The 72,089-nt window shown below is 39.9% G+C and overlaps 1 protein-coding gene across 1 annotated transcript; it reads left to right on the top strand.

Annotated features, from left to right (window-relative positions):
• The first annotated feature begins 13,524 nt into the window (after positions 1–13,524).
• LOC137661182 (desmocollin-1-like) lies at positions 13,525–33,514 on the top strand. Its single transcript, XM_068396587.1, has 13 exons — positions 13,525–13,605; positions 14,930–15,085; positions 16,007–16,151; positions 17,215–17,381; positions 19,043–19,177; positions 20,429–20,614; positions 22,030–22,289; positions 22,504–22,646; positions 24,432–24,647; positions 28,459–28,692; positions 30,726–30,847; positions 32,154–32,390; positions 33,186–33,514. Exons 1-13 carry the CDS (start codon positions 13,561–13,563, stop codon positions 33,381–33,383), a joined length of 2,244 nt encoding a protein of 747 aa, XP_068252688.1. The 5' UTR covers positions 13,525–13,560; the 3' UTR covers positions 33,384–33,514.
• Positions 33,515–72,089: the final 38,575 nt, after the last annotated feature.

Genomic DNA, 72,089 nt, shown 5'->3' with positions numbered 1-72,089 from the left:
AGGTCCATAGTTCTTCTCTATCTACATTTTTCTTCTGCTTGAAACTCAAGCCCAGACTATGTAAATTTTATCTTCATGTGATGCCATGTCCCTTTCACATTTCAGTCTACGGGTGCCTCTTAGTTGCTTTACAGCCTCAAAATTTGGTCTTCTGAAATCTGAAGTTTTAATTACTACCAACCTGTTTGTAAACCCTGCACTTGCACCTACTGTGGCAGTTTTGAATCCATCTGTGCTAACACATTCCGAGATTACTTTCTCAGACAACTTTTCTCATTGCTCAGTCCCTGCTTTTAAATTAAGATTCATGGCTTTTAAAGTAAATGTAACATGGCAGCTAATTCTTTTACTTAGTAAAGAAATCTGTTTGGTATTGACTCCAAGAATACTTGAGCTGCTATCATGGTACGATTGATTACTACTGTAACCTGTTAACATTTTTTTTGTCAAAACTGTGTCTAGGAAATCTAAAATTTCCCATAACTCGAACTGCTATGTACTTTTCTCATAGTTTGAAAGAGTTTTCTAACCCATATCCAACTCTGTTTTGCAGATTAGAAAAACTGTCCAATGTGTTAGGGGAGTGCTCTTGTTCTTTTTAAAATAAGCTCTTCTTTGAGTGCTTGCTACCTAGTTGTCCTCTTACATGCAAGGAATATGGACATAGCAAGTTTCAGTTTTGATACCTGACGTGAGTAAAAAGGAGTCATAGGATTAGTAAAGATAGTACGTGAAAAAAATGTTTGATGAATAATACTCAAGCAACTCCCATATCAGCCCCTCCTATGCAATTTTATTATGCATCTTTGATGTAAGACAAAATAAACCTGTGCAGAACAAACACTTCCTGTTATAAAATATTCAACAAGTTATTTTCATTGTTATAATTTAATTTTTTTTTCCGCTTAGATATACTACTTTCTTAAATAATGTTCTTAATATGTAACTAGGAAAATAGAGAAGAAAGAATGATACAGAACTAAATCCAGACTTTAAACATGCCCTATGAGCTTTTTGAAAAGCAAGAAATCACACTTGTCCCATATCACTTAACATCCCTCACCTCTGCTAGATCTCTAGGAAAATTCAACAGACAGACTTTATGAGAGGAGAATAAAATTAAACTGCTTTACCACATCCTATTGAAGGTTCATTAAATTCATCCTGTCCCTCACAGCAGATAGTAACTGATGTTTAGGGGGAAAGTATAAGAAGCAAAGCATGTGTGGCATGGTCTTTTCCCTGTACACCCTCCAACTCTGCCCATCAGTATTTAGGGACTTCCAAAGTCAAGAGTTCAGACCTGTGTCTCTAGCAATCGCTGATGAGCACACCCTGTGTTATTTTTTTCTTATCCTTTTTCTGACCTATTTATGCTTTTGCCCTCCATAATATGACAGCACTGAGTGGCACCATTTGATTATTTACTGTACAAATAAAAGTGCCGGCTTTTATTTGTTTTATCTCTATTGCCTGATAATTTCCTTTGATACCTTCTAAATTCTGAGCTTGCAAGAAACTGTGACTAAACATTCCCTATATGTCACTCATTACATTGCAAATCTCTGTCTAGTCCTTTTCCTCGCACATCTGACCTTCCACCCACTGTCTTCCATTGCTGATACTACATTTAGTTTCATTATATGAAAACCACTCATTTTTTATTTCTATTCTTGATAGCTTCTCTGCATCCCGTAGGTGTTTTCTGAGGTGACTGGACCAACATGCAGTATTCAAGGTGTAAATCCGTGAATTTAAACAGTGGTATGATTGTGTTTTCTATTTTGCATCCTCTCTTCCTTTCCTAATAATTTTTAAGATGCCATTTGCTTTTCAAATGCCCCTGAGTAATGACTTAAGATTTTCTGAGAAACAACAGTAACCTTTACTTTCTGCGCTGGAAGCTGTTCATGCTTTTTCCTGTAATTCAGGACCGAGTGTGTACACTTCTAGAAAACAAATACTTATAGTTTGGTAACAGTGAATATTAGTTGGTTATAAATACCATTAGTTCTTATCATAGCTTCCACTTGACTGTGTAGATCCTATCACCTATAGTAGTAGATCTTTCTCAGTCATTTCTCATATCAAAAGAGGAAGAAGCAGCATTTAGAGGAACCTGTTAAACACACAAAAAAGCTGCACTGAATTTCTTACTTACAAGATATATTTTGACTCCTACTGTTGAATTTTCCACACTAGGTTGGTTTAGGACACTTCATCACCAACCACCTCCTTTTAAATTCTTTTGCTTTGGACCAAGTTTTTGATCTAGTTTTGAAGAAGCTACTTTTAACGTGAGATCTTTTGGTTCCTTTTGTTCTTGGTTTTGGCCTGAACATGGCAAGAAAAACTTTAGTATTTCCTTGATTATCACTTAGAGGTAGAATATTCTGGTTCCTCACTTACAAATAAATTGACCAAATAAACTGACATGACAGCCACTATTTTCCTGGCATTTCTCCTGAAGAGACATTTTTTTATCTAAGGGTTAAATACGCTCATGCAATTTTAAATAAATTATTTTGATTTAATTTAAACATTCATTATCTGTATTTAAACTGATTTTATTAATACAAAAACTACTCAATAAAATGTATTAATTTCTAAAGAGATTTTTATATATAAAGAAGTGGAGTTATATAGATTTAAATGGCAAAGAAAGATATTATCTAGCACTTGTTTAAAATAGCACAATGAAATATCTGATTATTTCCCATCCAAAAAACACATGAAAATCAAGATCTGCTGTGACAATGGGTGCACTCAGATAATGAAAAGTGCACCTTTTGTTAGGCAAATAGTGGTTTTCATATAAGAATTATAATGAGAATTACTAAGCACAGACAAGAAAAGCTAGTTTAAGTACAGAAGGTGCATTTTAGTATTCTGAGATGTAAAACTGATATAACTTAAAATTTGGACAAACATTTAAATGAAAGCAGTTTCAGAATAGGAGATTTCATCTTAAATTTCAGAGTATGCTTGCATTTTATGATGAGAAAAAGAGAATTGCAAAAGTATGAGGCTATAGGCTCCACAGTCTTATTCAATCCAGCCCTCGTGTGGGAATGAGTAATGGATAAAGCTTTCAGACCACTGATAATAATTATTCTCTAAATTAAAGATGAGCTTTATCCCATCTTCTTTGATGATTAAGAAAGCCAAATTTTCAAAGCTAATTAGTTTCTTAGTTAGGGTCACTGTTGTTTATTGTTCAGGCACCCTTAAGGTAATTAGTGTGCCTGACCTAAATTAAGAACATTTAACACATTTTATTAACAATGCACAGTAACAGAAACCCCTGACCAAAATATGTCCTCTGTCTTCTGAGGTGGCCTACCAAGGAAGCAAATTTCACATCCAAGGATGCTTCCAACATAAACATCTGGCTGCAGGTTCTTGGTTACTCGACTAGCAAAGGTTGCACCATCTCACTGCACCGGGAAAAGTGGCTTCCATGTTTTCCCAACCCTTTGTCAGTGTTATATTGCTCCATGTGTTGTGAGGAGTTGAGCACAGCCAGCCAGGTACTTGGACTATGAGAAACAGTAAGCAGTCCTTCCCAACTCATCTTCTCTGTATCATTACCAATTGTGTAGACCTCTACGATACCACACCCACTTCTTTTTTCCAAGCTCAAGAATCCTGCTCCACTTAGTCTTCATAACCACAACCTTTTCGTGTTGCTTTTTTGTATTGTTTTTGCTTCTACTATTCCTTTTATGAAATGGGTTAATAGAATTGCAAACTGTTTTCAATGTACGAAGGTACCTGTCATTACAGAAAATATAAAATTAAACATAAAGAGGTTTCCGTTGTTTCTTTCCAAATAATTACTGCTGTTTTATTTCCCTTTGATTGACACTGGTCACTGAGCTCATGATATTCCCAGAGAACTATCCCAAATCTATTCTCAGTGAGGTAAGGGTAGGGCTAGAGTCTGTCATTCTGTTCTTATCACTTTAGTTAATCTTTCCATTATTATATTAATTTAAAATTTCAGTTATCAATTTATCACCCATTCACTCAAAATGGTAATATGCTTGTGTAACTTTGGGTAGTCAGCCTTAGATTTGGCTGTCATGAATATCACTAATACTCCACTGTTATTGTGTTACTGTTGATCTCTTTTCCCGCACCTTTCACGAATATATGGACAGGTTCCAGCTGTCAATCTCCCCTACAGCAGAACTTCCATAATGCTTCTCTTCCTCAATTTAAACCACCTGTGATTACAGTAAAACCTCTACTCCTATTACAATTTTTACTAGGAATTTTTTGGTGATGGGCTTTATCAAACATTTTGAACTCTCCTGCATTGATTAGGTGAAAATTAGCAATGCACTTATTGAGTCCAGCATTACATTGTAGTTGATTTGTGAGATATAACTTCTCTTTACAAAAGTTACGCTAAATCTTCTCCAATATTTCATACGTATTCACGTGCTCACTGACCCTATGCTCTAATCATCCTACATACTAAGTGGGCTCCAAGCTAACCAAATTACAAGTAACTTTTTAAAAAAATTCATTTTCCAAGTCTATGATGCATAATGCTATCAAAGTTTGACTTAACACTGTTGGAGGATTCATTCTGCAATAACGTGACTCTTGTGGACATTTGTAGGGTCTCTGTGCCCAAAAATAGCATGAAACAAAGGATTGCTTTTCCCCTCACATTCTTGTTCTTTGACGCTAAATTCGACTTTAAATAAAAGCATATCCATGCACATCCATGGGCAAAAGCACTGCAAAGGAAGGAAGTTAACTCAGAGCTCCAGCTATGAGAGGTTCCTCACGTTCAAACAAAAGCCTTGAAATGTGTCCATAAGTTCATGGATACATAGCAAACAGGGCAGGGATTTACTGGTGTTACACAACATAACTCTTCCGACAGGCAGGCCAGCCCATTTTCAAATACCTCTCTGCTGCACAAATGCTTCCTGGTGATGCAGAAAGCGTGAATGACTGTAAAAAGTGCTGCAACAAAAAGGCATTTCCTCACTCAGGTGGAATTTCCAACTGGATCTTTGAACAGCAGAGCAACTTTGACACTATCGAAACTAAGGAAGGCTGCAGATTTTCTGGGAGAAGCTCACAGAAGGACATGAGCACACGAGTGACCAACCATGTTGTGTCAGACCCAACAGCCTGCCCAGCCCAGTGTGCTTTCTCCAGCTGTGGCCGCAAGCCCATGTCCAGGAACAGTAAGAACAATGCTGTTAAATATGATACTTCCAACGGCTTTGGGCTGAGGGTACCATGACCCCATCCTGTTGCTATTCCTGCCTTTATCTCTCCTGCCAGTATTTGCCCAGTCTCCCCTTGAACTCCTGCAGACTTCTCGCAGCCAGAGAAGGAGCTTCACATTCAGTGTAGGGGTCCAGTGTGTTACTGCAAGTACTGAATGACATGTAGGAGGAGGAAAACACAAGCAGTACAAAGCTAGGCCAGAGTTTTCAGACTGTTAATGAGGGTTTTGGAATAGACAGTCTGGGTCAACCGACTCTAGGCACCTATTCTGACAGATGTGGGTTTGTCCCACACTGACACTAAACAAAGAATTAAAAAGTTTGAAAAATGAAGTTCTGACCACAAGGTGAGTATTTCAGGTTATTACGTTTGGAAATAATTGCAGGTCCAGACAAATTCATTCCCTTTCTATGTCCACAATTACTCGAACGGAGCATAATGAATTAAAATATTTAGAAATTAGGCCCTGTGCTTCTCACCTACCTGCAAAACCCACTATGGCAAAGTGAAGGGTTGGGGGGACTGCAGGGGGCTATGGGCTCTTGCCACGTGCTTATGTGAACGCCTGTGGTGGGACACGCCAGGTGAAGCGAACTGAAGGACAGGGATACAAGGCTGCATCTTAAGACAAATCAGGCTTTACCAGTTCAAACAAAAAAATGAAACATTGCAGCCATTTTTGCTCTGCTCCCACTGAGTCTGTATGATGGAGTTTGGTGCAATGTTGTGTGTTTCTGGTGCAACCATCAGCGGACCCAGCCTGCCACACCAACATGCCTTGAGGTACTGCAGCACACAGTTGTGAATGTTATCACAGGTTATCACAGGTTATCACAGTGCCCTCTGCCCGAGGAACTCTTGCAATCCACCGCTCGCTTTCCCAGCACGCTGGACCCAGGATGTGCTTGTTTGTAGGCAATCCATAGGGCGCACACTTATGTGTGTGCCATACGGATTGCCCATATGACTAGAGGGGGACGCTTCCATGCTCTCGGCCATTCCAGCATTTCTCATGCCCACGCAAATGTGCAAGCGTCCCACTGCAACTGTTTCATGGTTACACCCTATCTTCTTGCCACCCACAATATTGGTGACCTCAAGGAGTAAGGGAATGTCTTATGCTTCCAGACACAACCAGGTCATTGGTCCCCCTTATTAGCTTGAAATTGTGAGAAACTGTAAGGTGCAAGGGCTGTGTAAGGTTTTTTCCAGAATTTTTGCTTCTTAATGGTTCACTTGAATGTAAACAAATATTGAAATGTATCTACCGATCCACTTGATCTCCTTTTTGACGTGCTTTATCATTGGCAGATTAAAAATAATTACAAATCAGTAAAAATTGTTCTTGCAACAAAGTGCGAGATAAAAATCCCTGTATCTACTAGCTTGCAATAGAAGCACCAGGCTGAAAGGTCTTCAGTTGCAGGGTGTTTCCTTGGAAAGCCCACCTCCTGTACGTGCAACCACACGTCTGGGTTTATTTATTATTTCTGCTTTTATTCATCTGAAGTCACCCTGAAACCCACAAGGCGAGGAGACACAGGTGGGCACACGCGGCCTGAAACAAAACAGAACAAAACCCTCGAAAAAGAAATCCGAAAGCCGACGGTTTCGCTCCCGGTAACCACCCGCACTCCCCCAGCCGGCCTGGCGCACTCTCCCCTCCCGACCCGGGCGGGCGTGCGCGATGGCGGCCGGGGCCTGACACCGCCCCGCCGGGACGGGACCCGCGGGCGCGGTCTCTGCGCACACCCTGCGCGCGCTGCGCCCCGCGGAGCGGCGGGGCGGGGGCCGCCCGGAGGCTGCCGGCCAGGGCAGGCCGGGCGCAGGCCGCGGGGGTCCGAGCCTCTCCGGGCGCTCCTCCGCGCCGCTCCGCGCAGAGCCGGCGCCGCGGCGGGGCGGGGCAGCGAGGGGAGGGGACCGCCAGCGCCTCGCCGCGGAGGTGGGCGGGCAGGGCTGGGCAGGGCAGGCGGGAGGGGTGTCCCTGCGCCGTGACCGGGACGGGCATTACCCAGAAGCGGGGGGGAAAAAAAAAAAAAGTCATTAAAGTCGCCGCTGCTGCGCGCGGTCCCACCCTCCCCACGGGCCGGCTCCTCTGGCAGACGGGAAGGGACAGAGGGAGACGGCCCGCCGCGGAGATACGCTGCCTCCTCCGCCACCGCCACCGCGCACTCGCTCGCTCGCTCGCTCGCTCGCTCCCTGCGGCAGCATCGACGGCGGCGGCTCCCCGCTTGCCGCGCACCCCCGCGCCCCCCTGCGCACCATGGCCCCCGCAGCCCCCCGCCTCGTCCTCGGCCTCCTGGTGAGTGAGGGGGGTGAGCGGGTGGGCGCCGGGGGGAGCGGAGCGGGCCGGCGGCGGTGCGCAGCCGCGCAGCCCGCTCACGCACCTGGCCGTGCCGCGGAGCTTTTCTTCCGCGCTGTTACTTGCCTCACCGCGGGTGCGCAGAGCAGAAACTTTGGAGGGGTTGATCGCCGGCTCTTTATTCCCCATAAGCTTTCCCTTCGGCGGGGTCCTTGCGAGGGGCGCGCTGGGGTGCGGGCGCGGTGGCTGCGCGGCCCCGGGGCGCATCCCTGCGGCGCATCTCGGGGTGCCGCAGCCGGGCGGGGGAGCTTCGGCGAAGAGAGAGAATCGGTCGGTTGTTGGCTTAGCTTTCGGACGGGTGGTCGGGCGGCTTTGGGAGTGTGCCGTGAGGTTACGCGGTGGACACATGCTCGGGTCGTTAGTGCTACCTCTGGTTATTCATAGAAAAAATTAAACCGCGGTTCATTTTATTTAGATCTCCCCCCTCTGCCCCCCGACGGTTGTCCCTTTTCCATGGGAAGGGTTGTGCGGATGCTGTGCAGCGCGTTAAGCTCCTCTGGAAGAATTAGCTCTGCCTTGAACAATTCCAGCGATTCCCTTTACCTTCAATTTACTGTGTTTGTACATAATTATCAGCTACAGAAAGGCCGTTGTCGGAGAGGGCGAGGGAGCGCTCTCTCTTTTTTATTTCTCTTTTTTTTTTTTTTTTTAGTGTATGAGTGAAAGTGATTTGTCTTTTGTTTCTTACATACTTACTTCCCTATTATCATTGCGTTCACAAAAAGAGGGCAGATGGTCGTTTGAGCCTGAAAGAAAAATACTCGGTAGTGTTGAAGTGCTGAGTTTATTATTTTTATATTAATTATATATGTACATTTTAATGAAAGTGTTACTATTCCAGACACTATGCGTGTCTGCCTTTGCTAGAGTATTAATAATAAAACCCAAAGAAATCCAAGCAAGTTTACTCATACATCTAATTAAAAAAAAAGAAATTCTACTGTCAAGGAGGAAAAAACCAACACCCAAACCCAAAAAACTGCTGAAGTGTCTTTGTATAAAGTAAAAGGCCATCACAGCTTATTTTCACCTGATGTTTCCTTGTATCTTGATATTCACAAATAACTACCATTTACATTTGTTTAACTCCTCAGTAGTTCTTCGTGCTGACATCAGACTAGCTTGGTGTTACTATTTCAAAATTAGATGTCATTGATTCTTAAAATATCTTAGAACAATGTAATAAGATGGTGTGATTTTAATAACTTAAAAATTAATACAACGTCTGTCAGGAGAGTGTTTTATTAAGTATCTGTTAATAAGGAAAGTGCCTGCTAATACGTAAGCAGGGATGTTTAAATTGCTTTATATATACATATTTTTATACCTGTGTGTATACATAAAGAACAATATGAAGAGCTTTTATGATGCTGACACAGCATTTAAATTGCTTTAATGCAATGATTAAATTCCACATTTAACTTTATTTTTTAAGCTGATCATAGTTTTTCTAAAGGCTGCTAATGTCTTAAAGATGTTAAAGTATTTTTATTTAAATATTTTCTTAATAAGAATCATAAGTAATTTTCAGAATTTCCATTAGCTATTTACTTCTTTATACCTTTAATACTAAAGGCGTCTACAAAACAAAAATTACTTTCCTTTTTGCTAGACTTTCATCCCGAAAGAATAAATGTAAAAAGGGTTCTTTGTTTAATTGGCTGTGTGATTTTTGGATTACAATTTTAAACATCTGGATAGAAAATAGGCAAGTTATATATATATATATACACACACACACACACATATTTAATCTGAGGTTGGGACTAAATTGCTCTGTGCTGAGGAAAATCTTTGTACCTCCGTATGATTCTTTATAAAAAGGTCTGATTATCTACTACTCATTTGAATTTTGAGGAGGACCCTATTTTGTAACTGGTTATATGGGAGTGGACTGCTGTGATACACGACTTTTTATTTATGTCATATCTAATTGCTGAAGCTAGATTTAATTAGTTTGTTGAGAATGTACTTTGAAGACGCAAAGTGATATGTAAGTGCAAGTGTCGTCATGTGGTTTTAATAAGACATTTGTCCTTTAATGTTAAGCATCACCACTGTTCTCCCGAACTGGGTGTTGATGGATTGAACCTTAATACTTAGAGACCTTGGATTTAAATTGGCCAAGAATGCTATTGGAGGGAGTGCACGGCGAAGCTGTGTTTTATCTTTCCACTACTAAAGTAATAGTGTAGGTGAAATCTTCTAAAGGGAACTCTTGCTGTAAATGTTGGTGCTGCTCTGATTTTAGAAAAAAAACCCCCACAAGCCATGGACAGATCCAGGAGCAGTAGTCAGATCTTGTTTCCAGTTTGAAGCTTTATATGCTATGGTGCATTGTACCTGTCTTTTTAGCTGAAGAGTGCTTTCTGTGCCTTTTTGCTGGCTTGTCTTAAAAAACAAACCAACCAAAGGCAGCTTCAGTAACTGTAGTTATTATTCAAAGTAGAGAGTAATTTTTTTTTCCTGATTTCTTAATTTGTTTTCTAGGTACTGAGTTTGTGCTGTGAAGCTTGCAAGAAAGTAATTTTTCATGTTCCTTCTGAACTAGAGGCTGACACGTTAGTTGGCAGAGGTGAGAAACTGTGAGATGCCCATCTTAATGATACAACATTGAACCTTTGCTGGAGATGCTGTTAACAGTGAAGGAGACTTTTTTTTTTTTTTAATGGAATGAACGGATGACTGGACAGCCAGTTAAACAGCTGGATCAGCCTTTTTGTGAAGGATACGCCCTATGTTTGTTATGGATTTGAACGCTGGCTCCATGCATCCATTTGACTTTTGCATAAACAGCTATTGCCAGGTTACAGTGTTTATTTTAAAACTAGAATGGCAGAGTTGAATGTTTTCAAAATTTGGAGTCTAGGGCTTAGTATTTAAATAAGTGGCTTGATATTCCAAAGTGCACCCATAACCAACAGAGTCATATGAAGAAGGCAGTAAGTCATTTGGATAATGGAAAAGAAAAAAAAGAAGACAAAACCCACACACAGCCAAGCACCCAGAAGCTGCTGCTCTGTGAAACACGGACGTGACTGCTCAGTGGTGCTGGGGCATTCAGAGCACTCAAGGGGATGCGCTGGGAAGGTGTCCTGCATGCGCATTCGGTTGGGAGAGTGCTCTTGTCTGACTGGGTGGTCTGTCTCAGTTTAGGGCTGTGTGCAGGTGACTGAGAGGAACAGGGGAGACCAGAAAACACCCCACTCCTTTTTTTTCAGACCGGTCTTTGAAAGGCAGCTTTTAAAGATGTGGCATAGGAGCTGCTACAGGGTTCTGTGCTGCCTGAGACTGAATTTGAGGATTGAGAGGTGCCCTGTGTGAGTCCTAGGACAACAGAGGAATATGCTCCAAGTCTGCAATCCTAATCCATGTTCCTACAGAAGGAACAAATAAAGTGAATTGGTAGTTCATCACAATACAAGTGCTCAGAAAATCTGGGTTTGAAAATGAAAGTTCATTGACCTTACTGTTAAATTTTAAAATGAAAGGTTGCTATAGCTGTTTAAGTATTTAGCATGTTCTCAGAGACTTTAGCATTTCTCTGTGTAAATAAACTTGATTTATATAAAAAACCCCTGCATGTTATTACAGTGCTATGAAGGAAATTGCATAACATTGAACTTAACCTTTTTTTCCCAAACATTTAACAAAACCTTTATAGCTTGAATGAGATACTGTCATATATATATATTGCATTGATACAAGGACCATACGTTGACATTAAAATGTCAGGATTTTCCTGGTTGTTGTAAGGTTTTTTATATTTCTGACTTATGCAACATATACAAGAGGCTGTAAAGAAAAAAGATCCCGCAAAGCTATGGCTAACTGAGCATAATGTTGACACCCATAACCATCAGAAACAAAATCTCCAGTCTGGTATTTTTGGAAATGCAGTGCTGTAATATGCAGCAGTATGAGAGACCTTTAAGTGAGGCAGTGATAGTCTCTTCAATACTAAATTTTCATTGTACAGATTGACAAGAGAGAGGAGTCACTGCTGCAGTACTATACAAAGTCTAGGAAATGTTTAACTGAGCAGTTAGAAGAAAGACTTGAGAAGAGGAAGGAAGAAATCACATCCTATTTAAAATTATGCTTCCCATCTGTTCATGCATTCTTGAAAGAGAAATGAAATTTAGTTTATTGAAAATATCATCTACATATGTGGGGTGAAATTCTGAATCTACTCTGGGAATTTTGCAATCAGCTTTCACAGAGCAAGGTCCCATGCACCATGATATCTTTGAAGGAGTATTGAGAAGTTTTGAGTTTGAGAACATGGTGCTGACACCTCTTGTACTCTGCAAGGGTCGTTTGTCTAGAGTTTAGGTCTCTGGCCTTCATCTTTTTCTGGGTGCCAAATAGTTCTTGCTTAGTGCTGTGGTCCTATTGCAGTTTATTACAATTATCCTGATTTTGCTTTTTCTCCAGCTGTAGTCCTCAATTACTCGCTGATGAACCAAGTTTATTGAAGTGCATTAAAGTTTATTTTAGCTGCAAGTGATACCAAATGCAGTAAAAAATACCTGAGAAGTATGCTGAACTTACCTGGTACTTCCTATAAACTGCATGGGATTCTATCATTTACATGTTAAAAAATTGCCAATTGTTTGTTCTAGAGTTAGTCTTTATCTCTCCCATCTGTCTGCCTCATAATTTAAAGGTTCTTTGTCCTCCCAAGACTATTAAATCACATAGTACCAGTCAGTGCTTTCCTCCTGAGGGCAAAATGTCCAGGGTGTAATATCTCCATTGGGCATTAATCATCTTCACTGTTTTTTGTGGGGCATGGAGCACGAGGCAGATGTGATAGCTACTGATCCAATAATAAGCATGTCTACAATGTTTTTTTTGCATTTAGAAGTATTAGTACATCTCTGATGCTTCAATAATTTTACCAGTGTAATAGTGTCTTTTTGAAAGATATCCATGAAGCACCCACGTCCTTTAGGAAACACTTATGAACACAAGAATGGAAATTCTTGTAAACTTTGTCAAATCTGAGTGCATAAATGCATTCTAGAATCTATATTTATGATGCATAAATACTGAATGACCAAATTTTTGAAGACTCCATGTGTCAGTAAAAATAATTTTTACTTAGGGAATTTTTTTTTATTGTGATGGATGTTATTGTTTCGCTGTTTGAGTTATTGTCTGAATATTTTTTTCTTACAGTTGATTTGAAAGAATGTCTTCAGTCTGCGGAGTTTATCAGTTCCAGTGATGGGAACTTCAAAATTCTAGAGGATGGTTCTGTGTACACAACATCTGCTGTTTCTTTGTCTGCTGAGAAAAAGACTTTTACCATATTACTTAAAGACATTCAAAAACATGTCCAAAAGAAAATACATGTCAGCTTGGTGGAAGAAGAAAAAAAGGTGAGCTTCTAATTTCAAGATACCTTACTTATTTGAAGTACTGTTTCACAGAGTACAGCTTCATGCTGGGTAACTGTAGTTGAATTTTGGAATTCAAATAATCATGCAAAGCACCCTGGTGTTGAGTGTTTTTTTATTTAGCAGTTGTTGATTACTGTGTCACTTAAGTCAGCAGACTTCCTTTCTGAAATGGGAGATGCTAGCAAAGAGCTTAATCAGGCATGTCAAGAATCTTAAAAGCCATGTTTGAGGAATCAGAGCAGATTTTATTTGTGGAAAGTATTACAATGAATGAAAAAACTCTTGGAATACTATCACAGGTATAATCAGAAGTGGAGACCTTGGAAGAACAAATGGTCAGTGGGAAAGCTGGAATGGAGGGAAAAAAGATGGAAATGCAGGACAGTAGTTAAGCAAAAATGCACACAGTTAAGAATATATGGATATATTCTTACCTGTCTTTTTATCTTCTAGACCCAGACACAGAAGACCAGGCATGCTAGAGATACAGTTCTCAAGCGAACCAAAAGAAGGTGGGGCCCTATTCCATCCGTTATGATAGAGAACTCACTGGGGCCTTTTCCACTGCAAATACAGCAGGTATATTTTATACTAGTCCTAATTTCATGACAGAAGATAGTTTTGTGTGTGACTTTTATGATAAAACAATAACAAAAGTGAGCTCTCTTGTATTCCCTACTGATGCCATTCCTGCTATTATTCCTCTGTCTTGTTCTGTCTGGTTCATTGTGCATCTTGTGATCTTGTAGCTGAAATAACTTGTGATCATAGTTGTTGGGGTGAACTGGAAATGTGCAAAAGTTGTAAAAAGGAGAGAGTCATACTGTCACAAGAGAGCTCTTTGGCCTGGAAATCAGTGAAGTGTGTAATTTAAAAAAAACAACAACAAACAACCCCCCACAAAACATTGCCTAGAAAAAGGTTTTGTAGACACAGAACAGGGGAAATCTTACCTGCACGTCTACATCCTTTCTGGAGCTCGAGGTGTATACCCGTAGCATTGAAGACTGAGTATGGCCTATATTATTAGGAAAAGTACTTACTGTAAGAAAAGGAGTAGGCGTGAAACAGAAATGCAAGAACTAAAGTTATCATAGATCCATCTAGCCTTCACTAGATTACAGAGTGGCTGGTAGCATATGTGTAGAGACAATTGTAATAACAGACTCTGTGCAAAGCAATCATTCTTCTGCTAATCTTACCTGCCTAACTTCTGGCATTCAGTAGGTAAGGAAAGTACTTGGGGAGGAAAGTGTTTATAAATAGATAACTGCTAATGTTACCTCCTTGGTGCTTGTGGCGAGATGCAGAGAGGCTATCTGAATTGGTATCTCTCTGGACTATATACTCTAGGTTGTCTCCTTTCTCTCCTCCTTTCTCTCCTCCTTTCTCTCCTCCTTTCTCTCCTCCTTTCTCTCCTCCTTTCTCTCCTCCTTTCTCTCCTCCTTTCTCTCCTCCTTTCTCTCCTCCTTTCTCTCCTCCTTTCTCTCCTCCTTTCCTCCCTTTCTTTGCTTTGCCTTTTCTTCTCTACTTGCAAACCACATTCTCAATGAGGGCAGTATACCAACATCTCTTGAATAGGGACAGAAATAATAAGCCATCTATATCTGAATCTGCCTTGTATGTGCAGTATTCTAGAGAGATTAGATTTATTTTGAAATAAATGCATTGATTTATGCGCTAACCCTTCTCATGTACGCACATTATAAAGGAAGGCAGTTACATGGCAAGCTGTTCTCCTGTGAAGTTTAAGCTGCTAAAGAACTAGAAATAAATCATGTTTTGTTTTTGTTTTTTTTTTTGAAGAGTTACTGCTTGTGCTAAATATGATCATGAAAAGGGGGAAAATGTATTAGAATGATGCTGCTGTTTTTCCTTGGGCTTAAAAACTCGTTCTTTATAGGTCCAGTCAGACACAGCTCAGAACTACACCATTTATTATTCTGCAAGTGGACCGGGAATTGATCAAGATCCAAAGGGTTTGTTCTACATAGAAAAAGAAACTGGAAATATCTTTGCTACTCGTGCAGTAGACCGTGAGCAATATCCAAGCTTTCAGGTACAGGCCTAAATTGTGTAAATATAATTAAATCTGTTTTTTCTGTCATGCATATATTTGAAAGCTGGGTTACGGGGAAACTGGGAGCAGACAAGATCTGGAATCAGCTCTCTGTTCTGAGTAGTATGTTTGGTAGTGTAGAGATGAAATCAGTGACAAAGAAATAGCTAGTCATCTAGATCTTGAGACTAGTTTTGCTTTTCACTGCTTAGATTCTACAGCATACATGTAGTGAGCTATTGGATTTGCGTCACTTTTGGGAAGGGTTTGAAGTTATCTCAGAGTTTTTCAGGGAAGGTTGAAAAGGTCTGCATAAAAAAAAACATGAGAAACTCTAGATGGCTGTGGTTTTTTGAGCCTCTCTTTCTCAAGCTATTCAGTTTTGGTATTTTGTTAACAAGATACAGTGCTCTCTCTACTGGCTGAGAAGTGTAAGAAGGCAGTTAGTAGAAACAAACCAACTTCTAAATAGTTAGGTAATTTGCAGTACCTGTTACTGCATTATATAAGATTATGTTGTAATGGACAAATAGTTTTGCTGCTGTTCTTGATTTTGTTCTAAATTTGCATCTAAATTTTTGGTAAGGCTGAGATTGCCTCATAGACACCTGGAAAAAATCTGTTCAAGAGGCCTGGAAAAAGTGTCTGGCGGAGTTGGGAGGAAAAAAGAGAAAGTCATTTAAATACTTACAGTACAAGGAATGGAAAGGGGAAAGATTGGAAAGCATTTAAAGGTTTTGTGTTGCTGTCATCATCAGGTATCAGTCACTTCCCCTTCCATGCGGCTGAAGAGTCTGGTATTGAGAAGGGTATGCTTGGCATGCTGTATTTCATTTTACTGACTCCTCCATTGAACTAAAAGTGTAATAATACTTCATGTTGCTTAAGCATGAAGCGAATTACTGAATTTATGTCTTACAGATCATTTGCTTTGCGACCACTCCAGATGGTTATTCACCAGAGGTACCACTTGTGCATACAATCAGGATAGAGGATGATAATGATAATGCTCCATATTTTACACAGGACGTTTTTGAGTTTTCTGTCCCTGAAAATTCCAAACCTGGTAAGAATTGTTTTAAATCACTGAACACAGTTACTGCTACTAGTATGACTAGGTGTAGTCCCTGCCTTTTAATCAATTTCAGTGGGATTTCCCAACGAGTATTTCTTTACAGCAAAGGCTGAATTTGCAAAGAACAGCTCAAGATTTCTTAATGATTAGAAATTGCAAAATGCCATCTCAACCGTAGTGAAAAGTGTTGTTTAAAAGAGTTTTTAAAAACTGAGATGATTCAGTGTTCCTAAAACAGTGTAAGAATTTCACAACAGTTTTTAACAGATTAGTTTCCTAAACAACTAAATCGATGGTATACTAAGGTGCAAAATGCCTTTGGTTAAGCTTACAATGTTTGTTCGAGCTGGTGAACTAAGGTAGAGTTTCCTGGGAGAGGGTGGTGGGGGAGAAAGTCTTGCTTCTGCCCATACCTGTAAAAGGCAGGGATTTGCCTGTTACTGACTTCACATGTCTGTGTAGCAGAGAACAAAAGCAAGGAGAAAGGTGGACCCCAGAGAATTAGGAATGCAAAAGCCGTGGTTTGCCATTCCTTGCTCATCTCCTATACTAGGGGTACAGAGTGGGGAAAGTCTAACTTGCTTCACAAAAAAGAAAGCAAAGTGTCTTCCCATTCATCCCAAAACACCAGCTGCATTTCATTCCCTGAGCTGCTCTACTTCTTAATGGGTGAGTTACTGATTTAAAGTGAAGTTCCAAAAGCACTCGGGCTATAGGGATGAAGTACAGCAGCGTTCCCCACGAGGCAGTACTGCAGTTTGAACCACTCACTGAAATCTAAACTTTTAGTATTTCTTTTGATTATTCTTCCTGAGAGCTTCAGTAATTACAGCTTTGTCTAAGAAGGAAAAAAAATAGCCAGAGGCTGAAAATAGACAATTTTACACTATTGCTGTATTTTTACTACTATTACTGTTTTTTTTAATATTATTTAGTTTAGAGCTAAATAACCAAATAGCTATTTTCAGGTATCTAAAATAGAAATACCTGTTCAAATAATTTTGATTATTTACAGATTTTTCTGGAACTAAAAATTGTTGTATTGTGTTCACAGGTGTAATTGTTGGAAAAGTGACTGCAGAGGACAGAGATGAGCCTTATACCTTGCATACTACATTGAAATACCGCATTGTGTCACAAAATCCACCAGTAACCCCAGCATTTTCTTTACATGGTGACACAGGTGTCATTTCTGTATTATTACCACAGCTGGACAGAGAGGTGATCATTCCTGAAGCATCTTTAGCTGTCATCTAGTGCACACAGTTATCTTCTTAATTCTGAATTGCTGGCATGGGAATCACCAGATAGATAATTTCTGTTACCCTTTTTTTTGTTTCCCTCTCTGAGGAGCTTCTGAAACTTTCCAGAGACATGTAGTGGGTCCAAAGAGTTTCTGCGTATTCTAGCTAATCTTGGCAGGGGACCTCCTGCTGCTTTCCTATTTGACCTATGGATCAAAAATCCTGTGGATTTTTATTCTTTCTCTGTTCGTGAATCCCATGAGCCACTGTTTCCTCCCAGTCAAGCTCCATTTGAGGTGCTTCTTGCTTCTTTATAGGGAAGATGAACCAACTATTCTGGAAGTAGTCAGTCATCCTATACTCAACAGAAATATCTCCAATATCTGAAACCTCAACAGTAATGTAACATTTCCTAAAATTAAAGCACAAACCACTTATTCTTGTCAGCTAGCTTTCAAGTAAATAAGATACAGAGGTTTTAGTTTTTGTTTTATTTAGGGTTTTTTTTTTTTGGATAAAAAGTCATGTGAGAGATTGTTTATGCTAGAAAAACCGACAGGCATGTGTAATTCAAAATAATATTTTGAAATATATTTTTAGAAAGAAAAAAATATATTTCAAAAAATATTTTTAGGATAGAAAGAGTCATGTTCTAGCATACTTATGTTGTTTCATGGCTGAAAATCCACATTAGCAGTGTGTTGCAAAATTGTGCACTTGCAGGTACAGTGCTCAACTTTTTTAGCAAGAGAAAAATGCAGCGACTGTGATCATCACCATGACTTCTAAGGAAACAATCACAGTGACTGCTGAGGGAAGTAAAGCTTGAAAAATGAGTCCACTGCCCATCTTTTAAAGATAAACTTACGAAGTGGAACAGGTGATTCTTTCCTCCACCTGAGAAACCTAATGCTACTTCCAGGCATTCAGAACTGGAGTTACTGTCTTGCTTTACAAATTCCCTAATTTTGTGCCCAGTCCCCACCCCCTGGTCCCCCTTCCCTGGGTTGTTCAGGTATTAATAAGGCTAAAAAAAGCCTTCTGCTGTTGTGACTCAAGTCAGGGATTTAAGTGGGCTGCTTATCGGTGATCCCCTTGGAACTGATAAGGGCACTGACTCCTTCAGTGCCAGACTGTGCCAAATGGCAGGTGTTGCCTTGTCAGGTATAGCCCAAACAAAGGCTGATTGCAGCACCATTTCTGGTCATCCTCACTGAAACAAGAGACATGTGCTGAAACACTTTACCACCTGGAAACCTAAAGGAATACTCTGCCACTCCAAAGGGGAGATATAGATAGCAGATGAAAGTGCATCATTTGTATCTTCCAAAACTTCAGGTATTGGAAAATAACGCTGACATTGTGAGCAGCTTTATTTGATACAGGATATAGCGTACACATTACTAACAGATGCTGAACTCAGTGCTGCTTAGTCACTGGAAAATATTTCACTTGTTTTCCTTTTGGAATGATACAGACAAACCCCCAAAGCTAATTGCCTCATTTTGTAGGGGAGCACTGAATTTAGAGCAGAGTTGGGGAATAGGAGTAAAATATTTATTTCTACTCTTGTGTGTAACTGTGTGATTAAAAAAATGAGTGTGTCAAACTTCTGTATGCTTTTATTCATCTTTTCAGCTGGTATCTGGTTATACTTTGTTAATTGAAGCGAGAGATATGGCAGGTCAGCCTTTTGGTTTGTGCACTACGGGAACAGCTGTCATTAAAATTGAAGATACAAATGACAACGCACCATCCTTTAGACAGATACAAGTAAGTCATCATAAGTGAAACACCTTTAAAAAGGTAAAAAAAAAGACTATTTTTATCCCCTTTCTAATTTCCTGATGGGCAGTCCCTCAAATATGAAGCCTAATACCCTGAGACAGTTAATGCCAGTATAGACATTTGAGAATGCCCTATTGGTTGTTATGCTTTTTGGTAATTAGACCTATTGGTATATTAGTTGTTTTGAGTCATTTGCTGTATGTCCATTAGGAGAAAGCTGACATGACTCATTAGTTCACTGCTGCAATGCATAGTCTTAGAAATACCGTAATTTAACCATTTTCAGGGAGGAGACAGATTCAGTCCTAAGCACTGTCATGACCTCGTTACCATTTGACCAACTTTTGGCTACTCCTGTGTTGCAAATGAAAATGTTAGTGTCAGTGAAGTAGATGCAAGGATGTTCACCAAGATTTTCTATGCTTTTCCAAGTTTTTTTTTTTTCTTCTACAGAAGTATTATTTAAACCACTTCTTGTTCACCAATAGCTGTAACTCAGCCTTAAGTCTTTGCTTATTGCAGCCATCTGAATTATTCAGGACAGAGACTATGTCTCAATAACCATGTATACAGCTCAAATACCACAGGAGATTTCGTAATATGAAATTTATGAAAAATAATTCATTAGCCGTGAGGAATACACTTACCTTATCCTTTCAGGTCACTACTGTAGAATATCATCAGTAATATTAATTCAGAATCACTCTTATCTGTGCTTCTTGATCTTGTGCAGAATAACACAGCTCTCTAAAAACATAAAAAAATAAGTAAAATCCTTTCATCCTTTGCCATCCCGGTAGAGATGTATTTCACCCTTCTTGGCTTTTCTTCAAGTTCTTGTGGTTTGTTTATATTTTTTTAATTTACCCCAATGCCTTTTCTAATGCTCACCTTGATCAGTTTGTATGCAAATTAGCACCCATAGCTGATGTAACTGAGGGGAATTGTGCTAATTTACCTTTCCTGGAAGGAGAATTCCAGACTTAATTATGTTAGTGAATGAATGAACTGAGATTTCAACTGTGCTGGCAGGAAAGGTGAACTCTTTCACTTAGGATGTAAGGAAGGAGTGGGGGAAATACGCTAATGCATAAAACCAAAATAAATCATTACAGCAGCTTGGTAAGTTGACCCCTTGGGTTTAAGTAGTCTTATTTAAATACAGTATTGTACAGTCCTGCATCGTGGAACAGTATTCTCTGATTTAAATTGATTTTTTTTTTTGGATACTCCAAGTATGAAACGCGAGTGGAGGAAAACAGAGTGAATGTAGAAATACTGAGAGTCTCTGTCATTGATCTTGATGAACCTGGTTCGCCTGGCTCAGGAGCAGTGTATGAAATTATAAGAGGAAATGATGATCGGTCCTTTGAAATTACAACAGACAAAAACACAAATGAAGGAGTACTATGTGTTGTTAAGGTAAGTAAAAACGGAACTGCTAGAGGAAAATTTGTGTGTCTTCAGGTGTTGCTTTCAAAACCAATAATCTAGAATTCATTTTTATTCAAAGAATATCTCTAACAATCAGGCAAATCATGCTTTCTTCCTGATCTGAACTCTCTTCTAGAGCGGATTTCATAATGTACTGCAAATGAGGCTCATGCGTGGTACATAACCTACAGAACTCATCTCTTCCAGACTGCTCCTCAGTTTTGTGATTGCAGAATTCAAGGAATTCCCTTTGGTTTGTCGTTCCAGAAGAGCTTGGTGCTTTTGCCTGGTTCCACAGTTGGAGTTCTTTAGACTTAGGGATGTAACTGAGGAATGGCTGGGTTTTTATTGGAGTATGGCAAAGGAGGGGAGGGATGAGCACCTCCTCCAGTCTTGTTCTCTCTGGGAGTTGATGAAACTTACTAACTCAGCATAAAACTCTCCAGGTTTTATTTTGCAGGATAGTGACTTCAGGTTTGCTTTTCTGGGGTGTGAGGGAGTCCGCATACACATAACACTATCTGTTAGTTTAGTTGTTTGTTATACCCAGTACTTTACAGATGTAAGGTAGCAGGACCACTGTATGTGTACTCCAGCATGTCCCTTTGCCTCTTTGTGCCTTTTTCGTTATCTGTTAAAACTGCAATAACAGGTAACTTCTAAGGAGCAGAAAAGATTAATATTAAAATTTGAAGATGTAAATTGTAAGGGTAGAGATGCCAGTTATTTTTTTTTTTAAATTTATTATGTTTTTTTGTTGCTGGTAATCATTAGAGCTTTTTCTAAAGCTATGTCCCTGGTATACTAACCCAGTTGAAATTTCTTGTATTTAGTGTAATGCTGTAGTAGACTAGAGAGTATTGTGGCTTTAGGATATAAATAGCTCTATTAGAGGCATACGATGACCTTGAAGAAGGTGTCTGAAGAATAAGTGGTAGATACTTCCTGATCAACCCCACAAGTTCAGGCATATTTGCAATGGAAATAAATGTGGGTGCTAGCAAGAAGTGTGATTGGCTTGTGCTGGAAAGAAAATATAAGTAACCTAAAATAATGACCAGCTAGATATGGGAGGAGAAAATCCCCCACCACATTTAATTCTTATCTCAGTTCTATTAGTAAATGACTATTGGATTATTCATCTAAAATTTTACAGTGATGCTGCTTACCTTATTAGGGGTAGTTCCTCAGGTTCTTTTCTTTGACTAACTTAGAATGTAACATTTTTTTTTAAAGTCATGTCCCTTTACTGTGTCTCAAGCTGGATGTTCCAGAAGGATAGCTGACTTCTTTTGTAAATAAATGTGGTACAATTTTATCTATTTAATAATTGGGCAGTGAAAACAATACCAAGGTTTGTATTGGTTTGAAGGAAGAAAACCAACACCCCACCTTTGTTACAGGGGCTGGACTATGAAAGCGCCAAGCAAAGGATCCTTGTGATTGCAGTCAACAATGAGGCACCCTACATGCTGGCACCACATTCGCAACAACTTTCCCAGAGCACCAGCTCTGTTACAGTGAATGTCCTGGATGTGGATGAAGGGCCCGTGTTTAAACCCTGTCACTTACGCATAGACGTTAAAGAATGCGAGGATATTGGGACGACTATTGGGAGATACCTAGCGGAAGATCCAGAAACGGGAAATAGTGAAGGCATATGGTATGAAACAATGTTATGTACTAGTTTATTTGGAGTACAGCATGGGCGGGATATGGGAAGGGGGAAATAGTTGTTGATGCTGTATGTGTGTTTGTGTGTGCGCACACACATGAGGGTATATTAATACATGTATCTGTATATCTATGTGTATGTATGTACATATACATGTGTATGTATATTTGAGATCTTTAACTAAACAAATTATTCTTGACAGCTACCGGATAGCACCCGGCCAGTGTAATTGGATCAGCATAGATGAAAAATCGGGTGAAGTCAGAACCGTTAAAGTCTTGGACCGAGATGTAGGAGAAATGAGACGAGGTCAATGCAATATCACAGTCCTCGCAATAGACAGAAGTGAGTACTACATGTTGTTAGTATTCTTTGTGGTCTATAACAGATGTTTCCGTGCAAATTTAGTGTGGGAACAGCTATACTGGTTCAGACCAGAGGCCCACCTAGCCCACTGGGTCTTTGGGATAGCTCTGTCAAATGCTTAGGGAATATTATAGAGCAGGGAAAGCATTTAAGAAATCAGGGAAAATTCTCAATGTTTTCAAAAGTTTTTTGCTCCCATTTAAAATCCTTTGTTAAGTTTAAATTGAGATATTTCCTGTGGATGATATTCCTTTTATTTCCTGACTATTTTTTTTTAAGTGATAGCACCTGGCAGCCGTGAAGTTGACAACAGAGAAAGTAGAGAGAGAAATTTTTCAATAAAAGCTGTTGACCTTGAAACTCTTACTGTTTCCTCCTCTGTTTGACTTCTTGGTGTCTTGCTTTTGGAAACCCTTAATTTAAAAGGATCTTTAAGAATAGCTGTATTCATTGCTGTATGTTATTGCGCTCTTACTCTTGTTCTTAATCATCTATTAGTGTGAACACTTAGTCAACTTAGTGTGTGAACACACACTGTTCACAGTATGTGTTGCTCAGGTGACGAGCTCTTACAAATTACTCATATTCTAAAGGAAGGGTTGTACACTCAGATTCTCATTTTAAAACAGGTTTTGGTTCTGATTTAATGTGAGTCATCATCTGTTCTTTCTGATTAATTTGTTTATATGTGTTTATTATAGGAAAAGATGTAATTTTGCCTCAACATCATCTAGGCAAGAAGATTAAATACACCTTTCACCTCCTGAATACTAATGTAGCAAATGGATTATCAAAGCAAAACGTTAGGCTTATAGGTCACACTTTTATTTCTAAAATATGTATCTTACATTAAAAAGGAAAAATGGACTGGCTTTATAAATCCAATGGCAGGATTTAGTTGGAGCCCACATGTGCTTAAACATCAGTGGGAGTAAAGAGCAGACCTTTGAAAGGTGCTTTACAGCTAAAAATTCTGTGTCCAAAGCTTGCATGTTAAAATTAAATATAAATAATACGAATTCAAATTGTTTAGAACTTATTTTGGATATATAGTAAACATGATATATGCATCTGCAGTTAGCTATCTCTAGTGAAAGTTTTAAAAAGTAGACTTGGTGTAATTTCACTGAAATGCAGATACAAGTCCTGACCATTCTTGTACTGGAAACAATATAATTAGGAGGGAGAGCTCATTCACTTCTTGCATGTGGACTTTGGTAACATAGTATATGTCACTGCTGAATCCTGCTACCGCATGGTGACTCAGAAGGAAGAGGACAGAAAGAAGCCCACTGTTTCTAAAAGCTGTCGTATTCCCAGGGGAAGTGAGGGTAGGGAAAGTGTAATTTATTTTCTCCTTCCAGAAGTAAAAAGGCTGGAGACCTTCACTTTCTGCTTTTGACTTTCAGTTTGGCTTAGCGTCCTTTACCTCTGATTTATGGGCTCTTTCTCCTCTCATCCTCCTGTTAGAACAGTATCTGTCCCACACAGATACACATGATCAACAAAATACATTCTCTGCACATGCAGAATATGGAACTTTGGGAGCTGTTGATCCATTCTACAACCAGCTGAGCAAAGAGAAGCAGCCAAGAGAGCTGTGAGAAGTCCCTCTCTCTTTTTGGCTACATCAGCAGCTGCTTTCCACCTTACTTCTAAACGTGGATATTACAGTTGATGTTATTTCATTGTGAAAGTTTGAACTAGAAATAAATATGTGAATGTTAGAAGTAGGTGCTAAAAGTAATTGTTTTTATCTCACAGATGGCAAAACAGGCACTGGAACAATTCAGGTTTTCATCCAGCCTGGGAACAAGAACTACCCACGAATCACTAAAACTGAGTATATAATGTGCAGAGACAGAAAACCGATCTGCCTTACTGCACAGGACGGTGATGAGTCTCCTTACAGCACACCCTTCGTATATCGCATAACTGACCGTAGCTTGGCTTCCATGTGGAAGATAACTCGACACAACGGTATGATAAGACTTCCTCCTCCTCACTTATCTGTAGGTTGCCAGAGGATGCTTTGCTACCTCTCCCTTGGTGAGAGGACTGTAACAATAGATTGGATGAATGTATGTTCAGAATTCAGGAGCGCTGCTGGATCTGATCCTCACTAACAAGGAGGGTCTGGTTGAAGAGGTGAAGGTTGAGGGCAGCCTTGGTTGTAGCAACCATGAGATGGTAGAGTTCAGGATCTCATGTGGCAGGAACAGAATAGCTAGCAGAATCACAACCCTGAACTTCAGGAGGGCCAACTTTGGCCTTTTCAAGCAATTGCTAGGGGAAATCCCATGGGACAGGGTACTAGAAGGTAAGGGGGCCCAAGATAGTTGGTTAGCATTCAAGGACTGCTTCTTCCGAGCTCAAGATCAGAGCATCCCAACAGGTAGGAAGTCAAGGAAGGGTACCAGGAGACCTGCATGGTTGAACAGGGAACTGCTGGGCAAACTCAAGTGGAAGAAGAGGGTGTACAGATCGTGGAAGGAGGGGCTGGCCACTTGGGAGGAATATAAATCTGTTGTCAGAGGATGTAGGGAGGCAACTAGGAAAGCTAAGGCCTCCTTGGAATTAAACCTTGCAAGAGAGGTCAAGGACAACAGAAAGGGCTTCTTCAAATACATTGCAGGTAAAGCCAACACTAGAGGCAATGTAGGCCCACTGATGAATGAGGTGGGGGTCCTGGAGACAGAGGATAAAAAGAAGGCGGAGTTACTGAATGCCTTCTTTGCCTCTGTCTATACTGTTGGAGGCTGTCCTGAGGAGCCCCGGACCCCTGAGGCCTCAGAAGAAGTCAGGATAGAGGAGGAATCTGTCTTGGTTGATGAGGGCTGGGTCAGGGACCAGTTAAGCAATCTGGACGTCCATAAATCCATGGGCCCTGATGGGATGCACCCGCGGGTGCTGAGGGAGCTGGCGGAAGTGATTGCTAGGCCACTCTCCATCATCTTTGCTAAGTCGTGGGCAACGGGAGAGGTGCCTGAGGACTGGAGGAAAGCGAATGTCACTCCAGTCTTCAAAAAGGGCAGGAAGGAGGACCCGGGTATCTATAGACCGGTCAGCCTCACCTCCATCCCCGGAAAGGTGATGGAGCAACTTGTTCTTGGTGCTGTCTCTAGGCACATCAAGGATAGGGGGATCATTAGGGGCACTCAGCATGGCTTCACCAACGGGAAGTCTTGCTCAACCAACTTGATAGCCTTTTATGAGGATGTTACCCGGTGGATAGATGATGGTAAAGCTGTGGATGTGGTCTATCTCGATTTCAGTAAAGCGTTTGACACGGTCTCCCACAGCATCCTTGCAGCTAAACTGAGGAAGTGTGGTCTGGATGATCGGGTAGTGAGGTGGATTGTGAACTGGCTGAAGGAAAGAAGCCAGAGAGTAGTGGTCAGCGGGACAGAGTCCAGTTGGAGGTCTGTGTCTAGCGGAGTTCCGCAAGGGTCGGTTCTGGGACCAGTTCTATTCAATATATTCATTAATGACTTGGATGAGAGATTAGAGTGCGCTGTCAGCAAGTTTGCTGATGACACAAAACTGGGAGGAGTGGCTGATGTGCCGGAAGGCTGCGCAGCCATTCAGAGAGACCTGGACGGGCTGGAGAGTTGGGCGGGGAGAAATTTAATGAAATATAACAAGGGCAAGTGTAGAGTCCTGCATCTGGGCAAGAACAACCCCATGTACCAGTACAAGTTGGGGACAGAGCTGTTGGAGACCAGCGTAGGGGAAAGGGACCTGGGGGTCCTAGTGGACAACAGGATGACCATGAGCCAGCAATGTGCCCTTGTGGCCAAGAAGGCCAATGGCATCCTGGGGTGTATTAGAAGGGGTATGGTCAGCCGGTCGAGAGAGGTTCTCCTCCCCCTCTACTCTGCCCTGGTGAGGCCGCATCTGGAGTATTGTGTCCAGTTCTGGGCCCCTCAGTTCAAGAAGGACAGGGAACTGCTCGAGAGAGTCCAGCGCAGAGCCACGAAGATGATTAAGGGAGTGGAACATCTCCCTTATGAGGAGAGGCTGAGGGAGCTGGGTCTCTTTAACTTGGAGAAGAGGAGACTGAGGGGTGACCTCATTAATGTTTATAAATATGTAAAGGGCAAGTGTCAAGAGGATGGAGCCAGGCTCTTCTCAGTGACATCCCTTGACAGGACAAGGGGCAATGGGTGCAAGCTGGAGCACAGGAGGTTCCACTTAAATTTGAGGAAAAACTTCTTTACGGTGAGGGTGACCGAACACTGGAACAGGCTGCCCAGACAGGTTGTGGAGTCTCCTTCTCTGGAGACATTCAAAACCCGCCTGGACGCGTTCCTGTGTGATATGGTCTAGGCAATCCTGCTCCGGCAGGGTTATTGGACTAGATGATCTTTCGAGGTCCCTTCCAATCCCTAACATTCTGTGATTCTGTGATTCTGTGATTCTGTAATTGGTGTAGTCAGTGGGGCTAACAAGGTAGCCCTGATGATCTCTAGTGGTTCCTCAGTTTCATTTGCTGTACAGAAGATAAAGAATATGCCAGAAATAAAGGGGAACAGCTGAAGTGTTCTTTGTCTTAACTGTCCTGGGTTTGAAACAGTTTGCAGAAGTTAAGAAGGTGTCACTGCTGGCATCATAAAAGCAAGGAGAAGGATATTACATTCTACAACTTTTCTTTAGCTGCTATTATGGTGGAGAACTGGAAAACTGAAACTTTACCTAAAATTGATTAGAAGCTGACTAAAAAAATTCTGGCAGTTTTTTTTTCTTAGTACTGCTGTCAGCCAGCACATTTTTGATAAAGCTGAGCTGGATGAAAGAAAACAGTACTATCATCTCCCTTAATATATTTATGTTATTTTTTATAATTTTGATAGAAGTATATATTTGATATACAATTTATTAACAGAGGAATCACTGTTTCCTAGAATTTGCTGATATAAAAAGTTAGAGCCAATGATGGTTTCCTGATGGATGCCGGGTGACAGCAACAAGATGGCAACAAGAGCAGCACATATATTTGCTACTATGTTGTCACGAAGTAGCCTGAAAAGGATCTGATTCTGAAGTGTTCCATCAAACATTTACTAATGAAAGGCAAAAGACAGCAAAGTCTGAGGGCAAAGTCATCTAAGAGTTTCAAGGTTTATATTAGGCAAATTGAAAAAACATTTTACATGGTACATGTAGTTTCATATATCTCATCATAAAGCAACCGTTATGTACAACAGTGTCGATCTTGTACCTATTTTTATGAAGGTTTTCTTTTGCCCTTTAAAACACATGGTAACTAACCATTGCCACTAAGCAAGGCAGCAGACTAAATGGTTTTTACTTCCCACTGGATATAGCAGTTCCCGCTGAATACAGCAGTAGAGCTAAAGAGTGGGAGAGGTATAAATTAAGTTTATGATTAATTATTCCAATAGCACTACTAGAAATTCTTTTAATAAATGTCAGTTCAGTTGCTGGTCTTTACTAGTAAGCCCAAATATTGTCATTTACTATAATGAACTGAATCAACTTCAGAGTTTCAAATCATGAGTTTCAAATCATAAGTTTCAGAGTTTCAAATCAGAAGGCTGTCTAAGGTTTCCTTTTTCAATTCTAACATCTAAAAGGTGCTGAAAGTGTAAATCCTTCCAAGATGTAGTTTTGTGTCAACACATTTAAGCTAACTTTAAACTAGCTAATGTGGATCTGGTAGCACTAAAGCTGTAACAGAAGTGAAGATTGTGATTACGGTCGTATTTGCGACAACGGAGTTTCAGATATCGTTAACACAAGATCTGGTTTTGTCTTTTTTTTTTTACAGATAATTCTGTGTATCTTTCACCAAAAGGTGATATTCCATTTGGAGTATACAATATTCCTGTAAGTGTGATTGATAACGGAGGAAAGGTAGGAGAGAACTACGTAAGAGTTAACCTCTGTGATTGCGTTACTCCGACCGAATGCAATGGCGAGACCCGTCAACTTTCTAACGGAAATGTTACTCTTGGCATATGGGCCATCCTTGCAATGATCTTAGGATCGCTGTTATTGCTGCGTAAGTACACTTGTTTTTTTATTCACTTGAAGTGCAAAACACTTGATTTTAAAATTATCTGAGACAACTTGATTCAAACTCGATTCAAACATTTCTTTTTTTATTTAGGCAGTCGTATAGCCCTCATCGCTTAGTGTACCTGCTCTGTATACCTGTATCACTATCACAGGCTTCTTGCTCTCATCTTGTCCTGCAGTTACTGTGTGTGGATTTTTGTTTATTCTTTTAAGTACATTTTACGTAAGATGTTCTGTGTGCTCGTGTTAGCAAGGCCAGAAAACCTGCATTCAGTGCTTGAACCAAAAGAGGATGGGATTTGTAGTGCTTATCGGATCTTGTCTTGAAGCGACTATAGCGAAGTTTGTTTGCGCGTTTAGTGCTGGTTTCGAGGTTGCACATTTCTGTTTGTAAGAATGCTGAAATCAGTTTCCTAGGGCTTTTTGTGACCTTTCTTGTGTCATGGATTAAACATGGAGTACCTGAGACATGGGATTTCACAAGGGATTTTACAAGAGCCGGCGTAAAGTTGAAGGACGGGTTGGATACTTCCACAACAGACCAAACCCTTGAATACATGTTGTGTTACTGGACTTGCCCAAAGGCTAACAGATTCTTAGTAGGTTAATACTGCTGTTAACCAGTGAGGTGGTGACAGTGATATGTAATAGCAAAGCCAGGTCATTTTTTTACTGGAATCGGACATAATCTGACTAATAACATCTTTAAAAATCACCAGACGACATGCTACAGTAATGAATACGTCAGAGTTTGTTTGTTTGGTTTTTTTTTCTTTCTTCTTTCTTTTCCATTTTTTTCTGGTAATGATTAACCTGTCTTGCCCCTGTTCAGTCTCAGCTAGCTGTTCTTACTTAAGTAGGTAGAACACTGGGACCTGCACAGGTTTTGAAGGTTAGATAGATCCATGTTTTATCGAAACAGGGCAGGTACCCAAATTCGTTATACAGCCCGGAGGTGGAAATTTCAGATGTGGGGTTGATCAGCAGGGAGACTGTGAAAGGTCAGATAGCTTTTTGTCACTACCCCTTGACTGCGTCCCTCCCACATAGACCCATTATTTTATTGTGGCTAAGTTTTACCCTGTGCATCCTCTGCTCAGTGCTGTCACGGATGTCTTCTTCCCATCTGTCAGCATGAGGAGGCAACCCACTGGAACCGCTAATGCAGATTTTGCTGACAGTTGATAGCTGCAGAAGCTAAATGAGCTTGAGAGTGGCTCTTGGCCAATTTCCACGGAAGTTTACATGTTCAGAGATCAGATTGCTCAGTGGGCAGTTAGGCAGAACTGTTCTTTTCCTTGTGGGCTGCTTTATTTTTAAGCTATCAGTTTGGAAAGAGAAGGAAAGAGTGGTTCTCTGAATGAAATGTTTAGTCCTTTGTTTAGGAGAGGTATTAATTCCTCATGATTCTTTTATACAAAGTCACTTCTGGCTGAGGCTCCATGACAACACAAAGTGGTATTACAGGAGGAATAAGCTGAATATAAGGAATTAAATAAGATTGTTCTGTAACATAATGCTTGAAGTCCTTCAGGGTTCTGCTGACCTTTTCTGTGAAGCAGAAGTTTCTGGTATTGGGACCTTTAGCTTACATATTAGTTCCTTATGATATAATTTGACATCTGCGTATTCACACTTGAAAAATGTCTTATGTACAACCTTGTTGTAGCATAAGACGTGATTTTTCACCTGGATTTGGTCTAAATTTTTTATTACTGAGAAATTCGGTAGTCACCGTGTTTTCATAAAGGATGCTTGCATTTCTTTCAGGGAAATCAAAATGCATTTTAGAAGAATGAAATAGTTCAACAGTGTAGTGAAAACTCGATATACTGTTTGAAAAATATATATATGTACAGTTTTGAGTATGGGCAGTTTTGGAAATAATTTTTTAAGCCATACTTGATGCTTAGGCATTTAAAAAGACTAGTACAACAAAATTCATTATCAAACAGAAGTACATACCATTATGAGGTAAAGTTCATAGTATCTTCCTCACTTATTTCCTTTCCATAGTAATCCTGATCACAATTTGTGGCTGCTGTGGTGCTGGGGTAATGCACAGGCATGTGACTGATGATTGTGCCAATCACAATTTAATAATTTCAAATACAGAAGCTCCAGGAGAAGAAGTGATGGTAAGTTGTCTGTTTACTTCAATGTAGAGACATGCAATTAAGATACCCATAGCATTTCAGTTTGAGAACAGGACCACCTGCTAGTAAGTGATTTAGTAAAGGAAATAAATAATAACACAGGGATCATTAGATGTGCTTTGCTATTTAACAAGAATTTGAAAATTCTTACTTTATGCAGAGTTGGTAGTACCATATATATTTAAACATATCCTGTACTTGTTAGCCTGGCTGCTTATAATTCTTCCAGACTTTTAACTGTTTGGTTGGAACTTTCAGGTGAACATTTTAATCACTTCAGTCATTTTCAACAGTGAGATTAGATGGAAATTTACTGTTTTGCCTATTTTGAATGCGTGTTTATGGCAAAACATTACTGCTTTTCCTTGGAGAAGGATTTTTACATTTAGTCATTGTAAACTACAAGTGCAATTTCTGTCCTCCTCCTGAAAAATTACCCCAAATACACTCGATTTTTTGAGCCAGTGAAAGAAATGTAATTGAACAGTCCATGTTCATGGAATATGTTCTTGATTTTTGGCATCTAAACTTTTTTAAAAAAGATTCAATCTACCATGAACATAGTCCTGCCCAGGACCGCATTCATACACAAGGACTTAACTCTTCAGACTCTTTCCCTTCTCCTCTGTCCCTCATCCCCTGACTTTGCCCTCCCCAAGAAAAGGAGATTAGTTTAAAAACCATAGAGTTCGCTTCATGTTGAAAACCAAGAAATCCTAATGGTGACAAGTGTCAAATTTCTCATTGCCTATGAAGCATAATGTAGTGCCGTTATAAACTGATAATGTAGTTTTTAGTTTGTGATCCCATACTAGTTTTTCCATATTTCACTCAGTATACAGACTTAATGTGTGAAGAAGCAGAATGAAACTTATGTACATAAGTGTATATCTGGCTTAATGGGTTACAGGTTGTTGACTGTGAAAACCAAACATTATTTTTACATGATAATTTAAGAAACTAGCATATGGATTATAGTACAGCTTTCATTGGGATAAAGATTCAGTTTTTAGATCTAATATTTAAATGCAGATTTTTTTTCCCCCCTTGTTGTAGTATCTTTTCCAAAGACCACTTAGTGATCTTCATACACTGAGTACTAAGGATAACTTTTTTGTTCAAAATATCACAGTGCAAAGCTGGAGACTTTTCAGTTTTCAGTATTGACAGCTCCTGATTGCTGTTTCATCTTTTGAATTTAAAAAAAAAGAAAAACCAAAAGAAATCAAAAAAAAAAACCCCAAACCAACAACAAAAACAAAAACCAGACTGCATCTTTTATTTTTAGGATCACAACATAATTCCTCTACAAAGCACAAATGATCAAGGAGGATACGGAATAAAAACAGGAGATCAACAAACATTTGAAATGGCAAAAGGAAGAGGACATACCTTGGAATCAGTCAAGGGAGGCGGACATCAGACTCTGGGATCAGTTAAAGAAGGAGGAGGACAGCCTATGGTGGATACGTGTAGATACTCCTACTCGGAATGGCATAATTTCACACATCCTCGTTTAGGTGAAGTAAGTATTCTGAAACTGGGGGGTTTTTTTTGGGTGGTTTTTTTTTTTGAGTATAGGTTATAGTCAATATATACAGACTTTTCAAGGAAGACATGTATTTTTGCTAGAAAGGTGGCTTTCTGGTTTTGGTTTTGTTTGGTTGTGTCTTTTTCCTCTCCTTCCTCCCCTGCATCCCCTTTGGAATACTGCCCTTTCAAAAAGTCATCCTTTACATATTTTAGACATAAGTGTAAATGACTTCCTTTTCTTGGCTTAAACTATGGGCAATATGCTATTTTTCTTTTAGAATATTTACTCATTTAGGATAATTACCCTAGTCAAGCTTTTGTGAGTTTTTCTGAGAATGTCTGTTTGCTTTTATTCTAACTCCTTGCTTTGTACTAATTTAAACCCGATACTTAACAATAGTGCAGGAGTGAATGTACAGCGTTAGAAATGTAGTTACTCGGTGCTTTGGAGATCAAAAACTCTCACTACTTGCCTAACTAGTTATGTGTAAATCAGTCTTTTAATTTCGAGTGGATTTTAGTTGCTTGACAGGTTATTTAAACAGGTTCTTCCACTTCTATTGTTACATACATGATTAATAGAAATTATTTCTTTATTAAATACTTATATTTTGTAGTCTTAATGATATAGACCAATCATGTGCATTTTTTGTATGTAGGAATCCATTAGAGGACACACTGATTAAAAATTAATCAATGAAAGGTAAATCAAAAGAAATTATTTTTATGCAATATTTTTAGGATAACAATTTAAGAAAATAATAAGATGTGTTCTCTTCCTATGCAGAAGGTGCACCTATGCAGACAGGATGAAGAACAGAAGCATTCTGAAGATTATCTCCTTTCATATAACTATGAAGGAAAAGGATCCTTGGCTGGCTCTGTAGGCTGCTGCAGTGATCAGCATGAAGAAGAGGCACTTGACTTCTTAGATCAGCTGGAACCCAAGTTTAGGACATTAGCAGAAACATGCGGAAAAAGATAAATGTGCCTTTCACAGTGCTGAAAAAAAATGTAAATAAGTGGCTGTCATACTTTTGTGATATTAGGTATTTTGGAATTGAGGGGGGAGAGGTTTATCAAAATTAATATAGACTGGTGAGAGCATAAGTAACTCTTACTTTAAATTTACAACATTTTTTTTTCTTTCTGCTAGACACATTCCATCAAAAATAAGGGATTCAAAATATTTTTTCTTTAGACTATGTTAATATAGTAATGCTAGTTTCTACTTAAATTACATTTCCTATTCTTTGTGATTACTTAAAATGCAAAACTTGGTGTTGTCCTTTTAATTAATTATTCAGCTTCAAAATTTTATTGTATTTGGCTTTGGAGAAGGAAAGCTTTTTAACTCACTGTTTCTTTGTTTTCTTTTAATTCTGTAGAAATAAAACAACATTACTGGTGGATATCAAATACCTTGTTAATTTTTAACTTATATGAACTGAGATACAAAACACTTTTTCATTTTTCACATAAAAAATACTGATGAATACATTAGAAAACTTTATATTTTGATTGAAAATTAAATATATATATTGTATATATGTAAAATAATATTCAAAAATATATTTTTCTCCTAATGGGTTACCACCCATCAAACTTGCTATCCTAAGGGATTTATGGCATCACCACATAGGGTATCTGCATTGTATGCGAGTATATATTTTTCTTTTAAGGAAATAAAAGATTAAAAAAAAATCAGGAAATAGGGGTAACTATTGTACTTCAAATGAATGAAAGACAAATCTCATGTTTACTTGACCTAAGTTTGTACCTCAGTTTCTTGTGAGTTTTAACATAGTATCATTGCAGAAATGATGAACATTGCCAAGAGTTTTGTCCAGCGTAGCTACCACTACCTTTTTTACTTGCCTTGTTACAGACTTCATAAACCTGTTTCTTTCTTTAAGTAGAACTTGACGGAAGGTACAGCTCACATGGACTGAGCATACACTGCATTAGTGACGTGTTTTAAAAATAGCTTTATTTGAGATGCAAAATTACACTGGGATAAACTGTCTGGTTTATTATGTGGTGGTTGTAGAGGTAAGCATTTACACAGATGTCTGCCAAAAATCATCTGAATCCCATTTGTTATTTTACTAGATTAAGCATACACATACACTATATATATACACACACAATATATATACATACACATATATATACATACACAAAAGTCTGAAATACCTTTGGCAGATGACAGTAGTGAGACCTGACAGTAGTGAGACCTGAGAGATAAGCAATTTCTGGAATTCAGCCTCTGCTTCCCAGGTTTTATGTTTTTAATATTTGCACTCCTGGTTAAGTAATCTGTCCTCTGCACTCCGGGAATTCTCTTGTGCCTTAAAAGAATGTCTTCCTGCCTATGAGAAACTTGTGCAATTAGTTATTTCTGTTACTATAATTCTGCTTTTAGGATTTGCTCTGTAAACATATGCCTTAGGGAGATATTTTTAAAAAATTACTATAGCTAATGATCTGTAAAAGGAATTATTAGTAACAACAAAGAGTAACGCTGCTCTAAATTTCACTGCACAGCTGCTGCTGACTTCCAGTGGTTGCAGTTCATTCCACACAAATTATGGTCAGTGAAAACCCGTAACAGTATAAAAACTTACCTAAGTTACAAAATAGTACTTTTAAGACCTTCCATATCACACTGAAAATGGGCTTCAGAATATTTCTGATAAGAACTAGCTGTGGTTATTAACTTCATAGACCAATATTAAATGTATTTTAGTCTATCATTTGAAAGTGGTGATGAATTCATCCTGAACTAGATACACTGACAGTGGTAAGAGTGACAGTCACCAGCAGCAAAATGTTAGATGAGCACCAAGGTGTTACGAACTTACTTTATTTTAAAAATGCATGCTAACACTACTCTTCTGAACACTACTCTTCTATAACACTAACATAAATGAATTTTGCTGTTCATGGATAGGCAGATCTGTGGGTGATGTCAGTCAGGATAGCTCTCTTGATGCCAATGGAGCTATGCTGACTTTACGCCAGGTGAAGATCTGTCCCCTAGTGGTTTCCTTGCTTCTTTGCATCTTGCATCTTTCTCTGTGTATATTGGCTATACACTTTTTAAGGTAATGTTGATGTCTTCCCCCTCCCCCTTTTAATGTTTGTTTGTTTGCCTTTTTTTTTTAATGATATCAAAATCCTATAGTTCAGAAGGACCTAGGGTAAGTAACAGAATGCACTCTTTTGAAAATTACTCGGGGGATGGTGTAGAGAAACCTGGAAATATGTTTTTTTTTCTCATGAAATATGATAGTAGTACTGTTCTAAAAGAATAGATGAAATTTGAATGAGCTTTAGTTGAATTGGTGTTGGCTATTTTAAGTGGGTGGTTGCCAACCTTCCACTACTGAGTTAAAATAATAACTTATTGAAATCAAAATAATATTTTCTAGTCTAATTTACCTTAAAAATGTTTTCATTTTTTTTCTTCCACATTTCAATAAACGTAGGTAATTAATTCCTTGCATTTTCGTCCATTTTTAAACAAAGCACAAATTTGGAATCACTTCTATTTGTTTGTCGCTTTTAAAAATTAAAGTTCTGAACTGAACCAGCTATTTCTGTAAAACCAAGAGTAGAAAGGAAATTGAGATGCTTTAAAAAATGAACTGTAAAACATTATTTTCATCGTGTCTTCTAATCATGTGAATGAAAACTGTATAAAGCATTAAGGTTTACAAATACTAACTGCCAAATAACATTTGTGTAAATCTTACAAATGAAATACTTCAAAATGTGTAATTCACTCATTGTTACTGTCATGAATCACCTTAAAAATTGTGAAGATTTGTTTTCTTCAACTAGGTAATTTGCAAACTATCTAGTTGTGTCAACATTATCTTAACACCATGTTTTAGGTATATTTTGTACAACAGTGAGTAATAAATTTTTTGCAAAATAAAAGACTTCTACAAAAGCTGTCCATTTCTTCTACATGAACTAGTTTATGAAGATAAGCTTGCTTCTTTCTGAAGGGGATTGGATTTTTAAATTTTAATTGAAGTGTTTTTGCGATGTTATACTGCCATAAGGCTAGTAGTACTTGTTCTTGCAGCATGAGCAGAGGTGAGTTCTAGCTGAAGTTTTATAGCACAAACTGTCCGGTTGTCTGTGGGGCTTTCTTAGTGCTTCTAAAATGATCACAAAACACTTGATGAATTCAAGATCTTAAAAGTACAAAGCGTTACTCTGTCATCTCACTGATGATAAATTGAAAAAACTAGACAGTGCCTGTTTTCAAAACCTCTTAAGGAAAACCAATGGCAGCAGATAACCCAAACTTCACATGTTTGGCAGTCATAAAGCTGCAGGATATTAGGATCGTAGGGATTGTATGATCCCTACAATACTATGATCGAGGGACCACTGGACTACCGGTTTTGGTTATCTTGCTTCAACGGAAGAGGTAAATTCACAGAATGGCTGAGATTGGAAGGGACCTCTGGAGGGTTGTCTGGTCCAACCTCCCTGCTCAAGCAGGACAACCTACAGCTGGTTGTCCAGGACCAGATGGCTTTTGAGTTTCTCCAAGGATGAAGACTCTACAACCTCTCTGACAAACCTGTTCCAGTGCTCAATCACCTTCACAGTAAAAACATGTTTCCTGGTCTTCAGATGGTGCCTCCCGTGTTTCAGTTTGTGCCCATTGCCTTTTGTCCTGTCACTGGGCACCACTGAAAAGAGCCTGGCACTGTCCTCTATGCACCCTCCCTTCAGGTAATTATATATGTTAAAATCCCTTCTGAACCTTCTCTCCAGGCTGAACAGTCCCACGTGCCTCAGCCTTTTCTCATAGGAGAGATGTCCAGCCCCTTCATAATTTTTGTGGCCCTTCATTGGATTCTCTCCAGTATGTCCATGTCTCTCTTGTACTGGGGAGCCTGGCACTGGGCACAGTACTCCAGGTGTTGCCTCACTAGTGCTGAGTAGAAGGGAAGAATTACCTCCCTTGACCTGCTGGCAACACTCCTCCTAATGCAGCCCAGGATGCCTTAACATCCTTTGCAGCAAAGGCACACTGGTGGTCCGTGTTCAACCTGGTGTCCACCAGGACCCCCAGGTCATTTTCTATCAAGCTGCTTTCCAGCTGGGTGGCCCCCAGTTTGTATTGTTGCATGGGGGTTTTCTTCCCCAGCTGCAGGACTTTGCATTCCTCCTTGCTGAACTTCATGAGGTTCCTGTTGGCCCATTTCTCCAGCCTGTTGAGGTCCCTCCGGGTAGCAGCACGACCCTCTGGCATATCAGCTACTTATCCCAGTTTTGTGTCATCAGCAGACTTGCCCCATCATCCAGATAATTAATGAAGTTGTTAAACAAGACTGAATCCAGTATTGACTCTGGGGTACACCACTAGTTACTGGCCTCCAGCCAGACTTTATGCTGCTGATCACCATACTCTGGGCCTGGCCTTTCAGCTGTTTTCAATCCACCTCACTGTTTTCTCATCCAGCCTGTACATCAACAGCTTGTCTATGACGATCTTACAGGAGACACTGTCAAAGGCCTTACTGAAGTCCAGGTAGACAATATCCACTGCTCTCACCTACCAGGCCAGTTATTTCATTGTATAAGTTTTATCAAGTTGGTCAAGCATGACTTCCCCTTGGTGAAGCCATGTTGACTACTTCTGATGATTTTTCTTGTTGTTCATGTACCTGAAGAATGGTTTCCAGGATTAGCTGCTCCATCACCTTCCCAGGGACTGAGGTGAGGCTGACTGGCCTGTAGTTCCCTGGGTCCTCCTTCTTGCCTTTCTTGAAGATGAGTGATATTTGCTTTCCTCCAGTCCTTGGCCACTTCTCCCAGTCACCATGATGGATCAAAGATTGTCAAGAGTGGCCAGTTCCCTCAGTACTTGTGGTGTATCCCATCAGGGCCCATGGACTTATATATGTCTGGTTTGCTTAAGTATTCCCTGATCTGATTATCTTCCACCAAGGGTACATCTTCCTTGCTCCAGCCTTTCCCCCTCGTCTCTGGAACCTGGGATTCCTGAAGGCCAGTCTTACGAGTAAAGACTGAGGCAAAAGTGACATTCAGCACTGCAGCCTTTTCCATGTCCCTGTCTCATTGAGCAATGGGTCCACATTTTCCTTAGTCTTCTTTTTGTCACCTATGTACTTATATAAATGCGTCTTGCTGTCTTTGACATCCCTGGCCAGATTAATTTCCATTTGGGTTTTAGTTTTCCTAACTGCATCCCTAGATGCTCAGACAGTGTTTCTGTATTCCTTCCACATTACCTGCCCTTGCTTCCACCTCCTGTGTGTTTTTTGCGTTTGATTTTTTCCAGGAGTTCCTCGTTCATCCATGCAGCCCTGCTGGCATTTTTGCCTGACTTTGTATTCACTGGGGTGGAACTCTCTTGAGATTGGAGGAGGTGACCTTTGAATACTATCCAGCTTTCTAGGACCCTTTTCCCTCCAATTCCTTATCTCATAAGTCTCCACCAAGCAGGTATTTGAAGAGGCCAAAATCTGCTCTCCCGAAGTCCAGCATTGTGGTCTTGCTTTTTGCCCTGCTTTGTCCACTCAGGATCCTAAGCTCCACCGTTTTATGGTCACTGCAGCCAAGGCTGCCTTTGACCTTCACATCCCTGATAAGCCCCTCTTGTTGGTGTCTATGAGGTCCAGCAGAGCACCTCCCCTGCTCCTCTATCATTTGTGTCAGGGAGTTGTCGAGTGCTCTCCAGGAATCTCCTGGATTGCTTATACCCTTCTCTGTTGCCCCTCCCTCAGCTATAAGGGTAGTTAAAGTGCCCCATGAGGATCAAGGCCCATAAACGGGAGGCTGCTTCTAGCTGTCCATAGAAGGCCTAATCCACTTGTCCTTTAGGCTCATAGTGATCAGAGGGCTCATAATAGACACTCACTACCTTGTCAGCTGTATCAGTCTGCTCTTTAATCCTTATCCATAAGCTCTGAGTTGGCAAGCAGCAAACTTCTCTAGACAACAGGTTGGGTTGGCAGATGGGTGTGCCGGTCCCTTGCAGCAGGGAGTCGCCCAGTGCTGTCACTCACTGCTTTCTCCTGGTGCTTCTGCATGGCTCAGGGTCAGTCGGCCCAGATGCTTCTCTTGACAGCATACCTTGTTTCTCCTCAGCTTTGAGGGCAGTGAACCTGCCTCGATATTCACCTGCCATCGATATTGACATAATCGATGTGTTTCAGCTATAGCTCATACAAATGGTGCCACCCCTTCCAGCCCTGTGGTATCGGATGCTGTGGGGCTTATAAGAGGAGGAGGAAAGTGGTCACACAGGCAGTGCGGAGAGAGTCCATGTGCCCTGGCACTCTGTGATGCCCCATTGAGCAGAAGGTGTCAGAGGGCTGAGCTCAACATTTGTGTGATGGCCATACTCACGAGATGGAGGGTTGTTACATCCACAAGTGCTGAGTGCTGGGGCAACTGAGCTGGGAAGAAACTGGTGGGAAGGGAGAGAAAAAAGGCCTGAAATTGAGTTGAGTCACCTCAACCTCAATCAGCCTCAAGCTGAGGCTATACTTAAGCACCATGATGAAAATGGGATTCGAAGTCTCCCATTGATCTTACTTTTTCCTGGTTTTAAGTATTTTCCTAGAGGGAAGGTGAGGGGGCAAAGCATTCTTTTATCAGAAGGCTATTACACAAGGTGCTGTTCTTGCTCTTTTAATCCCACTCAGGGTTTTCTGAATGCATCTAAGGCAAGCTTTTTAGATTAAAAGGACTGTGTTATTAGAACAGAAATATACCAGAGATGAGAAGGGCACCAGCTTGTCTAATAGAGTTACTTGTAGTCTATGAAAATAGACTACCATGAAATCTATCATTGTTTGCTGTGGTTTTTGTTTTGGCCTTATAGCATTAGTAGATTTATCTTTCTTAGAGGATAGTGTGTGTTTTCCCATGAAGTATTGTTGATTTCCACCCAAATATTAATTGATTATTACCCTTCAGTATATATCCACTTCAAGTGGAACAATATGAATACACATTCAAACCTCTGTAATATCTTCTGATAAATATGTGACATTAAAAAAAAGGTTATGTATAAAAATCAGATTTGCTAGATTAAAAGTTGCCCAGGTAATACTGATGATCAGCAAACCTAAGCAAGGAGATCTACAGAAGTGATACATTGTTTTGCACAGTTTTCAAATATCTGGAGACTTGTTTTGTCTGGAGCACGATGAAAACTCTGTATGCAGTGCTTTCCATCAGCACGTACCTTGAAGAAGTCTGCAACTCCAGAGTACTAACTTCATAGGGTTTGGAGTACCATTATTATTTATATTCAAGCAACTCCCAAAGCAATTTGTTCTGTTCTCTTAGCCTAGCCTCCTCATACTATTTTAGGACTTGTCCTCTTTAGTTCTAGCCTCTAGATCCCTCTCTTGCCCTAGTTCTCTCTTCCCATTTGCTTTCTTTGTTCTCAGCCCTGGCCCCAGGACACGTCTCTCTGTAAACACTGGTATAATCTCTTACCTCCCAAAAGGTCGATTTTTTTTTCATATACAAACGTCTTTGTTGCAATTTACCCTTTCTTCTTCCAGTTCAGCTCCTGTGTCAACTGCACCTGAGTGGGCTGTCTGCACACCAGGAGGGGCAGTACAAGGCACGTGAGGAAAAAGCAAATAACTTAGCGTAAGCATCTACAAATGTAGACATCTACAAATGAGGTAATCATCCTGCAGTGAATTTATAGTTAGCAGAGATTTATACAATGGAGTTTTGGATCATGACTAATTTAATCTGAAGATAAAGGTCTCTATTTGGTCAAACCAACCTTACCTGTGTATCTAATTTCATTTACAAGGCTTATGGTTGCGGTGACAACTGAAAGAAAAACCTTGGTCAACCTCAAAGATTCTTAGATGAAAAACGCTTCATTCTTTACATATAAGCCAACAGACACTGATGAGTTATCTGCGAAGTGCAAGTCTGACTCATGATTTGATCAAGTATGACAGGCATGACACCAATACATATATACCTGACAGTAGAGTAATCCCTGAGAAATAGTCAAGCTTTTATTTAAAAAGCCAGAGACACTGAAACTTTTGAACAGGTAGGTTGTGTGTATGTATGTAATAGTTTTTATTTTATTTATTTCACTTTCTGAGACAGCATTATATTTTTGAGCTAACTGTAAATATGCTGTTGAGAAAAAAATCAGGCTCCAGCTGATCCCAAACAACTTAGATTTTCAATGCAAATAATCTTCATCTGTTGAAATCATTATGAGTGACTGAAAGTAGTCTTGAGCAAATAAGGAAGTGTTATGCAACTCTTTAAATACAGGTAGCTTTGCTGGATCAACCTATGATTAAGCCATCCTATAACTACAACCAAACCACTACAAACTTATCACATAAATGTTTAAACAGATCAAATGGGCTCATAAAGACCCATCTCTTTCCTCCCACTTTAAGGAGGCTATAATTTGACCAGATCAAAGAGTATACGATGAGGTTTTCTGCTCCACCTGTGCTCTAGAACACAAAAGCAGTTGGCACCTTTTCCTTGCCACCATAACACATGGTTTTATTACCTTGTAACTTGGGGTTTGTTCTGTACACAGTTCAAGCAGTCACCACATCAGTAACAAAACTAAAGGGAAGAAGTTAAACATATAACACTAACATAAGGCAGGTACAGGAAGCCTTTAGATAATAATCAAAGGATAGATGATCTTCTCACACTACGGCTGAATTCTGTAGTAACACAAAAGAGCCTTCGCTGGTTATCAATGGTTGTATATGTTACTGAAAGTAAAATTTTAGTTGTTTCCTCACAACTTGAATTAACCAGGTAATAGCTAGAACTCCAGAGTCACAGTGCTTTTGACAGCCAGTAAGCATGTACACAACATATCGTAATTTAAACTTAAAAACAATGAAGGAAATAACAATATCAAAATGAAAATTCGAAGATCATACCATTATGTGAGGTAGCACTACAGACAAACATAACCTCTGCAGTGTTAGCTTTATTAGTTTTCATCTATCTTACAGAAATTGTATGGGAGAAAAAAACTGATAAAATATTAAGCCTAGTGTGCAGTATAGATTCAGGACAAAAACCCCAAAACTTTTTCTCTAACTAGCAATGTTTTAGATAATTAGATTGTTTCCTAGGATAACTGCCTCATTTGTTTGTGTGCTGGTGACAGTGTAGCATGGATGACACTGGTCTGTAACGTGATTATCAGGAAAAAAGAAAGCCTGTTTCACTCTTACCAGAAAAATGGTGACAGGAAGATGTTAGAAATAGTTGTGTCCTCTTCATTTACTATAAGGCTCACTCATGCCTGGATGAAGTCAGGTATAAACACTGACTGATGAAAGTCTATCTATCTATCTCCCTCATCATTCTTATTAAAATTATTTAATTTACCAAAGTCTGTTGTGATTTCTGTTAGATGTTTGCATTGACACTCTCTTTTGGTACTGCATTTTCATGTATCAGAATAAGGTATAATACAAAACATGAAAGATCTCTGAGCCACCGCTTTCAGAGGAATATGCATTTCTTTCTAAGTACCCCACAGAATGCTTAAAAAAAAGTGACTTCTGCTCTCAGTACACCTTTTATAGTATTCACCCATGTGAATAGGCAGCGTGTGAGAGGACAGGCCAACTGAAACTCTTACTCAAGTACGACACGTCGGCAGGAATGAGTTTCTGGCAGCAATATCTGCCTCGTTTCTTGTATCCTTCCCTGTAGCAAAGGTGCATGTCTTTACACCGTTCTCAGCTCTGCACCCTGGCAAGGCAGCCCTTGCTGCTGAGCGATGGGCAGGCATCATGGGAGGTGCCAAGCCCAGGAGAACGTGCCAGGCCTGCTCTGCTCTGCGTTGTGTTTCTGGAAATGGGTTTGCAGGGAAAAGCAGAGTCCAGTCAGCGATGCAATATGTACCTGCCAGAAATGAAGCACTACAATTTTCTGAAATTTAGTACAGTTACAGAAAGGCTGGAACTCACTCCTGAATACAATTTGACCCAAAAATCTTGTGTGACAGTTTGCTGGATTAAACTGCAGTGCCGCCCTTCTGGCAAATACGAATTTTGGATCTCATTTTCTAGACCTTTAAATGCTTTCTGTCTTTTTTTTTGGGAGATATACATGCACACACTAATATATATGTAAAAGAAGAGGAAAATACGTAGACGGGATGAAGAATGTGTTTGATGTTATTTTAACAGGGAGGATGAACCTTACAAGCTCTCGGACAGTTAAGCAGTTCCAAGGCAGTTTCTTCTTCTTGAATGATAAGAGATGGTTTAATCGGTCAAAGCAGGGTAGGTGTTATAATGAAATAAACTACAGTTTGATTAGTTGTTATTGCAGCTGAAAAGCATGGTTTCATTTAAGCACAAGATAGCCTGTGTAATCAGCTGATCCTGGAAGCAGCGGAATCACCAGAAGGCTGTGCTGCCATTCAGCGAGATCTGGTCAGGCTAGAAATTTGGGCGGAAAGGAATGAAATAAAGTTCAACAAAGTGAAGTGTAGGGTCCTGCACCTAGGGAGGAATAACCCCATGCACCAGTACAGGCTGAGTGTTGACCTGCTGGAAAGCAGCTTTGCAGAGAAGGACCTGAGAGTTCTGGTGGACAATAAGTTCACTATGAGCCAGCAATGTGCCCTCATGGCCAGGAAAGCCAGTGGTATCCTGGGGTGCATTAGGACGAGTGTGGCCAGCAGGTCACGGGATGCTATCCTCCCCCTCTACACTGCCCTAGTGAGGCCACACCTGGAGTACTGTGTGCAGTTCTGGGCCCGCAGTTCAAGAAAGGTAAGGAACTACTGGAAAGAGTCCAGCGGAGGGCTGCAAAGATGATTAGGGGACTGGAGCATCTCTCTTATGAGGAAAGGCTGAGGGAGCTGGGTCTGTTTAGCCTGGAGAAGAGAAGACTGAGGGGGGATCTTATCAATACTTACAAATACCTTAGGGACGGGTGTCAAGAGGATGGGGCGAAACTCTTCTCAGTGGCGCCCAGTGGCAGGAAAAGGGGCAATGGACACAAACTAAAATGTGGGAAGTTCCATCTAAATATGAGGAAAAACTTCTTTATTTTGAGGGTAACAGATCACTGGAACAGGCTGCTCAGGGAGGTTGTGGAGTCTCCTTCTCTGGAGATATTCAAAACCCTCCTGGACATGACCCTGTGCAACGTGCTCTAGGGGAACCTGCTTTGGCAGGGGGTTGGACTAGATGATCTCCAGAGGTCCGTTCCAACCCGAACCATTCTGTGATTCTGTGATTCTGTGATAGTGCTGGAAATTGGAGCACAAGGTGGATTTTCCAGAATCTCCCTGCACACTACATGAAAGGGCGGCCAGAGCCACAAAGGCCAATCCAGCGGGGGCTGTAGGAGTCTTGGGCTACTTCTACATTAGCAAACAATCTGTCACACCAACGCTGGATCAGTAGGTTAAAGCACTTGGTGCCAAGGCCTCTGCTTATACAGCAAAGATGGTTAGGGCAATTTCAACTGGCCTCAGTCAAGATGTAGCCTTGTTCCTTGACCTGAATGTCCCCTTCCGGTGATTAGAGGCTATTCAAAGCGTTGTTCACTGGCTGAAGCTTTATGTCTACATTACGGGTGATGAGTGTGTTTGATGAACACACAGAGCAGAACTTTTGATTGAGTTTCCTCCTAAACAAATCTGGTTTGCTGGTACCTAAACTGGTCTGAGAACTGCATCGGCATGCAGTAAGTGGGGATGACTGGGACATTCACTTCAAAATGCTCTAGAGCAAAATGTCAACGTAGACACTGCTCTAATGACTGGGGCACTCTTGCCCAATGCAGGGATTGTATGACCCAGCAGCTTGCCAAAGGAATGTGAGATCTGGGATCTGCTATAAACCTCTCTTCTGTCTAACACAGTAAGAAACCATCCCTAAACTAATATTGCATGAGGTTCTTCGTGGACTTCTTATCAAATTTCACTAAATTTAGAGATACATGGGGATATAATATTTTTCTAGTTGCCTTCAGCAAGAGCTACCATATTTATCTGTAGCACTCCACATGGAAAGACAAGTTCATTGCAATAAAAGCAGAAATGAGACAGGTTTAACATTATAAAAACATCAAGTGACAAATTTGTTGATATTTAAAGTCAAGGTCATATGCACCCCAGGCTGTGAAACTCAAATGTACAAGGAAAACAGGATTTGTTTGTCTGGATCAACTAGTAAGTCTATAGCTGTGCGGGAACCAGTGAACATCTTGCTACTGAAGCACAGAAAACTTTTGATGACATAGTAGGTGCAGAATCCGGGACAACTGATAGCATCAAACTAAGAATGAAGAGAATATTAAAAGTAGTTAAGATCAAGGCAGAAGGCACATATCAAAACTAGTTAGCTTAAATGTAGATAATGAGTTGTTCAAAACAATTTTCAAGCCAAGTTTTAAGAACAAAAAAAAGGTGAAGTATTGCACCAACCACATCTTTGAGCTGACATAAAAATAGTTACAATTTAATGCACTGAGAAAGTAATTTTTCACATTTACAGAAGGAATACCATCTTCATCTCCTGGTGTTCTGAAATGAACATTTTTCATTTCTCAAAATGGTATTTCTGATTTGTTTGTCTTTGAGATTTGCATCAAATACTCCTTTCCCTTCCAGGCAAACATAGGAAAGAGAAAGGCTATGAGAGGAAATAAGCAGACACAATGTGTATACCAGCAACAACTTCAAAATGCTAAAAGTCTTAGTTGCTCAATGAATAAAATTTCTGAAGAGAAGAGAGAAGAGAGAAGAGAGAAGAGAGAAGAGAGAAGAAGAAAAACAGAAGAAGAGAGAAGAGAGAAGAGAGGAAGAGAGAAGAGAGAAGAGAGAAGAAAAAGAGGAGAGAAATATATTTAAAAGTATTGCTTCCACCTATGCATCCATCAGCAGACGTACAAATATCTGATTTACACCAACTTGCTTCTCAGTGTCTGTTTTGGTCATGCAACCTGCTTTAAAATAAGCAAGCTGAAATTCATATATCTGTTCATGAGGTTTGCTACTTGATGTGATTTGACACTGTTACTGAGTATTGTTCTGCTGCTACAAGGCAGTCTCCTCTTACTGTCCAAACACGTCTTACCAACATGATTTAATTATCTCTCAACAAAATTACTATGATAATAAAAATTCTCAAAGAACAACGATTGCAAAATTTCCCACAACAATGACTCAGTCATGGACAAGATCAAACATAAATGCAATAGAAGAAGAGAGATGTTGAGCAACTAAAGTTGACTCCTGCCATATGAGACACTCAGTAAAGCTAATTTTGCCAAAAGACATAAGACTCTTTAGTTTACTCTTCTGGAAAGTAACATTAAAATACAATGCCCTGTGAGGCAACAGGGACAACACAATAGTCAGAAAATCATATTTGAAAGGAAGATTAAACTATAAGGAAGATTAAATTCTTCAAAGTGAATAACCTATTACAGAACACCAAACTACAAATGTGATCAGTGAACGCCCAGAAACAGGAGTTCAGAAGCTGGGGGGTGGATCTTGGTTTTAGCTTGCTTAGGTACGTGTCATCAACATAATCTCTATTTCTTGCTTGTGAAAATTCTTTGTTCTTCCATTGTATCTTCTTTTTCATTGTCCTGCTTTTGGCCCTCACCTTGAAGAGTGAAACGCACAGGAACACACAGCCCTGGAATCAGAATAGCCATAGTTGATTACAAATTCCCCTGAAACACATGCAGTGTGGACACTACTCCTCAACATCAGTTGGCTTGCCTTACAGATCTGTTCCTATTTGTCTGCACTATGCTTTGCAGATGGAGCTGCTATGTAACTTTTTTTTTTCACTGCTCTTCATATTGAATGCATTCCCAAAAGCTTTATGATGTTCATATGTAAAATAATAATATTGTAGTATAGTAGCTATCAGAGGAAATGCAGACTAGAAGCAGAAGAAACATTGGCAAAAATGTCTCTTGGGGACAAGTAGTAACCCTCAAGGTTCACAGGAAAAGTGAACCAGGATGGAGTGCATAGACTTCACTGCTAAAATATAAATGCAGAGAAGAGCAAGAGAAGAGAAGATGGGAGGGAACACAATTGGGATGGCTAACCCCAACTGACCAAAGGGATATTCCACACCATGTGATGTTGTGCTCAGCAATAAAATCTGGGGGAAGAAGGAGGAAGGAAGGACATTTGGAGTTACGTAGACTGTCTTTGCAAGTAACCATGACTCATGATGAAGCCCTGCTTTCCTGGAAATGGTGGAACACCTGCCTGCTGATGGGAAAGAGTGAATTAATTCCTTGTTTTGCTTTGCTTGCACATGCAACTTTTGCTTTCTCTGTTAAACTGTCTTTATCTTAATCCACGAGTTCTTGCACTTTTACCCTTCTTATTCTCTCCCCCATCCGGCTGCAGGGGAGTGAATGAGCTGCTGTGTTAGCTGCCTACCGGGGTTAAACTATGACAGAAGTGAACCAAAGAAGCGCTTGATTGAATGGTGAAGGACAGCATTATTATCAGTTGTACAACACTGCCTGACACGGTTGGCTGCCTCTCCAGTCAACAGATGTAACAGCACTGCAGTATTCCACCTGAATTTTATCATATGATGCTATTTTTTACATTGTTTCTCTTGTGTACTTATAACAGTATAAATATTTGTATTCATCTTACAATGGAAAACATGGCTTTTTTTCTCAAAATGATAATTATAGCTTTTGTAAAACACTTACTTATTCACAAACTTCATGTTTCTTAATTTATTTCATGTTACTGTAAAGGGATGGAATTTTTCTGTATTTCAGTTGAGTTCATCTGTACTTATCTTTTCCTAATATTCATATATGATAACTGAATGTCTTTACTGCATTGATTTTCATAATTATACAAGTTTCAACAAGCCATTAATATTGTAATTATAATATTCTCACAAATCTGTTACAAGCTGATTTTCTCCAAGCTTGCTTCTCAATTGATTACCTAAGAAATCCTGTATAGGCAAGAATTGGATCAAATCACAAATTTACTTTAAAGAAAAAAAATTATTAATGCAAATCTAGCTGCATGTACTTACAGACATAAAAAAGACTCATACCAATTCATGCTTAAAGAGGATGTGGTATTTCCAGAACTGACTTCCACTGGATCTAGCCCTTCAAGCTTTCTCAATGCAACCCCCGCATAAAACCATTAGAATTCCATATTTAATGTATTTGTGTTTATAAAAGCTCTAAAAAGGGCATCTAGCTACAGGCTGTATGTATTCTTGGTCTAACTTAAAATCACAGCATACAGATACTGAATGAATTTTACAGCTCAATGTACTCCACAATAGTCAATACGGAGAACTTTGAAGTTTTCTTCCTCCTGTCCCACAACTTTCTACTCTACATTTCCCTCTCCCCAGCTATCAAACCCCTGGGAAGAAGTTTAGCTGAGCTTTTTCATTGTTTCTTGAAGATCCTGACAGCAGTTATTTCAGATAGATTGATTGAAAGAGATCCTGGGAAACTTGGGTCCTCCTGCAGAAAGTGCATGTCCTGAAGCTCTATCCTGCGCTTCTTGTCAGTAGAGCTGCATCCTGAATGTATCCACTGATCTTATCTATTGCAGTAGGCCACATGAAGACAGGCTAACTCTTATGCAATATGTTTTAAAGCAATTTCATTGCTAATAATAAGGAGGTTTATGCTTCATCACTTAAAATGTTTGCAGTCCATTTTAGAAACACAGTACAAGACTACATTAACTACTAGTCCAATCTATAACATAACTCGGTTGAGCCATGTTTAGCCTGGAGAAAAGGAGGCTGAGGGGAGACCTTATTGCTCTCTACAACTACCTGAAAGGCGATTGTAGTGAGGTGGGGGTCGGCCTCCTCTCCCAGGCAACTAGCAACAGGACTAGAGGGCATAGCCTCAAGCTGCACCAAGGGAGGTTCAGGGTAGACATTAGAAAAAATTTCTTCACAGAAAGGGTTATTAGGCATTTGAATGGGCTACCCAGGGAGGTGGTGGAGTCACCATCCCTGGAGGTGTTTAAGAGAAGACTAGATGTGGCACTTAGTGCCATGGTCTAGTTGACACAGTGGTTAAGTCAAAGGTTGGACTCGATGATCCCAGAGGTCTCTTCTAACCTGATTGATTCTGATTCTGTCACATTTCAACTCCCATTCTGCCTATCAGGCCAAAGCAGAGGATCTCCTGGGCACACAGGAATCCACGTCTGAACAGAGGAGCAGATCTCCTGCACAGGAGTTGCTGTACACAGTAATTGGGACAGAGAAGATGATAAACTAATGTTGAGTCTTCCACTCAGTCTTTCACCAGTTCTGCCATGGTTGGTTGTGGAAGAAACTTGTGGGGCTCTCTTTCTACCCAGGGAAATTATTAACTGCCTTCCTTGAGAAACAAGGGAAAAAAAAAAGGAGAGCAGATGCAAGACTGAGTACCTAGATGACCATTTCCATGAAAAAGATGTGATAAAATGGGTTCAGCACTCTCCATGACTCAATCAATGAAAGGAGGTGAGGAAGGTATTGCATGTGGATTCAGAAAGGAAAGAACCTACAAAGGTTCTTACTAGTGCAGGTTATTATTTAAGCTTTTTGAGTAATCATAACAATATCTTCCCAGTTTCCCTCCCTCTATATTTCATTGCCTAACTTTAATATTAAGTTTCATTTCAGGACTTTTTTCTTATGACTAAAACATTCATTAGAAATAGCTTACGTCTATGAAGATAACATCTCTCGAATTCTAGGACAGCATTTAAGACTCAAAGATAACAGGTTATAGGTTATACACCCCTTGCAGACAGAAAATCTGTGATCCACAAAAGGCAAAGAATAATTGTATCAGGCAGAATTATATGCATCTAGGGAAGCAGCATATCAAATTAGGCTTCATTTGTAAAAATAGTAATTAGCATGGTTTCAAACCAAAAACACAGACCAAAAGTACAGTAGAAGTTTGTGTGCTTATTCAAAATGAAATTTAATTTACCTACTTGGAAAGAAAATAAAACTTATCTTGAGCTACCTCTGAGATTGCAATGATTTTAAACGGTGGTGATCTGGAGTTACATTTCACTAAGCAGTGAAGCCCAGCGTTTGTGCAGTCCCGCACAGCCGGCCGGTAGTTCGCACGGTTTAATATGCGCTGCAAGAATTGGCCTCAGGATGGCAGCATACGATGGCAGTAAACCGAGAGTTTCGAATACCTGTTCCATCCCAAAACTTCATCCTGGGCTACCGCAAACAAGCAAAATGCATATTGCCTGCGGTAATTCTTAAACTGCGAAAATCTTCCACAAATAATTTTAGGATGAAATAGAATAAAAAGGTACCACTATCCCATATTCAGATAAAGTGATTTAGCTGTTTTTGTTTCTAAGACTGCTATTTCAGTTTGTAAACATTATGGTTTTCATAGTGTCATTTACTGCATGTCTGTCTACTATATACTTAATTGTTGACAGATGGAAACGGAGCACAGAGTCAGATGGTCAGGAATAAGCTTGGACAGAAAGGAAGCCAAAAAAAGAAAAGGCAGGTTAAAAAGGCATCAGAGAAGGGCACCTTGCTCAGCTTTCAAAGACAACCTTTCTCTAGAACAGCTCCCAAGCCTGCGTTCAATCAGGTGGCAAAATTACAGCCTATTTTCCTTCCTGTGGTTACTTTTACTTTCGAAGCCTGAAATTTTTGGAAAGGTGCCAGAGACAGCCGTACATGGAAGGCAAAGATTTCTACTAGAATCAGTCTCTTCCTTCAAGCACGCCCTGCCCTGCTAAGCTGTAACCTTAGGCTTATGCGGTTGGAGCAGGTCCCAGAGTTCAGCAAGCGCATCTTAGGCTGAAGGAATTACTCTTTAAAGAAAACACAGAAAATTTGGGGCAGTGGGAAAGCAAAAGGAAGTCACTAAAGATGATGACTCCTTCTAATTCTGAGGAGAAATACCTATACAAACTCAAGAAGAGGTTCTTTACTGGAAAAGTGCTCTCCATAGGCGTGTGTAGTGTACAGGAAAAGGTCAGGTTTGCACTTTGCAGCCAGCTGCGTTCAGTGATACCCTACCCCTCAGAAGCATTTGCAAGACACGACATTCAACATTAGCTTATCTTCTCTGTCCAGGGTACTGTGTACAGCAACTCCTTTGCATTTTGCAGCCTGTGCTGCCATCGTGTGGCGTTGTAGGTGTTCATTCATTGAAAATGAAAAAAAAAACCAATCATGTTTTCCACTCTTTCTTCCTCCTCCATTTGTTTTTGGCTGTTCACTGCCTGTCAGGAAAGAGACTGAAGACTTGAATCCCCTGTAGTGCCTTGGAGTTTTCTTCAGATTCTTTCCTGTGTTTGTCCTTTGCTTGCAAATGAAGCATAAAAATTAAGCCTGTCATGCCAGTCAACACTTGCCAACCGGTAGAAGTTACAGAATCATAGAACCATTTAGGTTGGAAATGACCCTTACGATCACTGAGTCCAACCATTAACCTAACACTGCCAAGTCCACCACTAAACCATGTCCCTAAGCACCACATTTACATGTCTTTTAAGTACCTCCAGGGATGGTGACTATCACTTCCCTGGGCAGCCTGTTCCAATGTTTGATAAAAAGCCGCTAGGCCTTTGATATCTTGGGTCATACTCAGCTTCACCGGAAAGAGTCTTATATACTAGTGACAAGACGTTAATGAAAAGAAAGTTCAAGTCTTCTACTAATCATCTTTTTTCACCTATGATGAAGGAAAACTCTGCCTTTATTTGGTAGTATATTTTCACTTTCTACCTCAGTTTACATAAACAATATGTCCTTTTCACTGTCATCATAGGAGCAATTGGAAAAAAGTCCTCTCTTGACCCCCACTCCCCCCCACACAAAAAAATATCTTTTACAGTGGTATGTCTCATGCCTCAATAGTAAAATGAGAGGACTTCATATTTGTAGGAAAATAGCCACCTAAGAAAACTATTTCTAGAGGATTTTTGCAGTTCATTCCAACTGTGACCACCTAAACTAACATTTCTCCAGTATCTGTTTTCTATCTTACTACATTCCATATTGCTAAGTACAAAATTTAATGCAAATCCTAATAAATGCAGTGAGAAGATCACATAAATTACAGTAAGCTTTGGATCATATCTTCTGTGGTCTGGCGGTTTCTTTGCTGTTTAGGCAACAGGAGTGCTAAAATTAATTTCTTAACTGGAAAAAAGAAACCCCAAACCATACCTAGTGCGTGGGCTGTGATCAAAATGCCAAAAGATGTATAAACAGCTTTAGCTTTTCTGTGAAAGCAATAATTAAATAGCCAAATACTGTTCATTAAAACCACCAAATTTCTCAGCACCAATGAGAAGCCAACTACAGAACAAAATTCTGATCTATTTTGTACAGTTTCATCAATATGATGACATATGGTTCTACTTTACATCTAGAGCCTGCAGAGTCTTCTAAGTGCTCAATGAACTGGCACTTCTGGGAGTCTGGTTAGAAGTCCTTAATATTTTCACTCACACATTTCCCTTTCACCTAACACTGATAAAAGAACATTTCTTTTCCAGGGAAGGAAACAAATCAAAACAAAAATCCTACTGCCCTTGGTGAAACACTTAAAGGAAGTGTTGTGTTGGTATTTTTTATTGTTTTTTTTTCTTCTTGGCTGTCCATTATTAGGTAAGTGACACTTGGCTCCAGTCAACAGTGTCCCTCCAGGCAAACTTTGTTTTTGCTGTCAACAAGACTCCTGAATGATACTGGCTGCTATTTAACCTAAAATCACTTACATATCAGGTGTCCTGGTTTGGCCCAAACCAGGCCAATTAGTCTTAGAGAAACCAAGGTCACTGCTAAATTCTTCACTGCTTACGAGTGAAGAGCCGAAGGGAGGTCGCAGCTGCAGGGAGGAGCAGACAGGGCAGGTGACCCAAGATTGACCAACAAGGTATTCCATCCCATACACATCATTCTCACTTTCCTATTTATCACTAACCCACGGCCTCCTGGAGGTGGGGCCCTCCTGTCTCCCACTGATTGGTACCAGCTTTGCCAATTTTCCAGTTAAAAGCCTGCAGGTGTGATGGCAGGGGAGCTACTGCATTTTCCCCTCTGCCTGTGCTGGGGGGAGCAACTCTGCCTGAGGAGGATTTCCAAGCTCTCGATCTTGGTTTTGTATATATTTGATTATTTCTATTATTCTTATTATACTCTTTTTCATTACTATAGTTTATTAAAACTGTTTTAACTTTCCAACCTGTAAGTCTCTCTCCCTTTTCCCTTTCCCTTAGGGTGGGGGGGTGGGAGAGGGTTAACAGAGAGCATCTGCCACTGGGTTAATAGCCAGCCCAGCTTTAAACCGTGACATCAGGTTTCAATTAAAAATTAATTTTATCAGCTAAGGGTAAGCTCCAGTAAAGAACTAAGACTCCTTTAAAAGTAGGAATTACGTACTGTTCTTCTGTTTGCCTTATTTGCAGAATTGCACCAGGATCCTGAGAGGAGCGCTTATGCTCCCTGCATAAGTATGTACCTTCACCAAAAACCTAGTAGTTGCACAAAGAAATAGCACAGAATGCTTACCTGGGGAACAGGAGTGCCCTTATCATCTCAGTCTACATCTCAGGTGCACTACTAAATTGTTTCTTGGCTCTTGTTTTCCTTCCACTGAAACTGATCTGCCATGAACATAGAGTAAAAGGAGCTGTATATCTAACCACAAACCTAGAACAGAAAGAAGAGAAAAAATTTCTGTGCAGCATTTTTGTTGGCTTGGTTTAGCTTGCATTTTTGGATCCCCCCTTATGGGATGTTTCATTTACATACTCCATGGTTGGGAAGGATGCTGGAACCATCCATGGATGGACGGACGGACGGACATGGGAACCTCACAACACTTCTCTCTTCTGGGATTTAGGGCAATCCCCAGTCCCCTTGACACACCAGTCTCCTCCTTCCCTTTCTTTCCATGATGATCTGATTTCCGTGCTAAGGAAACTTTGACCCATGGCACATGGAAGAGATGCAAAGTACTTTGACCATATCCTGATCTGGGTAAGTAGCAGACCAAGACCTTGACTGGTCCCCAGTTCCGGGTGCTAGGAGCCAAAAAAAAATAATCACTGCAATGTCTCATCTGTAAATGACTGTATTGGATTTGTTTTTCCATTAGACCCAGAAACTCCATAGTATTAAAACATATATGAGGGAAAGGGGGTTGGACTTCAACTCTTACTACCTGACTCTTGTAGGGACTTAATTTAGGTCTAGCTCTACCTAAAGTTTTAGGTCCATTGAAATAAACTTCTGTTTGTCGCTGTCAAGTAACTTGTGAACAAAAGCAAAAAAACACATTTCTAGAAGATGCCTTCATTGTCTTAAGATCTTATGGGAAGCTCTCATACATTTCTTAATGGAACTTAGCAAGAAGAAAATATAGCCCCAGTAGTTGTTTTCTACTTGTTAGAAAGGTACAGATCAGTCGAAGTGACTGTTTCTGTCATCCACTGGAACTGCTTAATTAGCCCTTGCAAAGGTCTTTCCTGACTTCATATATTACGTCTGGACCAATTTTCTCACCCTTCCAGTAGATGCTGAATTTGGTAAACATCATGTTAACAGCTTGAGTGTAAAAATGCAGTTACCCTATCAATTGTAAATACTTAGTTACGATCATCTTTTCAAAGTGTGTTTAATTTGCTTCGGTAACAAAAATATACTATCTGCATAACAAAATCAATGTGAAATGAAAGAAGTAAACAACAGCTTGCAAAATAAATATCATGAAGCAATTCCCCACCAAAGCTTCAGTAATTACTATATGGAGTAGGCTGCCCTTAATACAACAATTAATTAATCTTTCCAAATGAATTATGCAAGCCAATATTTTTTCTTCATTAATGTTTTGTTGGAGTCATTAAGTTCCATTAATGAATAACAAAGAAGCAATTGGAATTTTATTCTAGTTGATGTGTGCTAATGTGCTTAACTTGAATTAAATGTGTTTCCAGTATGTAATCAAATTTGAATCAATCAAATCAATTTACCACTGAAAGTCCTTTTGGAGCTGCAGCTGTTTTATATGGATTTCTCTTCTCAGAGAAAAATACAGACAAAACCCAGAAGACTACATGGCTCTGGAACATATAACATTGTAATTAGGAGCCAATCTGTCTGATTTTTGTTAGGAGGATACTGTTTTCCCCATTTCAACCTCTATTATAAGTCAAAATGGCTAAATTATTTCCCAGAAATAAATCATCTAATGAATTTAGATTTTTTTTTTTCTGTCTTTGAAAGCTTTATGAATTCTAGCTGATTTGTTACTTTTTTTTTTTTACTTTTCCACAAAGTAGCAGAGAGTACATAAATCAGCTGATGAAATAATTAGAAGTTATGCAGCCTATATATTTTTGCCTACACAGTGTTGTTTTTAGGGATGACCAATTAATTTAAAAATCGGTCAACAATGAGCAGTGCATATTATTATTATTGGCAATTTTCATGAATGTCTTTCTTAATGGAGTTCTAAGGAAGGATATCATAATTACCTGATCAACGGATACAGAGAAGATGCTTTCAGACTTCTATTAGAGGTGCACAGCGATAAAACAAGATTCAATAGACACAAATTGGAAAACAGGAAATTCTGATTATTCTTTATTATTATTCATAGAACCATAGAATACCAGGTTGGAAAGGACCTCAAGGATCATCTGGTTCAACCTTTCCTGGCAAAAGCACAGTCTAGACAAGGTGGCCCACCACCTTGTTCCAGCTGAATCTTAAAAGTGTCCAATATTGGGGAATCTACCGCTTCCCTGGGGAGATTATTCCAATGGGTGATTGATCTCATTGTGAAAAATTTTCCCCTTTTGTCCAGTTGGAATCTCCCTAGGAGTGACTTGTACCTGTTACCCCTTGTCTTTTCCATGTGACTCCTTGTAAAAAGGGAGTCTCCCTCTTCTTTGTAGCCACCCTTTAAACACTGTAACACGGTGGTAAGATCTCCCCTAAGCCCTCTTTTCTCAAGGCTGAACAAACCCCGTTCTCTCAGCCTTTCCTCATATGGCAGGCTTCCCAGTCCTTTGATCATCTTTGTGGCCCTTCTCTGGACCCTTTCCAGCCTGTCCACGTTTTTTTTTGTACAGCAGGGATCAAAACTGAACACAGTATTCCAGGTGTGGCCTGACAAGTGCTGAGTAGAGTGGGTTAATGACTTCTTTATCTCTGCTGGTGATGCCCTTGTTGATGCAACCCAGCATCCTGTTGGCTTTCTTTGCTGCAGCCACACACTGTTCACTCATATTGAGCTTGTTGTCTACCAGGATCCCCAGGTCCCTTTCCACAGAGCTGCTCTCCAGCTGGGTAGATCCCAGACTGTGCTGCACTCCTGGATTATGTTTTCCCAGGTGCAAGACTTTACATTTGTCTTTGCTGAACTTCATAAGGTTCTTGTTAGCCCACTCTTCCAGCCTATCCAGGTCTTCCTGCAGGGTGGCTCTCCCTTCCAAAGTGTCCACTTCCCCACTCAGTTTGGTATCATCAGCAAACTTCATCAGAGTACACTTGATCCCATCATCCAGATCACTTATGAAGATATTAAACAGTATTGGGCCCAATATCAGTCCCTGGGGGATCCCACTTGTGACAGGTTGACAGCTTTAAAAGGAGCTATTTATCACCACCCTCTGGGAGCAGCCTGTCAGCCAGTTCCCCACCCACTGCACAGACCACTTCTCTAGACCATAACACATCAGTTTCTCTAGGAGGAGGCTGTGGGAAACCATATCAAAAGCCTTGGAGAAACCCAGGTAGATGATGTCCACTGCTCAACCCACATCAACTGAGCAGGTTACTTTGTTGTAGAACGTGATCAGGTTCGTCAAGGACAATTTGCCCTTGGTGAACCCATGCCACCTTTTCCCTGTCATGTGCTTCATTTGACTTGTGATAGCCCCCAGCAGGATTCATTCCATAACTTTCCCAGGGACTGAAGTAAGACTGTTGGGCCTATAATTTCCTGGATCCTCCTTTAAGCCCTTCCTTTAGGTGGAGGTGACATTAGCCTTCTCTCAGTCTTCTGGGATGTCCCCAGTCTACACAACATCTGAAAGATTATGGAGAGTGGCCTCACAACAACATCAGCCAGCCCTCTTAACACCCTTGGGTGAATATTGTCAGGCCCCATCAATTTGTAGGGGTCAAGCTCCTGTAAATGTTCACATAGGAACTCTTCCTTCACTGATGGTCGGTCTATGTTTTCATCAACCTGGATTTTTGTTCCCAAGGCCTGGCGCCCAACAGTGCTGGTAAAGACAGAGGTGAAGGAAGTGTTGAGAACCTCTACCTTTTCAGCATTGTCGGTCACTAGTTCACCTCTACTGTTTAAAAGCAGGCCAATATTTTCCTTCTGTTTCTGCTTGTTGTTTATATACCTGAAGAACCCTTTCTTGTAGTTTTTGACATCTTTGGCCAATTTCAATTCAAGCTTAGCTTTTGCTTTTCTGAGTCTCCCGCTACGAGCATTTGTCATTTCTTTTTGTGCTATCCACTGTGTGCTGCTTATACAGTTTCTCCTTGCAGACCTTGCTCGTGGATGTCTACAGCTGTTAAAGCTTCATCACTGTTTTTGGCTGTAATGCTGCAGAGTGTGAACTGAAGCAGAGTCCTGCTTTTGTGGGTCACCAGGGTCCAAGGTGCCTCATTCTCTGTGGTGTCCACCACAGGAGCATGGTTCTGAAACCACTTATCTCTGCCTCGGCCCTTCTATTACTGCACAGCCTTTTAACTGTTTCCTGCAACTCAGCCACCTGACGCAAGGGATCATTAACCTGTGTGCATCTTTTGCAGGTACTTGTCTTTGCTCCAGGAGAAGGATCTGGGCACTTGTTGCAACGTACTCTCTGTACTGAAGTCTTTTTCCTTACCAGTTCCATCTGGGTGGAAGTGTCAGACATTTCATGATCTTTCTCTGTAGAAACACTGTTTTTCACTCTTTATTATTAAAAACATTAAAAAAAAACGCTCATGAGGGTGGTCATACATGAGGGTCCCCAGAGAGGCTGGGAATCCTAGAGATGTTTAAGGCACAACTGGACACCACCCTAAGCAACCTGATCTGATTTGACTGGCTTTGAGCAGGGGTTGGAATAGACGCCTTCAGAGATCCCTTCCAACTCAATTGTTCTGTGATTATAAAATTTGTTTAAACAAACATGTATTCACCAGCAGTATAATACAAACAAGGTGTAACTGATAATATTGATACTGCATGCTTGCCTTTGTTAAAAATAAACTCTTTTGACATCTCTACAGACAAAAGGCAAAAGCATAGAAATACCTGAACTTTGCATCATTACCTCTTCTGAGGTACCTTAGCCTTAAGGTACCAAAGGGACATCTATAAATAAAGAGAAATATGACATTTGTAAGACACCTTTGAAAAAAAAAGGTGAAAATCTTCTCAACAGCAGTCATACTACATTTTTGACTTATGGACATCCTCATAATGATCACTGAGGGGAAAAAAAATATCACAAACTTCCTCTACATGTTCTTGTGCCCAAGATTTCTAATAAGAATCTATCTGAGGTTTTTCAGTCACACCTCTAAAACTTAGAGAATTTTTTTTAAAAGAAAAAAAAATTATTTTTTAAAGAAAATCTATGTTCCTATCAATCATAATTTGAATAAGCTTATCACAGTCATACTGGCTCTGCAAAAATATTTCCAGTATACTTTGTTAGAGGGTTCACTGTACTGTAAGTATATTTACTTACAAAACATACAAAATCACCTAAACATACCTGATAAATAATTGAGTAGAAAATAGCATGTGTGCTTTTCCTTTTAAAAAAAGCTCTCCTCTAAATAAAACTGTTTCTGTCTTTTTCCAGTCCTGATTGGTAAGAAATATTAGAATAAACCTCTAAGGAATTAACCAAAAAATGTTAATCCCAAATATTGTGAAACAGTATACGAGAATAAAATATTATACTGTTAATGATGTATAGCATTCCTTCACCGGCTATGTTGGACTCTTCATAGAATCATAGAATGGTTTGGGTTGGAAGGGATCTAGTTCCAACCCCCTTGCCACAGGCAGGGACACCTTTCCACTAGACCAGGTTGCTCAAAGCCCCATCCAACCTGGCCTAAAATGCTTCCAGGGAGGGGACATCCACAGCTTCTCTGTGCAACCTGTTCCAGTGTCTCACTACTCTCACAATAAAGAATTTCTTCCTAATATCTAATCTATATCTACCCTCTTTCAGTTTAAAACCGTTCCCCCTCATCCTATCACTACATGCCCTTGTAAAAAGTACCTCTCCCACCTTCTTGTAGGCCCCCTTCAGGTACAGGAAGGCTGCTAGAAGGTCTTCTCAAAGCCTTCTCCAGGCTGAACAGCCCCAACTGTCTCAGCCTGTCTTCACAGGAGAGGTGCTCCAGCCCTCTGATCATCTCCATGGCCCTCCTCTGGACCTGTTCCAACAGCTCCATGTCCTTCTTATGTTGGGGGCCCCAGAACTGGAAGCAGTACTCCAGGTGGGGTCTTACGAGAGCTGAGTAGAGGGGCAGAATTACCTCCCTCGACCTGCTGGTTATGCTGCTTTTGATGCAGCCCAGGATATGACTGGCCTTCTGGGCTGCAAGCGTACATTCCCAGCTCATGTTGAGCTTCTGGTCAACCATCACCCCCAAGTCCTTCTCCTCAGGGCTACTCTCAATCCATTCTCTGCCCAGCCTGTACTTGTGCTTGGGATTGCCCCGACCCACATGCAAGACCTTTCACTTGGCCTTGTTGAACTTCATGTGGTTCGCACAGGCCCAGCTCTCAAGCCTGTCAAGGTCCCTCTGGATGGCATCCCTTCCCTCCAGCGTGTCGACTGCACTGCACAGCTTGGTGTCATCAGCAAACTTGATGAGGGTGCACTCAATCCCACTGTCCATGTCGCCAACAAAGATGTTAAACAAGACCGGTCCTGATACTGACCCCTGAGGAACGCCACTTGTCACTGGTGTCCACTTGGACATCAAGTCTTTGACCGTAACTCATTGAGTGTGACCATCCAGCCAGTTCCTTATCCACCGAGTGGTCCATCTATTGAGTCCATGTGTCTCCAATTTAAAAACAAAGATGTCATGCAGGACAGTGTCAAATGCTTTGCACAAGTCCAGGTAGATGACATCAGTTGCTCTTCCCCTATCCACCAGCTCTGTAACCCCGTCATAGAAGGCCCTTAGTGAAGCCATGTTGGCTGTCACCAATCACCTCCTTGATTTCCGTATGCCTCAGTGTAGTTTCCAGGAGGATCTGCTCCATGATCTTGCCAGGCACAGATGTCTCTGGAAAGCTGAGACAAAGGTCTTTGCAGACATCCCTTAAAACAGCCTGTGAAGAGTCTCTGCACAATCCTTTGGAATACGTATGAAGATCGAAAGAGAAATTCCCATTTCAGAATCACTGCAGTGCTTCAGAGCACTGTTACCGTTTGCAGGCTTTTACAGAGATTATCGACAAGAACCAAAGGTAGTCAGATGTTTAGCTTTCTATAACAATACGAAGCATAATCAGGTTAAAAGGAAAGACTAGGGAACACAGTAAAAATGAAAGTAATAGCATGTGCTTTCTCAATTCTTTTCTATGCCCGAAAGCAATGATGTTCTCTTTTTCACTATCTGATGCTATGTATTTATGGCACTCAGAAGGGCAAAGTATCAAATTTCATTCCAGTGGCACTGTGAGCAGAACCTAAACAATTGATTGTATCTATGTCTTGAAAGGGAAAAAACAATTACATACAGAGGTGCTTTACAGATTAACTGCAGGCTGGCAAATGAGAAAAGAAAAAAATAATTGAGAACAGAAATAGCTGCACTGAAGAAGAATATAAATAACATCCATTGTTTCTGAATTTGCCTAATGTTCTAAAACTATGTTTTATCATTGTATGCTATTAAAAGAGTTAATATGAAGAAAATTGTTTATACTTTAAGATCCCTTAAGTGATTTTACCTTGAAATAAGCTGTATGTTAATAAGCTTTTTTCAGTTACTTCACATAGTTTGGAATAATCAAGCGATATTACTGCATTTACTGTTGCATAAATGTGACTATAAATGGCAGATATTATCCTATAGTATCCATTGGTAATAGTTATATCAGACTTTAAAGTTAGTTCTGCTGAAGCAGTGATAAGGAAAATTAGGTTTTCTGTTAAAATATCCTTTGACATATCTTTGGAGATGATTAATAGACAGTGATCATAATGAACTGAATCAGTGCTATAATCTGAAACTTGAATTTCTATTGGAGATATAGACTGACCAACAAAGGCCCATCAACTTCAGTGGACTTTCAAGGCAGCCTAGACTGCCCAGGGTCTGGCAAACCTGCCAGTGCAAAGCTAGAGAAAAACCTCCATTGCTCCTGCTGATCCATCTGCTGGAACACATTCAAGCTTTGGGGAGCCTTGGATGAAATACAATGCATGAAGAGAGTATAAAATACAGTCTCACCACATGCAAACTTAGTTGAAGTTCTAAGAAAAATGTTTCTGCCCCAGCTCAGTCCTACATGCTAGCATATAACACTTCTTAAGTGTAGTTCCCATGTCAAACAGAATTCCTTTCTTGCCCTTAGTCAGGAAAGTAGCCCCTTGAGGAATAAAGTGGTTTGAATTCCCTTTATCTGACAGCAGGAATTCCACTACTGGATCTGTAGCCAGGGTTCCCTTCAGTGTCCTACAGTTTGCCTACTGTCAGCCAGCCCTAGAGTAAGCTGGATCTGTTTCCCTCTCTTTTTCGCCTGTGTCAAGGACCTTTTGTGGACATTTCTTTCACTCATGCCCATCAGCTAGAAGTCAAAAGATGGTGTATTTAAGCACCTTTTTTTGTTAAATTGCATGACTGTATTCTCTAATCCTAGTGTAAATGTAATTAGTATTACTTAAAGGTGTTGTGTTTGAAACAGTGAACAGAGACCTTCAGATCATTATGACACTGAAAAGAAACAGTAGTTCGTCACTCGTGTTACTCTACTGTTGCTGCAAGAGTGAGTAGAGCAGATCAAATGAGTAAGACAGCGAGTATAATTCCTAGCTTTATCCATTGCCTATCTCTACCCGAGGCAAGTGGGCATCAAATCTGACAAGTGATCACTTGCTATTCAAACCGCAAGAAGAGCTTTACTCAAAACTCTTTACAGAATTTACTGGTAGCTAGAAAAATCTCCCTTTACATGAAGGTAACAGTACAGGAAAAAAAGCAATAAATGAATAAATTAATAAAACAGATTTGCATTGCAGCTATGACGATGGGAAAGAAGACTATTTGTATGCTTGTGAAAGCAACGCTTAGGGGAAGACAGCAAAAGAAGCCAGGCTTCTTACTTGCTTCCCAAACCTACAGTCCATGAAGCAATGCAAATAGGAAACAGTTCATCTGAATCTCAGCGAGTCAATGCAGGTCCAGGGAAGAGCTGAGTCATCATGAAAATGTCTAAGGGTAATGAGGAAAATACGATTTGAAGTCAAAGTAGTTACTGTTCCTTCATGGTGTGTGTGGGGCATCCAAGTCAAGTGAAGTATAGGAAGTGTTGAAGGAGTGTAAGTAAACAAAAAAAGTTTTCTTATATCATTGCATCAAATAATAATTGCTTTGAGAACCTCATTTTAGAGAGGTTGTAAAAGCACAGAGGGGATCACACAATAAGGTCTCAGTCTTTCCAAAGCAACGTTTGCTGTTCCCCCTAGATCTGAAGCTCTCAGTTTCCAGCCAGTTTGGACATCACTTCTTACATGAGGGACAAGTTTGTGCAAGAACCAGATCATATCGGGAGCTGCAGTACCTGTTTCAAAATTGACTAAGAGAATGCTTTCCTAAAACAAGGAAAATACAACTAAGAAAGATTTGTTAATTGAATATTTCCACTTACCACTTACTCAGATGCTGAAAAATGAGTAGAGCAGGGAAGCACATTAGAATGACTAAGTATGTTATCAATTAGAAACATCAGAAAAAAACAAAGAATAAAACAATGAGATGGGAGAAAAATCATTCCTTCCACTAAATTCAAGTCAACAGCTCACTGTGTGTAAAGGGACTGTATCGTCTTTATAGTACTAGGCCAGATTGCTTATATTCACCTGAATTATCTTCGCATTACCCAGATAAGACACAAGCAAACAGTTAGACACGGACAACATGCAAAAAATTGCCTATGAATATGTGACCTCCTGGACGGTAAGGCCACCTAGGCGTTTTGGGATTCTGATTTGACACCAGCTTGTACCCTGGAAAGCATACACACTTTTGACAGTGGCCAAGATTTGGAAATTAGTCTTCCACTCAGTAGAGACAGAGAGTTCCAGAGGACAACTCAGGGCAGGATTTCAACTCTGGTCCTCTACATAAGCCTCTTTCTTCATGGAGAACATAAGAGCGCAAGTTAACTTCAGATACCTGTAGTTTCCCTATGTGAATTTCCCTATGTGAACACTGCTACCTTTTCTTGTGACCTACCCTGTGCTGTGCAGAAGCACATGAAGGAAAGAAGACCTGGGAAAGAGTGAGAGCAGAAACTCAGCATGTAACGTTTTGGAGCTGTGTCCTGCATTTTACTCCTGTATTTTAAAGGAGCAGTTGACCAAAACCCTCAAGGAGCTTGTGCATGCAATGGACTGATTCCTCAAGACTGTGGGAGAAACAAACAAAAAAAACTTTATGTGAATCTCTTCACTGTCTTGCCAGGATATACTTTGAATCATGTTTGGAATGAGCAGCCTGCTGTAACTTAAGAGTTGCCACTGCTGTGACTGAAGGTCCCTTCCATTCTAATTTTTCTGTGATTCCAGTAAAATTGTTAGTTTCATATTTCAGGATACTTCTCCCTCTTATCACATGCTATTAATACTGAATCCTGTAGTACACTCATTTTCACAGTTTCCACTCCCATTAAAGAAATGGCCACCTGGACTTCTCCCCATCTGCTCCATTTGAAAATGTACTATTACTAACATTACACTTAAGACTGACTTAATTAAAGAACAAGGTAGTGGGTGGAAACAAGTGCTAATCAGCAGGAAATCTGAAGTCTCCTGCACTGCATTTACTGACTATAGTCAGCATACAGACTCAAGCTGTGGTAAGTCACTGAACCTGTTTTGGTGGTGACAAGTGTTTCAAGTGCTGCAAAACCACTGTGGTACTCCCATTTACTACTAGGACTTGAATTCTTCACTCTTCATAGAGCAAAGTAGACCACAGTGAAGGATAATCTTGTTTTTCAGCTCATTGGGAATAGCTCACTGGGAATATAGAAATCTGTTGAGTCACTCAAAAACTCTGCATTTTGTTGCATAAGTGAAAAGACATATCACTTAGAGCACACTGGCACATGCTCACCCCTCAGTTATCCACCTGACAGGATGCACAGGATTCTCCGTGCTTCCCTGTTTTGCAGCTCTTGTCCCACTGCTACGGGAGTTAAATAACAGCAATAACAGCACTAGAAAATAATCATGTCTTGTCTCAAAAAACAGTTGAAATATGAGACGTTTTTATGGCTAGCCTCTTTCTTCCACCTTCTCAAACATAGGAGAACAAAACCCTTGGCCATGTCCTACTTTCCAATAGAGTTTTACAGTTGTCTTACAGCACCTCATCTGGATTGGACTTCTGGGTTACTTGAAGAAATACTTCCTGGAAAACCAGAATTTCTGGAGTACTTCTTTACTAGTATCCATTCTAAGAGCATTTATAAATTTAAAAAACAAACTCAGAGAATGTTCATTATATTGACAGACTTTAGAAAGTTATTGTGTTCCTATGTATGTAGTATTACAGTGCAAAAAAAGCATTTAATCTTGCTTCTATGTACCTCAAGGGTTGCAAAGTGCTTTTAGGAAAAAATGGTTGGGCCAGTAGGTTGTTTCATAGAGTTTTAGGAGTCATGATATTGCATTTTGTAGCATCTAGAGAGTTCGAAGGGGCCACCCTCTGTATGTATACAACTTCTGAAAAATCTCCTCAGGGTCGAAGACAATCCTATGAGGGGCAACTGGAATCATAAAATTGTATTAAACACACTTCTCAGGTTCTCTTTGAAATTGAAAACTACATCACAAAGTGATTAAAACATTTGCAAGCACACCCTAAAAGGGTTCAGATCCCCTTGTGCCAGAGATGTTTCTTATGAACCACCACGAGTTTTGTGAAGGAAGGAAGGAGGGAAGAACAAAAAAAAGATGCTATTCACATCCTCTGGAGTGCAAAGAACTTTTTCAGGCAACGGATGTTTAGATTTTAGGATTCAAGGGATCTGAGTTTTTTGTACTATGTATTGTGACATACTGGAAAGGTTGATAAGATAGAGCAGTAAGAGAATATCACAAAATCAGTTGTTAGGTCCTTGATCCAGGTACACCTTACATACTTTTTATTGAATAAGTTAGTGAAACATCACCATTCCTTGGGAAGCTTACACACTAGTCCTTAGGGTACTGTTCAGAATATGAATTATTCTCTCCTCTGCCTTATGGGTGAGGGCTTATGAGTTGAGGGCTCTGCCCCTATTTTACTATGCATAGAATATCCCCAGTCTAAAAAGCTTTGCTGGAAGGCATAGGCTGTAGAAACTCTATGGAGGAGAGGTTTCAGATACCTGGCTCTTCTATATTTTCTATTGTCCAACGTGGTAACTGTTGTGAATGAGTATGACAGGTTTCACTCTCTCCATACATGCAGGTTAGATCCTTAAGATGATGTACATTATGAATCTGGCCTCTCAGCAACAGCGAAGGTAGTCACAGTCGAAGTCTTACCCCACTTTAGACCCCTCCCCTGGGCTTTGTACTCTTTGCGAGGTGATGGCAAACACCCAGCTGTCCTCCATGCTGGGCACTCTAAGCACAACACTTGTGTGGGCCTAGCACTATGTAGGCTCCTAGGAAGCCTTCCTAGTAAAAATACATTCCACAAGCTATTATATGCCTCCAGGGCTCTACAGCAGAAAGAGGTTTTGAGGTCCTGCCCTGTGGACATAGCCTGGAGTAGCAACTAGAGAGGGCAAGATCCCATCAGGCTACAGATATACAATAGTACAGCTCTTGTTGCATCAGGCAAGTTTAAGCACCGATTCCACCTATCAGGCTGCAGTAAAGGAGAAAATCTGGCCTTTCCCCTATCTTAGCAGGGGCATGGGAGGCTGACTAAACCAAACCAAAGCAGAACACCCTCCATCCCTGGGCATTATAATTATACAGTACCTAAATCACATATCTGCAAGATATACTGTCAAAACTATTTCAACACACCGCAGGAACATTGGTTCAGGAATTAAACTGTACATATCTCTCAGAATAAACTTGGGCTTTCAGAGGAGAGTAATAGCCAAGGTGCAGTGCCACAATGGCTAGCCTTAGTCCAGAGCTAAGTTTCTGCTCTCATATAAACACATAGTTAGGAAAAGAAAACCAAACTCAAAAAATATTTTTATCATCGTAGCTCTAACCCCAGTAGAGTAGAATCTTGAAGTCCTTTTAGCTCATTGTCATGAAACCCAGATAGCTCTTAAACCCATTCTTCTGACAATTCTTACACATTGTCCTTGAGATATATGAACCTAGAACAGAAACTTAGCTAATAAACTGATAAATAAATAAGACTTTCCATTAATTTATCTCAGTAAACCGCTAGTAAACTATTGACCACATTACTATTGATGGCTGGTTCATAGAATAATAGATGAACAATACAAGCATTGTGTATAATCTTTATTCATGTGCTTCAGTTTTTTCATTACTCTTATTTCCCTTGCTTTCCACTGGAGAATACATGGTACACATTTTTTTTTTGAAAATGAATTTCACACACACACTCCCTGAACCTTGCCCAATCTCTTCTAAAAAATGAGAAAGCAATTTAAAATGCAGACTTCTTTAGAAGTATATTATTTTATGGGCAGCTAAATATTAATTCTATATATAATATAACAGTAGGCATTCATATTAGGAGTTTATTACAAGTCAGATGAAAACTAGAAGCATTACTGTTAAATTATTCTATAATATATATATTATTCTATAATATATATCTATAATTATATATAGAATTGCATGTAATAGGAATAATGGTTTTGATCTGTCATGACCCCAGAAGACAGGGATTAAAGTTCTATAGGAAGAATATTCAATCATGGCTGTGTTTTACAGGTATCGGAAGCACACACCACAGAAGCACTGCATGCCGTGAAATTTAATATGATTGAAATGCCTCTTCAGGAAAAGCACAGACTTCACATTCCCTCGAGAAACAATGAGACTGTTGGTGGAAATGTTTAAAGAAACTCATAGGAAACTAACTGCTTGATACCTAACCTGCTATTAAAACTGAAAGCTGAAGCTCACAGGAGTGAATGCGATTCATTGTGCTACGTCATTAATCTTTATGAGCAAAATGATTACAAAATTCTATGGGGAGGGGAAAGCAATTACCTAATGATGTATAAAAATATTCCCATAGATATTTCAGAAAGCACTGCACATAAAGCTGTCTGCATAAAGCCCTTGGATGGTACAAACATCCCAGTCAGTGGCATACTTTTAAACTGTAGGAGAGGTATTTTTTAATTTTTAACTCTGTCCCCGTCACGGTTTAACATTCCAGGTTCACATACTATCTACATTGTTAAATTGCCCGCAACTCCAGAGCAGTCAGGCAGTACTCAAGTTAAGCTACAAAGTAATTAGGTTTCAATCACTGAATATTCACAGCTCAATTAAATCATTTACAGAAATGCAGACAATTTTGCAGCAAAGACAAACATTTCTGTTGACACTTCCCCAAACTGTAAAAAAATATATCCTGATGTGAAGATAAAACATAACTTAGATGTCTCTTCTATAAAGAACCTTTTCCTGCCTCTCCTATCTCACTTTAGAGGTCAGCTGTCTGTAAGTTCGGATACTCATACCTTTACAATAAAAGGGGGTTTTGTTTCAGGGCGGTGAGGTCAAAGGGAAAACGTCCAAAAAAAAGAGGATTTTAAAGAGGATTTTTTTTTTCAATCTGCCATTCTAGTACTTGTTAAACAATTTTGACAGCAAAAATAAAAAGCACGCCTCACATTTATAACAGGAAGAACCGATCAGTGTCACCCAATTCAATCTACTTAACAAGTCAGAAAACAAAGCAATATTGCTCTACTGGACAGAAATCCTGTTACTTGAGGGAAAATCAGAAAAAAAAGAATTTTTGGCAAAAGAATGGTACTGAAGTCAATGCATGCATGTTGTTCTCCACTTTGTGGCTGCTGAAAATTACAAGGACACAGGTAAGTGAGGCGTTCAGAGCTAGTAGTATTTAAAGAAGTACTAAGAGACGAACTTTATGTGAAATTTTGTCGAAGAACAGCAAAAATATTAATTTCAGACAAATAGGAAAGTGTAAGCAAGAGAATAATCAGCCTTATTCCACTTCAAATCCACCAGCTTTAATGAAGCTAGCTGCAAATGAAGTGGGAAGTCCATCATGTTTTGTTTTTTACTTATTTTATGGACACTTATATACCATCACCAGAGATCAAATTAGCAGAGACTTGATCCCATTAGTCCACAAGGCACCATGTGTGTATGCAGAGCAGTGGCACTTCTCCAGCTGAATTGTCCAGACCAGTAAAGCAGGATTTATGTCCTACTGTCCACTGACTACTGAGTACATGGTGTCATGCAGCAGCCCAAGGGAAACATTCCCTGTGATACAAGTAATTAATACACGACTATTTTTAAAACCACAACACCATGCAGCTACTGACACTGAGCAGTTATGAAAGAGGAGACAAAACTACAAAAAATGAAGCAACATTCAGGAGGTTTTCTAGAGCTCTGGACTATCTGAGTGGATTCCCCTGGGAGAGCAAGGAATACTCTTACATACCAGAAAGTTTGTCTTTGACAACACTCAAGTTGCCACAAATAAATAAGCAGCATAATGGCATAATCAGCCTGGGTGGAGACTTTGATAGACTGAAATGAGGATATCACCCACATACATAGGCCTAATTACAATAGCTATGCCAGTGGAACGTTGTGTTAATCCAATCATCAGATGCAGAGAATTAAACTAGCCTTTAGTCTGCATCTTACCCAACCACACCATTAGGAGACAGATCAGTCAGTCCAACCCAAAATCTGCCTTTGGTATCCGCTATGCTTAAATCAAGTGATAACATGAGACCCCAATACAGCTTTTGATAGATTACACTTCAAAAGCACAGCAGCAACAATGCTGAAGTCTGTCATATGTTAGTATCAGTATTAGCAGCTGAAAAGGTCCACAATCTGCGACCAGGATTTGAAGACATCTGGGTTTCTCCCCCCTTTCCTATATGACAACAGTCTCAGGTTTGAAAGACAGTGTTTTTCTTTTGCTGTTGTACCTTTCTGCTGACACAGGGAATCTCTGGCACAGCAAAGACTTCTCCACTGGAGTTAAGCTGACCAAGTTGTCTCTGCCCATTTCTGCTCTTTTCAGCCATTGAGATGGAAAGTACATAGAGCAAATGCCGGCAAATCACTGCTTTCTGAAAATATCTAGCTGTCCTAAGAACGTTTGGACTGCTCTATTTCAGCATCAGGTGATGAGCAAGTCCTTAACAGTTCTGCATGTGGGAACTGGATGAGTGGTAGGAAGCCCTCTCCATTCTTTGGTGGAGAAGTACAGAAAACAAATGCCCAGATAATAGCATACATATATACCTGTACACACACATAATAGAGAAAGAAATAAGACAGTAATGAAGTTAACAGGTTATTATAGACTAAAGTTTATTGTAAAGTCTTTTGTTCTGAATGCATATCAGAGCATTTCACAAATTAAGAGACAGAGAACAAATACAGCCACCACTCTGCTCAACACAGACTAGCAAATAGTCGCTGAAGTCAGAATCTCTTTTATAAGGAGAAAGTATAGGTAGAGTTATGGCAATGATATTAGATTTGCTTCTTTCAGAAAGCACTCCAAGATCTGCCTTTTTGTGGAAGGGGATGGGGGGAGAGAGAGAGAGGGAGAAAAGAGGCCAGACTCTATGCATCTCATTTAAGGGAGTGCTCCTTTCCAGAGCTTGTCCTACTACAGGGTATATGCTAGGTAAGATCCGAAGTCTCAGTGGGGAACTTGAATGCATGTTCTTTCAACCCTCAGGCATTTAGCACTACATCCTATCAAACTCTACTGTACTCTACTGTAGCTAAGATCTCTTGCTGTCACATTTACTGGCTCTGCCAAGACTATTTGTAATCTGCTAGTCAAAGCACAGCAGCTCATCTACCAGTAACACAACTGTTGCTTTTACCAACATGTGTCAGCAGCAGAAAAACAACATCTCTTTAAGACTAAAAGCCATGGTCTCCTCCTTGCTCCCTTAAATTAAATAAAAATAGAACCCATTTTATTTTTCTTGTAATAAACCCAAGAATTTATTTACAAAGGATATTAAATGGAGCAGATAGTACAAACGAAAGCTACAGAATTTGGGAATAAAAACATTGTTGCCGTTTCAGGCTGGGTCAGGGAAACAACTTTTTATGATATCCAGCATTTGATCTTTAAAAGAACTTAAAAGAGGGAGTACAAGTCATTTCTTTTCCAGCTGCAGTCAAAATCATGTACTACAACATCATATTATTGACTTACATGTACATCAAGTCACATATTTTAAAGACCCAGAATACTTTTGAAGCTCAGTTTGAAGTCCCATTTATTTGTTTTTCTGTTTCACCTGCTCCAGTTAAAATTCAAGGCTGAGAAACACAAACTATTCCTGTAATTTAATGGATGAAGACAGAATCATTTACTGTGGGACTCAATGGGCACATTAGTGTATGCAAGGCATATTTTGCTGTTAATTAACCTCACAGAGAGATGAGAGAAAATGACCCTGCAGCACAGATTTGACTTTTACTTATTTTTATCTTGGTACATTCCCTCACTTGTGTTTCCTCTCCCCTGCCCACCACCATATGCTGCCATTTTTCAGTACCGTTTTGTTGTAAATAGCTAACCAAAAGAAATGAAGAAAAGGACATGGAAAGATAGTAGTTAGCACCTTCCAGCTCATAATTATAAACCTGTTATTTTTGCTGTTATCCTGACAAAAACCAGCACCTTACTTCTCTTGTTTCAGGGGGGAAATTGAAGTTCTCCTGCTCCTACAGCAGTGTATTCTTGTGACTGGCAATGCTGATGCATCCATTACCACTAATGCACACAGTTAAAAGACAACATGCTGGAACACTAACATGGCTCAGGCTTAATTTAAAAGAAATAATTTTAACAGAAGATCTAAAAGAAGAGATTAGGTATTTTCATAAATAAACATTGAAGAGTTCAGAAGTAATTAAATGTAAGCACAGATATGACAAAGACAACACAGGCAACAGATAAGCAAGAACTAACATAACAGACATCTTCCAATAGGTGAGCATCCAACTTTACGCTTCAAAGCATCTGAAAATTTCTGGTCTTTTTTATTCTTATCTGTCCTTTATTGAGTATGCATCTCAGGTCAAATAATGTATTCTCAAGGAAAGAAAATTATCATAGAGAAAACATAACTTCAGGGAATAAAGAAAATGTGAACTAAAGCCAGTCTATAGAACCTTTTAGTTTACAAAAAA

Source organism: Nyctibius grandis, chromosome 3 (genome assembly GCF_013368605.1).
Source record: "Nyctibius grandis isolate bNycGra1 chromosome 3, bNycGra1.pri, whole genome shotgun sequence".
NCBI lineage: Eukaryota > Metazoa > Chordata > Aves > Nyctibiiformes > Nyctibiidae > Nyctibius > Nyctibius grandis.
Note: the sequence above shows the minus strand (reverse complement) of the source record. Positions and strands in the feature narration are given on the sequence as shown.

What these genes read in the sequence shown, in the direction of transcription:
- LOC137661182 (XM_068396587.1), top strand. Translation starts at nt 13,561, where the DNA reads ATGATAGAGAACTCACTGGGGCCTTTTCCACTGCAAATACAGCAG. An exon ending in CCCTGAAAATTCCAAACCTG is followed by an intron (nt 16,152 to 17,214) that starts GTAAGAATTGTT and finishes TTGTGTTCACAG; the next exon opens with GTGTAATTGTTGGAAAAGTG. An exon ending in AGGATCGCTGTTATTGCTGC is followed by an intron (nt 28,693 to 30,725) that starts GTAAGTACACTT and finishes TCCTTTCCATAG; the next exon opens with TAATCCTGATCACAATTTGT.